Source organism: Benincasa hispida, chromosome 3 (assembly GCF_027475165.1).
Source record: "Benincasa hispida cultivar pf3 chromosome 3, pf3_genome.v1.1, whole genome shotgun sequence".
NCBI lineage: Eukaryota > Viridiplantae > Streptophyta > Magnoliopsida > Cucurbitales > Cucurbitaceae > Benincasa > Benincasa hispida.
The window spans coordinates 73509577-73581665 of NC_143480.1; the positions used below are offsets into that span (position 1 = coordinate 73509577).

The following is a 72089-nucleotide window of genomic DNA, read 5'->3' on the forward strand; positions in this document are numbered from 1 at the left end:
CATCCATTAAAGAATCATAGTTGCACTCTTCGCACTGTAGAATATTTATATGTTCATTAATTAACCATTTCATGTAAGTCAATCATTCACTACTTGTTCATAACTATAGTTGGGTCAAATTACCGTTTTACTCCTGTACCTAACTCTTAATCCTTAAGTACCACTTATCCTTTAATAAACAATTTTTTTATGGTCTAATCATAAACAAAATCTCTCTTGGGCCAGTGAGAGGATGGGGCCTTATTGTTCAAATCTCAAAGTCAGTACTTAAAGGTACAACCTATCTACTTACCCTAAAGGCGAGAATGAGTGAATTCCATTTTGTATAGCTATGTTTCTAGCTCCCTACTGGGTATTGTCTCCAAAATGGTAGGCATATTGAGCCAACAACTAAGGTCACACTCACTCTTACAAATCAAAGAACGACCCTATGAGCAGGAGTTCATAACTCAATCATAATTGAGATTAAGTTACATATTGTCATCATTTGAAATATTAATCTCTTCAATCAACGACGTTACAAAGAGAGATTATTTATTTCGTGGCCCGGTCTTATACAAACTCATTGTATAAGATACCTCCACTTTCATCTCTCTACATGAACGATTTGGATCAAATCGTTTGTAGCACTTACAGGAATCGTTGGTAACGCTTACAACATTTATAACACGTACAAAGTTGGCCATAATCCATAGTGTCGTCAGAATAAGGCACCCAACCTATCCATATACTATAGACCTTTTAGGTATTACTTGAACACGATCTACTTTCTTTTCATTTGTATAGTGTTCAAGTTACATTAAATAACCTAAGATCTTAGTTTATTGGATTTGAGTTATGCAAGAAAATAAGTAACACTTTATTTATTAGAATAAATATCATTTTATTTATTTATTAATTTATTTACAATTTATAGACCACGAGATTAGGTCCCCAATAGCTAGCAGCATGTGATGCGATCGTAGCACAAGTTCACAACCACATCAGGCCTCAAGAGCTACACCACACTCTGTCTATGCCACAATCATAGTAGGATACATGTTCGAGCATCTTGAACGCTTCATGGCTTAGTCTAGAGCCTTTTGGACCTATGCTAAAGCTCGAGATGAAGTTATCTAAAGATTCCTGTGCTCAATGGCTCCAGGTATTATCCAATCATGCTCCCTTCCCCATTTGAGCGAAAAATCGGCATGCGCAACGGAAATAAGAATCAATTCTACTCTAATTGCCCAAATTAAACATACAACCCAAAAGAATTAATTAGGGTTATTTTGAAATAATACCTTCGAAGCTCCCAAAACTCGCCTATCTTCACCCGAACACGAACGGACCACCACTAGAGCTAACCTACTATTCTCTAGACTCAGAACCGAGTTGTGGGACCCGATCGAAGAAGATCCTGAGAGAGAGAAAAGATGGAAATAGAAGAAGGGATTGTGGTTGGGTTTGGGTTTTTCTTTTTAGCCCAATTTTAAAAAACTATTTTGGCAAAAAATCAAAAGTTTTTAATCCAAAATCACAAGCCCATATTTATAGAAAAGGGACATGCAAAATTGTATGAAAAAACTTCACAAAATCCCAACACCTAGAATCCACTCACTAAGTGGGCTTAATATCTCCACTATAAGCCAACACCTAGCCCACTATTTAGTTAGTGGAATTATCCAACAAATTTTTAGATTTTCCCACTAACTTTAGTCAAAGGGCAAAATAGTCATTTGGTCAAAGTCAAACTTTGACCAAAAAGTCAATATTTTGACTTTTTATGATTTTTTTCGTGTTGACTAATTTTGACCTTCCGAGCATGAATCCGCATTCATTTCCTCGAAATTCAAATCACATTTGAATATAAGGTCGGTCAAAGTTTGATTTTCCAAAGTCAAAAGTCAAAAGTCAACTCTTTGACTTTTACATCTTTGACCATTTCCATCATTTCCGAGCTTCCAAATATGAATGTATTATATTCTTGATATTTAAATTACATTTAAATATTAAAGCTGTATTTCTAAACTAAAAAAACCCGACCACTATATCACATATACTTGTCGGTTTCTCTCTCTTCACCTAATTCGAACAATTCAAATTATTCTATCATACTGTTCTAAGTTTATTCATATGAGCTAGTAGGAGAACCTAATGGACCTATAGATCATGGGCTCCAACGATCCGAGATTAGCTGGCTAAACTCTTTAAACGGAGCTAATCAACATTCGTTAACTAATGGGTCATTCCACTATAGTCCCGTAGTTGCATTCCCCTCACTATAGATATATTTTTGTCCATTTAATATAACCATGATTAGTAAGTTAATCCTTCACAGGTTGTTCGTAATCTCAGCTAGGTCATAAAAACCGTTTAATCCCCGAGACTACATCTCATTCCTTAAGTTTCACTGATCCTCTAATGAACAATTGGTTTAAGGTCCAACCTATAAACCGAACCCTTCTTAGGCCAATGAGAGGGTGGGGCCCCTTGTTCAAGACTTAGATTCAGTACTAAAGGGAACAATCTATCTACTATCCCTATAATAGGTAGGAGTGAATTCTGTCTTGCACCCTATGTTTCCAGCTATCCACCTGATCTTACCCCTGAAATGGGAGGCTTATTGGGTCAGCGATAATGAGCTGCCCTCACCTATGTAGATCTAAGGATAATTCCGAGTGAACAAGAGTTCATAGTTAACTCATGATTAAGATTAAGTTACCTAGATCATCAATTAATGAAATAGTCAGTTTTATACATTAAACGACATTTAGAACGTAAAAGTGACTATTTCATGGTTCAGTCTTATATAAACTCTTTATATAGGATGCCCCCATTTTAATGTCTCCACATGAACGGTTTAGGATCACATCGTTTGTACTAACTACAAAATGGGCCGCATCCATAGTGTCCCCAGAATAAGGCGCCCAACCTTATTCAAATACTATAGACCATTTTGGCTATATATATTTGAACTTGATCCACATTTATGTCACTACATAAAGTTCAAACTTAAACATAATAGCCTCGGAATCTTAGTTTATTGGATTCATGAATATAGAATTTAAATTTACTAAAGATTTTCAATAACTGCTTTACTGAACAAGAATATGATATTACAAACTATGAGTTTTAGGACATAAAATCCAACACTATTGATATTCTCTAAGAGCCTACCATTGAGGAAGACGATGATAGATTTTATAGGGCTAATTAGGGGAGTTATGAGTTGTCTATTATTTTTTTCATTATATTTATGCATAGTTCTTTCTTTGTTTTTGCTTTTAGGTTAGAGCTAGGTAGATTTAAAACGTTTTTATTTAAGAGTCTGAAAAAAAAAGTTAATGATCATGTAAGTAAATAAGCATGCTAGTATTTTATTTTTCAAAGTAATTCTTGATGATGATAATTGGAGTATATCTCATTCTAGCATGCATTGCTGTCAAACCTAAAAAGTGTACAAAATCAAGAGCATTATTCGTCTTTATGTGCAAAACCTCCTTAGGCTAGCTTTCTACATGTTCAAACAATTTAGTACACTAGAAAGCCTAGCCCTATGTTTTGCAGTCTAGCCAAAGTAACATCCTAGCTTTTTGTACTCTTTTTCTCTTTTTAGCCAATGAGGATATTGTCTCTCTCAAGTTTGAGAAAGAGCATTTTCCATTAATTGTACACCTCATTATGAATAAGTCTTTATTAGTTATGTGTGAGATTATATGTTTGTGTGCTAGGACTTGAAAAAAGAAAAAGCTAGGATAACACTCCTCCTTTCTAAGTTAGCCAAAGTAGCTAGGGGCGAGCATAACATCCGTGCTTTCTTTTGTAGCAAAACGATTAAAAGGGAAGTGAATATTTGCCTTAAGTGTGGAACTTGCTCATAGTCAAATGACTCGCATGATACTCATGAAGGCAAGCTAAAACGAAGGTGAGGATGATATTGGGGATCTTTCATAGGATAGAGCAAAAAAAAGAATAAAGGTTTGCAAAATAGAAGCCCTAAGGCCAAGTAAAAGTAAAAATATGACTCATTAGGGACTACACTAGGTTCCATGACTAGTGACTTGGTTAGTATGCCATGTTGGCTAGTTAGTTGAGGGAAATTGAGCTTAAAGTCAATGAAATTATTGTGAGGGCTCTTTTGGGAGTTTGAACAAGTCCCACCAAAGTTTGAGACTTTTCTTAAAAGACGTCTATTTTGCATTTACTTTTGACTAAGCATATTAATTCACTTTCAATATCTATTCTATATTTTATTTACTTTTGACTAAGCATGTAAAAGTTCATGTTTGGAGGTGTGATCAAGGGCGGATCTATGACGAGGCTAGGGGCACGTGTCCCCCTCATATCGTGTCGTTTTACATGTAAATATATTGTTTTTTTTATTAAATATTAAAAAATATTGTATGTTTTGCATATATCTAATTTGTGCCCCCCAACACACATAAAAGAAGTTTGCTTTAGTGGTTAATGGTAGAAATCTACTAGATTGGCAATCAAAGTTCAAAATCCTTGGAAGGTAGTTTTTATTCCACACACACACAAATTTTAATCAATTATCTAGTATATATTTTTTAAAGTTCAAGAACTATATATGATATAGATTGAGATGTTAATGGGCTAAAATTTTAATCTTATAGAAGTTTTACCCCTGAATATTATCTCGTTGCATCTAAAATTATATTATATGAACTTGTGCCCCCTACCTAAAATCCTGGATCCGCCACTGGGTGGGATAGATGTCCAAAAGTTCATGTTCTTATCATCTATTTTTTTTTTTACTTTTCTTTCATAAAAAAACACATAGAATGATGTTGTGATCCTAAAATGACCTAAAAAGAATAAATGAGTTAACACATGTCCTTAATTAGTTTTAAGCAAGTTTAGATTGATTTGGACCAATTTTAGAAGCATTTACAGTCTGTTTTGGTGTTTTTGCACCAATAGCATCTAATGTCAATATGATGCGTCTTCATCACATAAACCCCAGAAAATAAATGTGCCCACATCGCATGCCCTAAACTCAGAAAATCGATTTTTTTGTAGGTAGTTTGTGTTTTGCTGATTTTTTGTAGTAATTCGGCCATTACCCAGTCATATAGACTCTATAGACGGTGTCGTTATCATCCAATCTTTGAAGAAACCCCCAAAATTATCTATACTCTCTATAAGAACGAAAGTTCCTCTAAAGAGATGACTTCTTTAGGTCAATCTTACCTGTGAGAACATGTTATAGAATGAGCTTTACCTTAAGAAATGTTTGAATCCATCCTAAGGAGAACCTTAGTTTGTTGGCTTGATTCAAATGCACTATCTACTGATTTTTCAAATTTGTTCTTTTAGTTCTTTGTTGTTTTTATTTTCATTTTATTCTTATTTCATCATTTGCTACATTGTACTCATGGCATTTTATTTAATGAAGTTTGTGAAGGAACTCTTATACAAGTGTATCTCTGAGCGGAAGCGGATCTTTCCAAAGACATTGTGACAGAATTACCACATTTACAAATAAACATATAGATACGTATCCTACAAAATTACTGGCATGCTTTTAACAAATAAACAACAAGAGAACGAAGAATACCCTAGTTGAAGAACTTTTCTTCATCGAAATCTAGCTCTCTCCAAGCAAATTGGTGCTCTTGCTTTTGTTGGAAAGTCAAGCAATCGTTCACCAACACCACCGGTTGTCTACTCACGAACGGCCTCCACACGAACAGAATAGATGGGGATAACATCACCACTTGGAACCCTCGGTATTCTCAGTATGATAATCCAAAAAGTGGGCTCTGTTGGAATTTGGTAGAGGGGAGGAGGATATGAAGATTGTATACAACAACCAAGCAAGTGGGAGAAAGGTAAGGTTCTATCGTATAGACGATACTTGATCATTCAGAAGAAGGTATATGATTGTGTAGGAAAAAGGTTGTGACCATTTAGATGATTGTTTAGTAAACACTCGGCGTTAGGCGATCATTTGGAAAGATGCGCGCTTGTATACGATCGTGTAGTAACTTTGAGCTATCGCATAGTCTCTCGGTTAGCTAAGCGATGGGCAGTATACACTTTGCTTGAGCGAATTATTTGATCTTTTGCAAAATGAAAACGATTTTCATTTTATTCTTCAGTTGCGAAAACTGAATGAAACTTCCCACTAACATATGGTTACGGAGAGGCAGCTCAATTATCCCATAATTGTTCAATTAAAATAATAAATATAATCATATTTTATTCAATAACATATAGTTTAATATCACATATAAACCATAGTGTTTTTTCCTTCACAAGATATAAATCATATTTATATCCATTTTCCTTCAATTAATGTATCTCATACATAAAGTTAATTAGATCATATATAATTAACCAGTTCAATCATATCATATATAATCAAATTCCCTCTTGTCAATTTGAACACTTCAAACTAACCCAAAAGATGATTCTCAACTTCAATCCATTGAGCTACCAAAGGGACCTTATGGACCTATGGCTCGAAGCTCCAACAGTACGTGAATAGCTGACTAAACTCTTTAGCCACGAGATCCACCATCTGTTAACTGACAGGCATTCCACTAAAAACTGACAGCCGAACTCTTCTTACCACAGATATATTTCTGTGTCCATTGGATATAACCAATCAATAGTATGATAACCCTTCACAGATTCTCGTAAGTACAGTTGGCCCAATTTACCGTTTTTCCCCTATAGTTACATCTAACTTCTTAGGTACCACCGATCTCTCTAATGAACAATACAACATAGTCTTACTATGTGTGGATACCTCTCGAGCCATGAGAAGATGTGTGGCACCACATCGTTCAAGCCCCAGGATCAGTCCTTAAGGGAGCAATCTATCTACTTACCCCTGCTTTGGGGAAGAAGTAAATTCCATCTTGTGTAGCTGAGTTCCCAGCTCCTAAATCAGACGAATCCCCAAAGTGGTAAGTTTGAGTCGGCGACCTGGCCACTCACACCCATACAAATCAAATGACCGCCCTCAAAGGCATGAGTTCCCAACTCACTCAGGATTGAGGTCATGTTACTTATAGTCATCTTAGTGAAGTGAAGTTTCTGTCATGAACGACGTTATATAATGAGACGTTAATACTTCGTGGTCAGGTCTTATACAAATTCTTTGTATAGGACGCCCCCGCTCGCATGTCCCCACATGAATGATTAGAATCAGACCATCTGTAGCAAGTCACAACATTTGTAACTATTCCACAAAGTGAGCCGCATCCGTAACGTTACCAAGATAAGGTTTCCCTCCTACATCCATATACTACAGACCATTTTGGTTATCACTTAAGACATGATCCGCTTGTATGTCTCCACATACATGCTTAAGTTACATAATGACAACCAAAGATTTTAGTTTATTGGTTTGTGTTAAAGCAAATAAAACATCCAATGTTCAAAGACAAGTAGTGAAGAAAATATCAAATATTATACATCACAAGCGTTCGTACAAAACTGTGTTTACAAACTACAGGACACGAGAATTTAGGGCATCATCCCCAACAGTTTGTTTATTCCTTTCTATTTATGAGCTAATTTTCTTAAGGGATTCGATCTTATGGATATCCTATAGGATAGCATGACTTAGCCAGTGCAACCGCCCCTCACTTTCTATTTCATTTGTTGAAACTTATGTCATCTTGTTAATTTGAACTAATTGCTTAAACCAACATGCCAACAAAGTCTTAATGCTGAGAAGGTTAAGATATAAATGATCTTACAAAATAATATGACACTCAAAGCCTAGAGATAGGACATCACATGACCTTGGAGTTGAGACACACCGTAGAACCAAGAGATTGCATGAAATTATCTAAGATATAATTAGCTATATAAATATAGGACTAATTACTTGGACTTCTAAGAACACTTGAAAAGAAGGCTAAATAGAAGTTGTTCTCGGTCCATGATGCTTTTAATATTTTTCTTTTTAACTCTAATATCTCTCTAAAGTTTTAATCTTATATGAATTTGTACACTCTAACATGATTTCAAAAAAAAAAAAAAAAAAAAAACTCTAATATCTCTCTAAAATCTTAACCTTATATGAATTTGTGCCCTCTAACATAGTGCTTTGAATTAATAAAATCCCATGCCAAAATTTATAAAATAAACAAGGCCTTAACGTAAAAATAAAAAAAGAAAAAAGAAAAAAGAAAAAGAAAAGAAAAGAAAAGAAAAGAAAAGAAAAGAAAACAATTGTTTGAAATGAAGGTGGGCTAAGTGAATAATCTTCTTTCATTATTTTTTCTTGTTTTCAATATACATACATATATATATATTAAATATAGCAAAATATCATCATCTATCAATGATAGACATCTATTAGTATTTATCAGTGATAGATAATAGTAGTCTATCAGTGTCTATCATTGACAATGATATTTTGCTATATTTGTAAATATTTTGGTTCATTTATCTATATTTGAAAAAACAACCCTTTAATTAATTGTATATAACTTATTTTATTTTTATGTTACTAAGTTAACTATCAAAAACCAAAAGGTTTAAATTATAGAAAATATCATTTGAATTTTTCTTTGTTTAAAAAATATCCTTAAACTTTCAAAAGTTTTAATACTATCTTTAATTTTTCAAAAACTTTTAGCATAGTCAATTTCTTTGAAGTTATATTGAGTTGGAAAAGAATATGTTAAAAACAGCTCGTGCAGATACCTTTTTTTTTTCCCTTCATGTAAAAACTCATTTGTCCCCATTTATCCAATTCTTATACCAAAATTCTCGGTAAACCAAGGTGAATCTAAAACTCTAAATGAAAACATAAAATCTCCAAAAAAAAAAAAATCACAAAATTACACAATCAAAATCTCCACTTAAAACTCAACAGAAAATTAATCACTAATACATGAATGATCGGAAAAAAATATCATACTCACTTGTGGATAACTTCTTTTTTTAGTTGAATAAGGGTTAGGAAATTGGAACTACGAACCTCTTGGTCACAACACATCCGTATGCAAATTAAGAGATGCTCAATATGATTTGTGGGTAACCTACTTAACTGAACAAAACAAATAAACAAATTTAAATTGTAAAAATAATCATCAAAGTCTTCATCTCTACAAGTAAGATAGTATTAAAGAAGAGACTGAAAATAAAGAAGTGTTAGACCATAGATTGGAATAGAGAAAAGAACATATAGAAAATAAGGTGAAATGAAGTGTAGATAAACGATTTCCATTTATACACTAAAGCAAAGGGCATTTTTTTTTCTTTTACTTTTTAAAAAAGGAATTAAAGGGTGTAAATGCAACTTTTAAAAGTTCAATGATAATTTTGAATGAGGTGCTATGCTAAAATGAGGTGTCATTCTTGGTTCATTGATAATTACCCGTGGGGAATTTTTCCTGTTTGATTTTTTTAAAAAAAAATCAATTAACACAAATCACTATTATGAAAAAGTTTTAATTAAATGGTTAAGTTTTATATGATTAGTTCCACATAGGGGTGATAGTTTGTTCGGTTTTGTCAATTATGGGGTCAACCAAGAACCAAATAGAATCAATTGTTTTATAAGGAAGAGATCCAAACTGAAGTCCAATAAAGAACAAAACCAATAGATCGGTTTGTATTTGATTCAATTTATTATCAGTTTGGTTCTTAGTTTTTGACATTTTTATTTTTTTTATGCATTTTTTTCTTTAAAAAAAATAGCAAACTCCATAACAATTGTTTTTTTTTCTAAACAATAAATATATATGCACCATAATAATTAAAACATTAAAAGATACCTAATGTTAAAATTTATTTAAAGGATATATATCCTCGGTTCGGTTCGATTTTGATTGGTTTTTTAAATGAAAATTTGATCTGAAGTAATACTTTTTTGTTTTCTCCAAATACAAACTATTATGTCCAATTTTATATTAAAAAGTCAAACCAAACCAGTGGATCGATTTGAATTGGTTCGATTTTTTGATTTCTTATTGCACTCCTAGTTCCACATATACAATTAGAATTTAAAGAGAAATTACTCAAAAATTTCAAGTTAAGGAAATAATTATCTATCAAATTATTCATATTTGATCTAAATTTATTAGAATTCAAACATGTCTTTTTTTTTTTTTACACCAATTCTAACATATTCATTATTTTGACCCTCAAACAATAAATCTTGAAAGTTAAATATAATATTTATATCATAAAAATAAATAAATAACATTAAATTAATAATATAAGGAAAAAGCCTAATGGGATGGGAACGGGGATGGGGAATGCATTCTCTATCCCCATCCCCATTTAGCTTTTGGAGAATTTTTTCTCCCACTTCCTTTCCCATTCCCCGATCTTTGACAAAAATAAACATCTCAACTAACTAGCTCCATTCATATATAACAATAAGGATATTTTTTAACTTTTCTTTAAAGTTTAACAGCATTTATTAAAACTTTGAACATTTTAGGGTGTTCTTGAAACAAAAAACTAACAATTTTCATTAAAATTTGATGCTAAGTTTTTCAACTCTTTTTTAAAGCCAAGCATTTCTTAAACCCTAGAGATGAAAGCGTAGTATTTTAAAATTTGGGGACCACGAGCCCTAATCTTTAATAATAAAGGCTAAATTTAAAACAAATTCCGAACATTAGAAGCTAAAAGATAACAAATGTGCTTATGGAATTAGGGGTGAATATGAAGGCATCGAAAATCGATCCGACTGAGGTTAGGATTCAATTGGCCGATTGTCGATTTTCATATTAAAAAAATTCGGAAACAGCGACCGACCGACATATAAATATTATTTTTTTTCTAAAAAATAAGTATAAAAGTAAGTCCACTACCACCCAAGCCCAAGCATATTGCCTTAGTATTGATTTATTTTTCTTTTTTATGTTCCCTAAATTCCAAGTTCATTACAAGATTGATTTAAACTTTTCATTAAAAAAATGATTGATTTAAACTTAAAAAAGTTGAAAATTATGTTAACCTATAATAACACTTCATCAATTCATCTTTCATTTTTATTCAATTTGCCTTTGCTTGCACCAAAAAAAAGACAAAACCGACCAACCGTTGATTTTTTTGGTCGGTTTTCGAAAAACCAACACCGACCGACCAACCGATGCACACCCCTATATGAAATAACCCACCAAATCCTTGAAAGCTAAATTACTATTTATCCCAATGTAAAAATACAACTAAAACTCAAATGGTCATATTAATCAAATATTATGTTAACAAGAACTTTATTTCACTTTCACATAAGCTTCTTTCCAAAAAAACAAAGTACAACATTAGGTTGAACTAACAAGCACGTTACATTGCCATGTCTCTATCTCTAGATCTAAAAATTTCAACACCCAAGTAGTCAATGGGCCCGCCAACAACAACATCAGGCTTCGCAACTTTCACTCGAACTGCAGTTATTCGATCGTACTCGATCATTATTTTTGAAGAAATTTCCTCTGCAACTGATTCCAGAAGATCATGTGATGGTCCAGTCATAATTTCCTTCGCTATGCTGTTTTCAATGTTTAAAGCCTCTCAGAAATACACGTAATATCATGCTATTGGTTGAAGATCATTGTCCATTAGATTGTACAAGTTTTTGCTTGAAAGGCAAACCATATTATTGACTACAAACATCCAAGAAGCGTTGACACAATATTTTAAGTTCAACAACATGTGGGGTGAGTATTTAGACGTCTAACCTTTCGGGGGAGGATAAGAACTATGACTTAACCAGTTAAGCTATCCTTATATTGGCAATACTAACTCATAGAATCTAGCCTAACCATAAAAGATAAGGCCCAAAAATCCCCAATCTTGTAAGTCACTCTTGTTCTCACAAAAACTGACTTTAGGAAAATGGAACGAGTAAAACATAAAAAGGGCAAATTGTTCTTGGTGTTGATGCAATTAGTCAGAATTGCATGCTCTCCGAAGCTTAGTCTAATTTATAGTCTAATTCAACATTTAAGCAGAAATCCTGGTTAGAATTGCATTACATATCTGATACTGATGCCACATGTTATTATACAAATTCAGTATGACTTAGTGTTTGGATGGTCACTCTAACTTAGTATATTTTCATGCATTATATAGCCTGCTTCCTATATCCTAAAGCCACATTTCTGAAGTACACCATGCAACCTTTAATTCAGATGGCCAAAATTCAAGAATACAGCAATTTGTTGAACGCTTTCATTGAGAAACGCGAAAGAGTAGTGATCAAATAATTGTAACATTACCTGGAACTTAAAAACTACAAATAACATCCTATGCAGATAAAGACATATAGTAATACACAATCCATTGAATCACATTCGAGACCATAATAAAAGAGGTTTGAATAAAGTACGTACCGATAAATTGCCGTATAGCTTACAGAATCATTCAAGTCGTCAGATTTTCCAGCTGCCCGGAGATCCAACCAAGCATCCACATCCACCAAAAACATTTGTCCTGTTTCCTTTTCACTAAGATGCACCCCATGATAACCGTGAAACTTTAGACCCCTTAATATGAGTCTATCCCCCTTTTTTATTTTAAAATTGTTTGTACTTGCTTCTACTGAGGTGCTAATAATGTCAACTTTATTATCATCCATACGACCACTGAAATGAAGCCATAAAATAGAGAAAGTTAAGGATTCAACAAACAAGATATAAAAATAACCTAAATTAGAAAAAAATAACAAATTATCCAAAGAAAAGTAGAGTACCTACCCCCTCATTAAAATTTTCAATACCTAAAGTCTAAGGTCTAATATTTTAAAGAAAAGTTAAGTCTTCTCACACACCAAGGTCCAATTTATATGGGCAATTGAGTTCTGTATACAGCAGCAATTGACGGAAGAAACCCAATCTTAGTTTCTAGGTTGGGTTGGGTTTCATAGAGTTCATCACCCTACAAAGCATCAAACCAATGCCATCAAGTGCATTGGATAAATAAACCACTACTTTTATTGAGAAAGTATGAAAGAATACTAGGGCATACAAAAACTGGACTAAAGAAAGTGACTCCACTTAAGTAAAATGTTATCGAGGGAATAATTACCAAAAGTCTTTTTTCTTTTTTTTTTTAAAACGGAAACAAGACTATTCATTGAATTAATGAAAGAGTCAAAAGCTCAAAGTACATGAGAGAAATAAAAACAATAAACTTACCAATACAAGGCTAGAATCAAATTACATCATAAAGATTAAATTTTAAAGAAAAATTACAAACATTCCAAATGAACACATATCTCAAGATGAACACAATTCTAAATGCCTTTAACTCAAACAAGCCCGAAACAAATTGAAGAAGAGCTTCTACCGTTATGGCTCTCAAAAATTGAACTTGAAAGTTCTACCAAAGAAGATAAGAAGAAGAAAGCTTTGAAGAACGGTTAAAAAGATAGAAAATAGAGAACACTAAGTTTACGTGGAAAATCCTAGAATAGGGAGAAAAAACCACGATAAAGAGTCTCTTTTTATTATTTTAATATAAAATGAAAGTTACAAGAGAAGTCATATTTATAGGCTCTAGCAAGCCCTAATACAAACAAGGAAATAAACCTAAAAGTAAAATACTAAAATACCCTCAGGGTTATAAACTATCAACAAAGCCCCTTATTTCTAACACTCCCCCTCAAGTTGGGGCGTAGATGTCAATAAGATCCAACTTGCTAATACATGAGTCAAAACTTTGCTTGAGCAACCCTTTGGTGAGAACATTAGCAACTTGTTGACTATATAGAATATATGGAATATAGATACTGCCAGGTGCCATTGTCCAGTTCCTTTTTTATAAAGTGTTTATAGATCCACATGTTTCGTTCTATCATGTTGTACAGGATTATTGACTATGCTTATAGCGTTTTATTATCACAATAGAGTTTCATAAGTAAAACACTGTCTTGGTAAAGATCAGACGGAACTTTCTTTAACCAGATTTCTTCACAGATTCCCAAACTCATAACTCTGTATTCAGCTTCAACACTGCTTCTAACAACACTTTGCTTCTTACTTCTCCAAGTAACTAGGTTACCCCACACAAAAGTATAGTATCCAGAGGTAAAAATTGTACATACACAATTAAAACAACAATTTCTCAGATACTAACCATTTTGTAAACAACGTGTGATCAAAGTGTCCCTAAGTGGAACCTTGTGACTTAACAAAGGTAGTAAACCTGTCGAACCACACTCTCGGGGACTATTTCGAACCATACAAAGACTTCCTGAGTTTACAAACCTGATGATCGAACTGAGCTTCAAAACGTAGAGGATGACTTATATAAACCTCTTCTTCTAATTCACCATTCAGAAATGCATTTTTTATATCAAGTTGATGGAGAGGCCAATCTTTATTGACTGCAACAGAAAGAAGAACCCGGACCGTATTTAACTTCGCTACAGGGGAGAAAGTCTCCGAATAATATATTCCATAAGTTTGAGTAAACTCTTTTACTATAAGTCTGACCTTGTATTTGTCTAGAGTTCCATCTAATTTATACTTCAGAGTGAACACCCATTTGCACCCAACTGTTTTATGCCCTTTAGGAAGAGCTACAAGGTCCCATGTATTGTTCTTTTCAAGAGCTCTCATTTCTTCCATGACGGCAGTCTGCCACTCAGGAATTTCCATAGTCATATGTATGTTTTTCAGTATTGTTGTTGTATCAAGGCTGGCGGTGAACGCCCTGAACTCAGAAGACAGATTGTTGTAAGATAGAAAACTACGCATGGGGTACTTGGTACAAAGACCTGGTGCCTTTTCTCAATGCAATGGGCATGCCAAGAGAGATATCATAATCCCCCAGTTTGTCCGAATCCTCATCTGTAATGGGATTTTGATTACATTTTTCAACCTGAGGAGAAGTCTCACCCTTTTGTGTTTCTGTCAAAGTCTCATCACTGCTTGCAACCCTGTTATTCTCTGGAACTAACATATCAACCTTGTTCCAGAGAATAACATATCAGTCCTATTATTCTCTGGAACTAACATATCAGTCCTGTCATTCTCAGCTAAATTAACAATATCATCCTCAATACACAAGTTAGTATTATCAGGGCCAATAGTACCTTGAGCTTGTATTGGTTTAGATTCATGGACTAGAGCCGACAGAGCAGCAGGGGACACCATTTCCTTTCTGATATTCTTCCTATAGTAAGTTATCCAAGGGACTTGTTTAGTGGGTAGAACAGTGTCATAGGTACTCGGGATGGGTTCAGGAAGGAGTTCAGGAAGGTCAGTAGAGACTGAAGATGGGACTGAAGATGTGGACCAGTTAGTCTCTTCATTAGTACTCTCCCCATGAAGATGACTAATGGGGAAGAAAGGTTTGTCGTTAAGGAACGTTACATCCATGGAGATGAAGTATTTTCGGAAACAAGGGTGGAGGCATTTATAACCTCGCTAGTGAAGGGGATACCCAACGAAGACACATTGCTGAGCATGATGGGTAAACTTAATTTGGTTAAGACCATGACTATGGACAAAGGAAGTGCACCCAAAAACCCAGAGAGGGACATCAGGAATAAGCCACGTTGTAGGATATGACTCCTTGAGGCATTCAAGAGGGGTTTGGAGTTGGAGGACGCGAGAAGGCATCCGATTAATAAGATGAGCTGCAGTCAGAACTGCATCCTCCCCATAAGTAAGATGGAAGTGAAGTAGATAACATGAGAGACCGTGCAACCTCGAGGAGGTGACAATTTTTCCTTTCAGCCACCCCATTCTATTGAGGGGTATAGGCACATAAGGTTTGGTGGACAATGCCTTTAAAGGACAGAAAATCATGAAGGGTATGATTAAGGAACTCACGACCATTATCACTACAAAAATTTTGGTGTTGAGTAGTGTAAAATTGTTGAAATATCAATGAAACCTCAGATTTATCAGTGAAGAGAAAAAATCATGTAAGACAGGTGATCATCAATAAAGGTCATAAACCAACATTTCCCCGAAGAGGTGGTAATACTCGAGGGACTCCAAACATCACTGTGAATAAGGGTGAACGGATGAGAAGGTTTGTAAGGTTGAGACGGAAAAGTGACCTTATGTTGTTTTGCACGAATGCACACATCTAGAGGCATCAACTTTATTGAATAAATGAGAAAAAATATTTCATACATTGGAAATTTGGGTGACCAAGGCGAAAATGCCACGACATACAATCTTTTTCTGAAGTTGAAAAATAAGAAGACAACAAACTAGTCCTATAACAGTTCCTAGAGGAAGTGTCATCATCAAGGAAATAGAGTCCCCTATTGTGCCGGGCAGTGCCAATCGTCTTCCCTGAGCTTAACTCTTGAAAGAAAACATTATCCAGTGAGAATGCAACTTGACAATTCAAATCTCTAGTTATGTTACTAATAGATAGTAAATTGTAAGATATTTTGGGTACATGCAGCACATTCTGTAAAGTTAAACCATCAAAAGAAGAAATATGACCCTTGCCCGCAATAGGAGCAAATGACCCATCTACAATCCGAATCTTTTCATACCAGCACTCGGAAGATATGATAGAAAATCATCAGAAAATCCAATCAAATGATCTGTAGCTCCTGAATCAAGTATGTGTGGTTTCTTACCATTTATGTTGAGGAGACTTAAGGATTGAAAAGTACCTGATTGAGCAACGGCCCCAAGAGAAGAGACACCAGGGTCACTTTGGCAGTTCACCGGAGGTTGTGATTGGGAGGCACTCACAGATTCACTCATAAGAGCCCGACCAAGATTGGGCTTGTCATTTGGAGGACGTCTTCTGCCATTCGGTGGTTTACTATGTAACTTCCAGCACTGATCTTTCGTATGCCAGGGTTTCTTGTCATGTTCACACATTCGAGGCTGTTTACCATTTTGCTTGTCACTATCAGAACCAAATAATTTCACATTGAAAACAGCAGAATCAGCAGAAGATACAGTCGTGATGTTCATAGCACTGACTCTATCTTCCTCTAGATGAACCTCAGAGCTCACTTCCATAAGAGAAAGTATAGGTCTCTGTCCCAGTATATGGCCTCGCACTACATCAAACTTGGAGTTCAAACCAGCTAGGAAATCATAAACAAGATCGACTTCCTCAATCTTGGAATACTGGACACCTCCACAAGGACAATCCCAAATAATTTCACGACACAGGTTCATCTCCTACCAGATTAGGGACAATTTGTTAAAGTATGAAGTGACACCCATTGTCCCCTGTTTACACTCATGAGCCTATTTACGTAAAGTGTAAAGACAAGATGTATTCTACCTCTTAGAATATATTTTTGAACTGCATCCCAGATATCTCGAGCAATCGCAACATACAACAACGGTTTCCTTATCTAAGGTTCCATACTATTAATCAACAGTGATCGAACTAGGGAGTCTTCTCCTTTTCAAATGTGCTCCTGAGGATCCCCTGGCCTAGGTCTTGGTATGTCACCAGTTAGATACCCAAACTTGTGACGCCCCTCAAGAGCCATTTTAATGGACTGAGACTAGAAGAAATAATTCTAACCATTCAACTTTTCTTCTACAATTAACCCTGAGGAATTTCCCATTGACCTAGACAAATAGTTTTGTAGTAGTTAAAGCAAGGAAAGAGGTTACCGGATTCTGTGGATACATCAGTAGACCAAAGGGAATGTCAGAATTCACTGTACTATAATTTAAGTTTGTGGAAGCACCTAGGGCTGCCCCAAGAGCAGCGATTTGTTGCTGAAAACTTGCCTGAAGATTAGCCAACTGTAGTTGAACTATTACAGAGATAAACCAATCGAACCTTGATGTTCATAACTAGGCGACGCACGATGAGGAAGGCCCGGCAGCTGCAAGTAGGTTGCTTGTGGCTGGAAGGGAAAGGAGCCGGGGATTCCTGGCAATTGCAAGGGGCTTGTTGCCACGGCAGGGGATTTACCTCTGTGGTAGGAAGAAGAAACCAATCTTGGCTTCAAGGTGGATGTTTCGGTTACTGGCAGCAAGATTGGAGGGATAGGCAGTGGCGGCACTCGGTAACAAGGGAGGAACGCCAGCGGCATTGTGAAAAAAGGTAGTGACACTAGGGTTGCCATCAAAGGGTTGTAGCGACGCTGGTGTTGGACAGATATGCAAGGACTGAAGATACCAATCAACGGCGGCTTGGACGGCAGTAGCAATGGCGGTATTGGCGACGTGGTTGAACGCCCCATCAGCAGCTATGGAGGAAGCTAGGCTGGTGCAGAACTAAGATTATCTTGCACCGGTTGGTTTTCGCCGATGGTGACTAGGTTTTGTCACCGCGCTCTGATACCATGTTAAAAGATAGAAAAAAGAGAACACTAAGTTTACATGAAAAACCGTAGAACAGGGAGAAAAAACCACGATAGAGAGTCTTTTATTAATATTTTAACATAAAATGAAAGTTACAAGAGAAGCCATATTTATAAGCTCTAGCAAGCCCTAATACAAAAAAGGAAATAAACTTAGGGTAAAGTAAAATACTAAAATATCCTCGGGACTATAAACTATCAACAAAGCCCCTTATTTCTAACAAGATCAACTCGAACAAACCAAAACGATTAAAAAAGAAGCAATCGCCGCCCAAAGGGATTAAACGAGGTTGGAAACCACCTCATGCTGAAAAATAGAATTTCTAAGCCAAGACCTCCATGCTGAAGAAAAACGAGGCTGAAAAGGCTTCCTTCTTGAGACATTAAAGCTGCCAAATACTCCAAAGGGATAACAAAACATCAGAGAAACCAAAGCTTAACTTCAAACAAAGAGGGAACTATTCCCCTAGTTGAATATTGTCGAAAAATAGCTTGTTACCCTAGGGGTATTTTAGTAATTTTATGTACCTTAGGGCTTCCCATCGTCTATTTATTTGGCCTGTTCTCTTGTACTTTGTGTATCAATCATAATAAAAAATCAGTCTCTATCGTGGTTTTTTCTCCCTGATCTAGGGTTTTCCACATAAACCTTGAGTTCTTTTCCCTCTCTTTTTTAACATGGTATCAGAGCATGGCGACAAAACCTTAGCCATCATCGATGAGAATAGACCAGAGTCTCCATCAACAACCTCCATTGGAACTGGTGGAGCCGTAAATGCCGACATCACCATAGCCATACAAGAAGCCATTGAACAGTATCTCCAAGCCGCACTGCCCAAAATCCTCCAATCGGTGTCCGATCTCAACCCTAGCCGACTCAGCTCTAGCCGCTCGGCTCCAGCTAGACTGATCCAGCAAGTCACGGCGATCCAGAGGTATCCAGCGGCGCAATAGTCGGCGGTGAACCCAGTGCAACAACTGACCCATTCCGTGGCGCCTCAGTTGGTCAAGTCATCCCGCGTGCAAACGATGCAGCCCATGAGTTCGGCCAATCCGTGCGTGCTGGTCTCCTTCCCGAGGGCACTGGCGGTCAATTCTGCACAGCAAAACCCTCGCACGATAGGGATGTTCAAAAAACCCGGTAACCCGACCAACCCGGACTACCCAACCTAAACCGCAAGGGTTGGGTTGGGTTAAAAATGTTAAAAAATATTAAATTCGGGTTGGGTCTGGGGTTACCCATTTCAGGGTCGGGTCAACCCGACCCGCACATATATATAAGTTAAAAAAAACAGTCAAATTAAAAATTAAAAAAAAAAAAAAAAACCCAGTGACCCAATCCGAAAATTTTGGGTTGGGTTGGGTTAACCCTCCAAAAAAGAACTAATAGGGTTCATTATTAGCCAACCTGAATTTTTGGGTTGGTCCACAAGAATCTTCCAACCCGGCCCAACCCGGACTATGTACACCCCTATCGCACGATGATGAGCTCTTCAACCCAGCAGCCGACCGGTTCGACTTTCAATCCAGCAGCCAGCTTCAATTCCCTAAATTTGGGTCGAGGGTCCATAGGGGATCGAGGTATTCCAACCGCTACAATGGCTCATAGCCTGAATGATCTCCAACGACGTTTTGCCCATCTCTAATAGCAAATTGCAGATTTCAGAATGGTTCTTGGGACGAACTCTCAACCAGTCCAACCAGAATTCTCTACCAATATACCAATATGTTCTGAGAACCCGATAAATTCTTTTCCTATTTTACTCACTACAAATATTTTGTCTGGATCCATGGGAAATTCTGCAGGATTTATTACTGGAGAAAAGCTGAATGGTCAGAACTATTTTTCCTGGTCTTAATCCATCATAATGGCCTTGGAAGGACGTCATAAATTTGGGTACTTGACTGGAGAGATACCTAAGCCTGTACCAGAAGACCCTCAAGAATGGATCTGGAAAGAGGAAGACTCGCTGTTGAGATCTGTTCTGATTAATAGTATGGAACCCCAAATTGGCAGACAGTTACTCTATGCTGCAACTGCCAAAGATATTTGGGATGCTGTGCAACAACTTTATTCAAAGAGGCAGAATGTATCCCGACTCTATACGTTACGGAAACAGGCTCACGAATGCAAGCAGGGAACTATGGACGTAACGTCCTATTTCAATAAAATGTCCCTTTTGTGGTAAAAGATGGATCTGTGTAGGGAAATAGTCTGGAAGTGTGCGCATGATGGAGCTCAATATGCAAAAATTGAGGAAGCTGATCGTGTCTATGACTTCCTTGCTGGGCTAAATTCGAAGTTCGATGCCGTTCGGAGTTGGATTCTGGGGCAACGTCCTACACCCTCTCTCATGGAAGTTTGCTCAAAAATACATCGGGAGGAAGACAAATCAAGCGCAATGAATAACCCAATAATTACCTCTACTGATGTTGCTGCCTTTGTCACTAAGTCCTCCAGCTCTGACGGCGATAAGAAGCCCACTCCTGTCTGTGAACATTGTAAAAAGTCGTGGCATACAAAAGACAAGTGTTGGAAGCTACACGAACGACCCCTGAACAGTAAACGTCGCCAATCACATGACAAATCAACCCCTGGGCGTGCCCTTATGAGTGACTCGGCGAATGAGAATCCTCAGCACCAATCCCCAGCAGACAGTAAGACCAACCTGAGTACAGTTGGGGTCAGTGCCATCGCACAGTCAAGTACTATTCAGTATTTTGGCCTTATTAGTATTAACGGTAAAAAACCCTGGATTGTTGACTCAGGGGCTACAGATCATCTTACTGGCTCATCTGATCAATTTCTTTCATACTGTCCGAATGTCAGTAATGAACGGATTAGAATCGCAGATGGGCTATTTGCACCTGTTGCAAGGAAAGGACATTTGTCTCCATTTGAGGGTTTGATACTGCGGGATGTATTGCATGTTCCTAAGATATCATATAATTTATTATCTATTAGTAAAATTACAAGAGATCTGAGTTGTCAGGCAGTTTTTTCACCGACGCTGTTTTATTTCAGAATCTGAGCTCAGGGACGACGATTGACATTGTCCGGCACAATAGGGGGCTCTACTTCCTGATTGATGATGCTTCCTCTAGGAATGATTATAGGACTAGTCTCGTTTCTTTAAATTTTTCTACTTCTGAGAATGACTTTTGTTATAGCATTATCGCTTAGGACATCCAAATTTTCAATACATGAAATATTTGTTTCCGCATTTATTTCGCAATATTATTATATCTTCTTTAAACTGTGATGTTTGTATTTGTGCCAAACAGAGTCGTGTCTCCTTTTACTCTTAGCCCTACAAACCATCCAGACCTTTCACCTTAGTTCATAGTGATGTTTGGGGTCCCACATCAACCACAACAGGGAAACGTTGGTTTGTCACCTTTATAGACAATCACACTCGACTTACTTGGGTCTTTCTTCTCACTGATAAGTCCGAGGTGTCGTTTGTATTCCAGCAATTCTATGCTATTGTGGAAACCCAATTTAATGCTAAGATTGGTATTTTGAGAAGTGACAATGGGTAGGAATTCTTTAACGCCTCCTTCCAGGACTTCCTTACCTCTAAAGGGATTATCCACCAAAGTTCGTGTGCGTACACTCCCCAGCAAAATGGGGTAGCCAAGAGGAAAAATCGTCATTTGGTGGAAGTTACCCGTTCCTTAATGCTATCCACATCACTCCCATCTTACCTATGGGGGATGCTATTCTTACTGCCGCTCACTTAATCAACCGAATGCCCTCCCGAGTCCTCAACTTTCAAAATCCATTAGATTATTTGAAAGAGTCTTACCTAACTACTCGTTTAATCTCAGATGTTTCGCTTCGAGTATTTAGCTATGTTGCCTTTGTTCATTCTCATGGTCCAAACCGCACGAAATTCACCCCCCGTGCTAAAAAATGTGTCTTTGTTGGGTATCCGCTCCATCAGCGTGGGTATAAATGTTACCACCTGTCATCTCGCAAATATTTTGTTTCCATGGATTCCTCGAGGATCAACCATTCTTTCCCGTTAGCCATCTTCAAGGGGAAAACTCTAGTGAAGAGGCTAACTGGTCCACGTATGCAATTCCCTTAGAGTCACCTTCGATTCCCAAACATGTCGACCCTGTCCTCCCTATCAATCAAGTCCCATGGATAACATACTATAGGAAGAATCTTAGGAAGGAAACAGTGCCACCTGTCACATCTCCAGCTCTAGTCCATGAGTTAAACCCGGCATCAGGTACGTGTATTCCTGAAATTAATGATATTGATACTTGTGCTGAGACTAACGGTTGCAAAGAGGAAAAAGGGGGAAAAGGTGCTGATAGCACCACCATAGAAAATGGAGAGACAACGGTGAACGGTGATCAGGAAACAGTTCTGGAAAATGTGAATGATACTAGAGATGATGATTTTAAGGGGACCTCTGAAGGTGAAACCCAGGCTGAGGAGACTATCGATCACAGTGGGAAACCTAACAGTATGGAAGAGCATGATGCATCCCTCGATCTTCCGACAGCCCTGAAGAATGGCACTCGGTCATGTACAAAGTACCCTATGCATAGTTACATGACATACAGTAACCTGTCACCCGAGTTTAGGACCTTTACCAACAGTCTAGATACAGGGATGGTACCGAGTAGCATACAGGTTGCAATGGAAACTCCTAAGTGGAAGGCTGCTGTCATGGAGGAGATGAGGGCACTTGAGAAAAACAGAACGTGGGATCAGGTGACCCTAACCAAAGGGCACAAGACAGTTGGGTGCAAATGGGTCTTTACTATAAAGTATAAGTCTGATGGAATGATTGACCGATACAAGGCTAGGTTGGTTGTCAAAGGCTTTACTCAAACCTTTGGTGTGGATTACTTCGAGACATTCTCTCCCGTAGCTAAGCTCAATACTATCCGGGTATTATTGTCAGTTGCAGTGAACAAAGATTGGCCCCTGCATCAACTGGATGTAAAGAATGCATTTCTCAATGGGGAACTTGAGGAGGAAGTCTACATGAGTCCTCCCCCTAGATTTGAAGATCAATTCAAACACCTGGTATGCCGACTGAGGAAGTCGCTATATGGGTTGAAACAGTCTCCGAGGGCTTCGTTTGACAGATTTACCACCTTTGTCAAAGGACAAGGATATACCCAAGGGCACTCAGATCACACACTGTTTACAAAGAAGTCAATTTCAGGGAAGGTTGCAGTTCTTATTGTGTATGTTGACAATATTGTGCTTTCTAGTGATGATGATGATGAAATTGTGAGACTTAACGCAAAAATGGCCAAAGAATTTGAGATTAAAGACCTTGGGAAGTTGAGATATTTCCTCGGAATGGAAGTAGCTCGATCAAAGGATGGGATTTCAGTGTCCCAACGGAAATACACTATCGATCTCCTAAAGGAAACAAGAATGACTGGGTGTAAACCTGCTGACACCCCAGTTGAATATAATTCAAAGCTTAGTAATACAGGTAACAGTGTCCCTGTCAACAAAGAAAGGTATCAGCAGTTAGTTGGGAAATTGATCTACTTATCTCACACGAGACCCGATATATCATACGTAGTTAGTATTGTTAGTCAGTTTATGCAGGCTCCTTATGAGGAACACATGACAGCGGTTGAACGCATCCTACGATATTTGAAGGGAACACCTGGTAAGGGGTTAATGTTCAAGAAGTCTGATAAACATTGCATTGAAGCTTACACTGATTCTGATTGGGTAGAGTCTATTGTTGATAGAAAGTCAACATCTGGGTATTGCACATTTGTCTGGGGTAATCTAGTGACTTGGAGAAGCAAGAAATAGGGAGTTGTGGCCATAAGTAGCACTGAGGCTGAGTATCGAACCATGAGTTTAGGGATATGTGAAGAAATCTGGTTGATGAAAGTGTTGTCAGATCTTCATCAAGGTAGCGAGCTCCCAATGAAACTGTTTTGTGACAATCAGGCAGCAATAAGTATTGCAAATAATCCAATTCAGCATGACAGAACAAAACACGTTGAGATTGACATGCATTTCATCAAGGAAAGACTAGCCAATGGAAGTATATGCATTCCTTGTGTTCCCTCAAATTAGCAAATTGCAGATGTGCTCACAAAGGGGTTTACTCAAACAAGGCCTTGATTATTGTGTCAGCAAGTTGGGCCTTATTGATATTTACGCCCCAACTTGAGGGGGAGTGTCGAAAAATAGCTTGTTACCCTAGGGGTATTTTAGTAATTTTACGTACCCTAGGGCTTCCCATTGTCTATTTATTTGGCCTGTTCTCTTGTACTTTGTGTATCAATCAATAATAAAAAATCAGTCTCTATCGTGGTTTTTTCTCCCCTATCTAGGATTTTCCACGTAAACCTTGAGTTCTTTTCCCTCTCTCTTTTTCAACAAATATCACAAATTTCTATAATTGATCTGAGGTTAAATGGAATTTGTGGAGACACGGGGATGAAACTTGCTGACTTTGAAATCAGCCCCTTCTTTCCAGCTGAATCTTGAAAAAGGCCATTCACTGCTTTCTCAAAATGATCTTCGAAGAATTGAGTCTCTGGCACTGACAAATGAGATTCAAAATCCTCTTCTTCACTACTAACACTTGCTGTGGAATCAATTGGAGGAGAACTTTTTGGAGGAGAAATGCAAGGGATGTACCTTCTAAATTGAACTGAAGAATTTTCAAACTTTAATGTTGGCTGAGAGAACACCAATGAAGGTTTCACCGAAATTGGAGGCCCCAGTCTTTTTTATTTAGAAGAAATACCTGGAACTGGAGCCGTCACACACCCAAGTTCTAAAGCATCATAGTTCAATCTACATATGTTGGAGAAATTTGGGGAGTATTTTTTCCTTGAATAATGATAAGGAAATGTTGGAGTTGAACAACCTGAATTCTTTTCTTTATCTTTCTCTTTCCAATCTGCCTTTCCATCTTCCAAAGCAGCCAAATCCTCTGCCCTTTCTTGATCACAAATATGAACTAAAGAAAGATTATGAAGAGAGTTAGAGGCTGGCGGAATTCCCTGTTACAAAATTTCGCTATTACTATCCAAGGAGGATTGATGGGCATTAAATGAGGATGGTTGAAGTCCTCTAGCAATTAATTCGTGCCTTCCTTCAACTGGAACGTCATTTGCAAAGAAGGAAGCCTTGGGAGTGTCAACCAAATTAATATCTGGAGAGAGAAAACAGCATCACCTTCGACAAAACCCAATTCACCTTCCACTGCTGCTGACTCTTTGATTTCTTCTCCAAAAGTCGAGGCTTTCCCAACAACATTTCTTTTATCCGAGGAAGGCGCATTGGTTGCAACACACAATTTATTAAATGGTGAGAGAAAGTGAGTTTCCACACCTACCGATTCTTCAATTATCTCAACAACATCTATAGAGACCTCAACCACTTTCTCTTTCTCGAAAAATGAAGCATTGGGCACATCATTTCTATTATTCACATCAAAACTGAAGTCTAACTATTCCTCTTCCAATCCTTGAATAAGATTTGCTTTTTCCTCTTCCAAATCTTGAGAAAAGCCTGCCTTTTCACCTTCTTCCATAAGAAAATTATCTGACTTTTCACCTTCCACGTTAAGAGAGAAATTCAATTGATTAATGTTGCTTACTCAGGCTTCTACAACAAACTCTTCATCTTCCAAACCTTGAAGAAATCTTTCTTGATCAATGGAATTTGTGAAAGCAAAATCCAACAGGTAATCTAAACTCAGAGAATTCATGTCCTGGGAATCCCAAGAGTCCAATGCTTCAAAATTAATAGAAAAATCACCAAGATTGAAATCCTTAATAACCAAAGAAACTGGGATGAAGCCACAAATATTCCTTTCTACTTTAATAATTGCTCAAGTACAATCCAAACAATTAAGTGTTTGTGAAGAGATACTTAACAAACCACCCAATTGCTGTCCAATTGCAACAAATATGGAGCTCTTCCAATAAGTTAAAGGGAGATTTCTTATGCGAACCCAACCTCCATAACACTTTAAAAATTCTGGTTTAGCATGAACATGATTTGACCAATGATCCAACTTTAGATGCAATCGTCCAATTAGCTTCCATTTACCAATTTTCAAACAAGGATCTAAGTCTTTCTTCACTTTAATCAAGGCCTTATCATCCATAAAAGGATTGATAAAGACTTGTGACTGCAAAAATTCTTCCAAAGACTCTTTAACCTCCCTCCACGAGTAGAGAGCAAAAAGTCTTGAAACCACAAGTAAGGAGTTCAGATTCAAATCCAGCACCTCAGACTCCTTTACCCAAAAAGACGAATAATTTGCTGGAGACATAATGTGAGAAACAAGTTGTCAAAGCGCATCAACAAAAGACCTTGCCCTTTTTTCTTCTAAAAAGGCACCTTCAGGGTTCTCCAAATCTTCAACTTCAACAGCCTTTGAATCCTTGAAGACAGCCATTGCATCTTTGGAACGAAAATGGGCATGAATATTATCTAACTCCAAAAGAAAATCTCTAACCATATCCCAAAAAACCAACCAACCTTTTTTATCAATTCCAACCGGGACAACCAACCAACCTTTTTTTATCGATTCCAACAGGGACATGAAGGTATTTTCTTCCTCCAGTAGATGGCCAAACTGCACATTCTAAGAAACAGCTCACTTGATTCCGAAATTTTGCAAGCCGAATCACTTCACAATCATTTTTTATTTCCTTTTGGAAGAAATCCTTCATGGGTCTCCATTAAACTAGCATCAAGCCATTGTAAAGAAGAAAAGGATATGAAAATCTTCCGCTTAAACTTTTTATCTTCCAAGAAGAAACCATTTTCCTCTGACCAAATACAATAATAAGCATCTCTAATGCAGCAACTCTTGATTTCCATCTTCTGATGATGAAATGAAACTCTTGACAATCTGAAAAAATATTTGGTAAAATGGATGAGGGTAAGGACGAAAAAGGCTGGAAGGAGGGATAAGAGTGAAGGTTAGTTGAAAGAAGGGGAAATGGAGGCCAGACGTATAGATTTTGGTCGGAGGAATGGAAGAATGTAGAAGAGAGGAGAGAGCATTTTTTGCGAGTCCTACCCCAAATTTAACTCAAGGACCTTTTAGAACTATTTTCCAAACCTCAGGAACTTTGAAAGAAAAAAGTCTTTGAAACCAAAGCCCAAAAAGAAACATAAAATCTCACCAAGGACCAAATGTCAGTATGTCATCGGGGTCCTACCCACACCTCTAGACACTATGTTGTTCCTCTCTCCCAACAGTTCCATAAAAATCACACCCTTACAAACCACATGTCCCGCTAAAAGGCAGATGGAAGAACCAGAACGAAGGCATACATTTTCATATTGTTGTCGAGCTATCACAATATCAAACTCCTAAAAGAAGCAATTCCACAGAGACCTCACAAACTAATCGCTCCCAAAAATGTCATCCACGTCTTTCTCCACCTTCAGACAGGGAATACAACAAAAAAAGGCCCATTAACAAGGGCATATTCCTCGAAAGCCTATCAAAAGCATTTACACGGCCAAGTAAAAAACTAGCCGTGCCAAGAACTTGACTTTTTAATCCTCCGCGACACATCAAAGACCAACTCACTAGCAAGAGAATTATCTAACAATCACCTAAAGAAGGATTTACATGAGAAACCCTTTAAAGGATTAGGACCGCAACCACAAGCATCCCTTTTCCCAAGCCTAAAAATAACCTCCTCAAGCAAAGACAAAAGAGAGGCAATCTCTGTCGTTTCCCTATCGGACAATGAACTACGAAAACCAAAGGAGAAAGATTCATAGATGCCTGACAAGTCAAGAATTCAGAGACCACATGACTTCTAAGGGAAAATAAATGGTATAAATGCAAAGCAAAGAGGTCTATCACCCCCCACCCATTGATCTTCCTAGAAATACATTTTTGTGTCTCCTCCCACGACATAACAAACAAGATGGAAGAAGCAAGGGAGCTCAAAAGAAATATCTTCCTAGAGATTCCCAATGTGTGCCTCTAACCCCTTTTGACAACAATTCGAAGGGATGGGCGCCAATCTTGCTTGCAATAATCCTATGCCACAAAGATTCAAGCTCAAGGGTGAAACGCCGCAACTACTTAGCCAAAAGGGATTTGTTGTGTAACCTTAAATTCCCAATTTCTAGCCCTCCCTGATTGAATAAATAGTGTATTTTCATTCAACTCAAATACTTCTCTGTCTCATTCTCATCTGGATTTTTCTCATTCCAGAGTCCCAAACATTATTAGTAGAATGTCCTCAATGAGTAGGTCTACACAACGTATGGAAAGAAACCCCACACCCCGAAAGTCAAATTCTACTTCATAGATTGCATCGACCTATCAAGAAGCCTCCAACACTTCATTCACACAATGGTTATCAAGCAGGCATCAAAATCATAAGAAAATCATGCATGGATCAAAATTTTGATAGATTTAAATACAGAACAATCTATATTTATACCATATATAAAATGTATATCAATACTATATATATAAGTGGCCAAGAGGGAAAATCCTTAAGGTTCCTTTCCTTCCACTTTATAAAATATGCATATTTCACCATGAACATTGTCGATAACTTTTAACAATTTCTTCATTCTTTCTATAGACGTGTCCTAATTTGTGTTTTTCAAATGAGAATAAAGACATAGAAGGAGATTGTGAGAATACCAGTAGAAAATGAGTAAAAACACGCTAGAAGGGAGGCTACGGCTGCACGAGGGGAAGAAAGACGACAGAAGCAACAGCTATGAACGACAGCGAGGCGGCGGCGACACTGAGCCGCTGGAGCTGAGGAGGAGACGGCGTGAAGAAGGTTGTAGACTACACGAGATTGAGAGGAAGATGAAAAGAGTTGGGATTTGGTGTGTGGCTACCGATTGGAGAGTGAAAAACACGAGAAGAAAAGGAATAGCAAAAACACCTTAACTGCCTTAACTGCCTGGTGGCGTGCCTGTGCAGTAACAATGGAAGAATGAGATAAAGCAGAAAGTGGGGAAAGAGACGGATACAATGGGGATGAGAAAAGGGAAGTGGTTAGAAATAACAATTTTTTTTTTTTTAATCTCCGTCTATCTCGGTCGATGTCAGCCATTTAGTTAAAAAAACAAAAAACAAAAAAAAAAAAAAAAAAAATCATTAGGACTTCTATTTTGTTTTTTTAACCTATTTTTTTAAAACAAGTTTTTTTTTTACCCTTTGATGACAAAAATGATTAAGCATGGTTGTATAATTACTCTTATGTCCCTTACAACCAACCTACCAAATTAATTCACATTCTCCACCTAAAATTAATTTAACCAAAAAATTTTCTCACAACAAATTCTCCACCAAATTTGATTTCTTTACAACCCCACAAAAAGTTCTTTTTATCAAATTGTTTCTAGAACGAAATTCGTCAGTCCAAAACTTGTATTTCACTAAGCTATAATTTTGTGTACTCCATCGTAAGAAGGTATGTATTTCACTTTTGTATGTATTCTCAATAGTTCACTAATTACTAGGAAAATTGACAATGTCCTGCATTTGATATTTATTTATAAATTTTTGGAGGTTGATTTTTGGAGTTTGATTTATGGTTGCTTTGTTGATGGTATATATATATATATATATATATATATTAATAATGCCCTACATTTGATATTTATTTAAAAAAATATTAAAAAATATTATTTTTTTAAACCCGGTCGGGCTTCACCGGGTAGGAAGCAAATGAGTTCAAATTACCCGGTCGAGCTTCATCGAAAATGAATAAATATTGGAATAATTTTGATACCCGGTCGGGCTTCACCGGGTATTCATCGAGTAGGAAACAAATGAGTTCAAATTACCTGGTCGGGCTTCACCGAGAGCAAAATAAATGTTGGAATAAGTTTGATTTCCGGTTGTGCTTCACCGGGTTACCCAATCGGGCTTCACCAGGTCATCCTCGAGTCCAAGCCCGATAGAGTCAATCTTAACCCGGCCGGGCGCACACAAAAAAACATGATTCTATTTTTTGGCCCGGTGGTGGATCTGGCCGGTGGACCACCAGGCCAAAAAACATAATCATGTTTGTTTGTTCTTTTTTTGTTTTTGTTTTGTTTTATTTTTATTTAATTGCATTATATTAATACATTTTTTATATAAAATGTAGGAAAATGCCTCGTGTTTGGATTTGTTTCAGTGGTGTTTGGAATGAAAGGGAAAAGGATTACGATGGAGGAAAGTTGCGGGGGTTTGACATTGAGTTGGGCACGACCTATAATGAATTCCTAATCGAAGTTTATAGGATAAGGGGTATAATGTCAGATGAGTATAATCTTGTTATAAGATGTATACTTCAATTGAGATCCAAAGCCCTTGCATTTGTAATTCAGAATGATGAAGATCTACACACATTCCTTACATGGGAAGAGGTCTCAGCAATACCTCTTTACGTATCCATGCTTCCAAAGTGTTTAACAAACCAAGGATTTCATCCAAAAAATTCATATGTCCGACAAACTGAAGAAATTCCTTCAACATCTAGGCCAATACAGTGGAAGATGGAGTTGGATAGTCAAATTTTCCCCACATATTTTAACCCATCACTTACTTCGTCGCCTAGTAATTTGGCGACTCATAATTTAGGGGATGGTGTAGACCAAGGTCAATATTTCAATGATTGGTCTTAGAGGGAGAAGGACGATGGAGAGGAACCCAAGATTAATACCCACTATACATTTCATGCAGAAGAACGAACGATCGAAGACTACGGAGGCTCCTCACATGCAACAGGTCGTGACTTATCACATCCTTTTAGTAGCACAATCACCATGCCAGGTTAGTCTTATTCTTCTGAAGATGTGCAAGTTGGTGACATATTTATATCTAAGAATGATTTAAAGATGCGGTTATCTATGTTAGTAATTAGAGGTAACTTTCAGTTTAGGGTGAAGAAGTCGACCACAACATTATACAAAGTTATATGCTTAGTTGAATAGTGCAAATGGAGACTTCGAGCCATTAAATTGAAAAATTGTGAAATATTTAAGATATCTAAGTATGGCAATATCCACACATATAGAAATGAAATATTGACTAACGATCATAGACAAGCTTCTAGTTGGGTTCTCGGTCATTTAATTTCGTCGAAGTTTGAAGATGTTAGTCATTCATATAGACCGAAGGACATTGTGAAGGATATAAAACAAGAGTATGGTGTGAGTTTAAGTTATGACAAGGTATGGAGGGTAAGGGAAGAAGCGTTAGTGCTTGTTTGGGGGTCACCAAAAGAATCGTATAAGAAGTTATCTAAATTTGGTGAAGCCTTACAAATTGAAAATTCTGGTTCAGCATTTAAATATGATCTATAGGAAGATAAATATTTCAAGCACGTCTTTATGACTCTTAGTGCTTCCATTAGAGGGTTTCTAAACTGCATTCGCCCTATTTTAATTGTAGGTGGAACACATTTAAGGGGTAAATATAGTGGTAAACTCCTGCTTGCGACTGGGGTCGATGGAAATAATCAAATATACCCAGTCACATTCGGTATATCTAGTGGAGAAACTGATGAATCTTGGGTGTGGTTCCTTCAGCAATTAATATGTGCAATTGGACAAGTTCATGATGTAGTTATCGTATCAGATAGACACCCTAGCATAAAAAAGGTAATTATCACGGTCTTCCTAGAAGCATTTCATGGTATCTGAATCCATCACTTGAAAGCTAATTTATTAGTTAATTTTAAGAATAAAGATATTTTGGATATTTTCGACAAAGCACCAAGGCAAGTCGTGAGTTTTTGTTCAAGTACCATTAGAGTCAATTTGCAAGGTATCCAGGTGCATGTAAATACCTAGAAGATATTGGTCTTGAACGGTGGGCTAGGGTGTACTAATGTAATAAAAGATACAATCAAATGACAACAAATCTCGCTGAGTGCATAAATGGAGTGTTAAAAGATGCACGACAGTTACCAATCACAGTACGTCAAGACTGCCGAACTATGCGATGACAATAATTTATGATGCAGCAGACAAAGCGAGCAGACATGAAGTTCAGCCAATTGACCAACATGAGTTCGAGGTGACAGATGGAGGTTTGGAAGGCCGTGTCAATATTCACGCAAGAACATGCACTTATCGCAAGTTTGATTATTATGAAATCCCTTGTTCACACGCCATTGCTGCATGCAGGGTTCGGAATATTGATCCTACCTCTCTTTGTTCTCGGGTATACTCTATTGATGCAATGTTGGCTGTGTATGCTGAACCTATACGACCACTTGGACACTTTTTGGAGTGGAAACAATCATCAACCTTCATCGATGTTGAAACATTGCCTCCAAAAAGAGTTCCAAGATTAGGTCGCCCACGAACAACAAGATTTCCTTCTACAGGTGAATTTTGTCGAGTCCACAGGTGTTTTAGATGTGGGCAACAGGGTCACAACAAAACGACATGCAATCAACCTTTTAATACTACCGAGTGAAGTATGGATTTTTTTTTGGATGATATTTTTGTGAATTTGGATGAGTTTTTTGTGAATTTGGTATATATTTGTTGTTTTTTTTGCATGCGCCTGACCGGGAATTGGTATATATTTGTAGTTTTTTTTATGTGCCCAACCGAGAATTGGCGCCAATTTGCATGTACCCGATCGGAAATTGGTATATATTTGTAGTTCTTTGCATGCGCCCGATTAGGAATTGGTATATATTTGTAGTTTTTTGCATGCGACCGACTGGGAATTGGCGCCAATTTGCATGCACCTGGCCGGGAATTGGTATATATTTGTAGTTTTTTTCATGCGCCCAGCCAGGAATTGGCGCCAATTTTCATGCACCCAACCGGGAATTGGTATATATTTGTAGTTCTTTGCATGCCTCTGGCTGGAAATTGGCGCTAATTTGCATGCACCCTCCGAGAATTGGTATACTTTGATGAATTTTAATTATAAATTTTAACTAGCAAACCACTCCTAACTATAAATTTTAAGTATAAATTTTCATTCATCACTTCAACCATTAATTAAAAAAAGTTTACAAAGTTCTAGAACAACGCTCTATTTGTTCAGATTTGAATGCATATTGTCTACGAAAATATTACATTCTATCTTGTGTTAAGGTGTCCATTTTGGACCCTATTACATCATATTCGAAAAATTTACATGTAAACATACCATATTCACCACTCTCATGTTGTTGAGGTACGAAAGCATCTTGGCGTAGAGTCCAACGATCAATTAGAAGATTATGAGACTCCATGACCGCACCAACAATAAGTAGACTGGGAAAGTTTTCGCACACTGATCTCATTTCACGTTCCAAGCCTGCATCCGAATGTAATGCGATCAATGAATCAAACACGATTAATTCTCTGACCTGGAAGTTTGCACAAAGAAACACTTAGTGCATCCCATAGAGGTTGAAAGGCATGTAAACAACATCGACGTTGCTCCAAGCTACATCGTAGTCAGTGTGTTTACCATGAACGTACTTTAATACGTTTATCGCCTTTCTCCAATCGATAGAATGACGATCACATCTTAGGAAGTTCTAAAGCAACGAGAAAATCAGAAGACAATGAGTGCATGCATCTATGGCCTAATATATAGTGTAACTACAATGTCAGATAACGTACCGTAACTACAATGTCAACTATAGCAAATTTTTGACGACACAAGCCTGGTTGTGCTTGCATTTTCGTTTTTATGAACATAAATAATGTGTCTATTACCTGCACGATAAGAGTGTTTAATTAAATAGGGACACATATACATACACGAGAATCTATATTAAAGGTTATATACCTCGTCATTCATTCATTGGGACGGTATTAACAGACTATTAAACCATTTTTTATCCATTTGAGCATATGCATTCCTCCGAATCATCGCAGGAGGGTCTACGTTATCCATCCACTTTTGAAATTTAATGTTAAGATCTTCAGGTATGTCAACGAGGGGATCGTACTTCTGATGCATTTTTTGCCTCTTCCCGTACTTACTTGTGTCCTTCCACAGTGTAGTTAATTTCCAAGAAATTTTCCTCATTCGGCCACCACGACCTTCTATTACATTTACATTTTTCATGTCTTGTGAACTTATATTGACAACCTACATAATAAAATTTGTAGTGAACTTATAAGAAAAGTGTTGTTCGATCAACCTACACAATGATGGCTACACTTCTATGTCAATTATAGAGTTATTCAATCAAATAGATAATAAAATTTCAATTATTATTCATAATTACAACAATAGGAGGACAAAGACGATAAAAACAAACTAAATAGGAAAACCAATTATTATTCCAAATTTCATACTAAATAGGAAGACATAGACGATAAGAACATACAACAAGGATCATGACGATATATCCTAACTTCTGAATGACAATATTACATTAATAGTTTTGGTCGTTAACTTCTCAACAAGGTCATACCTCGTCCTTCCATCCATCAATGGTGGACCCTTCAACTACAACATCGTCACTTGGAACGGCCACAGGTACAATATCACCACCTACAACACCTACAGCTCCAGGAGAATGACCATCCCTATCACCATCGTTGCCCACAGCATGATCACTCGTACCTCCATGGTCCCCACCTCTAGTGTAGTCATTTTCCCTGCATGCATAGTTATTAGACACATTTTCCTTGCATGCTTAGTTATGAAGATAACATACAAGAGGCATTATAATGGTATATCCTTAATTTTGATAATCGTCGCAAGTACTTTTTAATGTTTTTTAGGTCACGTTCCAAACTTTCCACGCTACGATCAAGACATTTGACTAGCTTAATCAATTTGCGGTACTTCTTTCATTTCTTCTGGGACTTTCCGTCATGTCTTTGTTGATTATCACTATCATCAACCTCCTTAGTGTTCGAAGGTCCAACAACATCGCCATCATTTGTGGGTAGAGGTAGTTTTAGTTATGCTGGTGGTGCAGGTAGTGCAGGTGGTGCAAGTAGAGGGATGGGTGGCTCCATAACACAATTCATAAACTGAATCTCCTCCTCAGAAGGAACGAGTCCCAATGTAATCCTCACCTACAAAAAATTGTAATCATGAATAAATAAACTAGGAAGCTATAATCATCAAAATAATTCTAACTAAAAAACTTAAAAAGGAACATTCTGCATCTGACCCGAAGACTTCGTTTTTAATCACTTCATATGGAGGAGAATGTGAGTACGACCATCTCAAAATGCGTGGTATCGCATTGTCATTCAATCTGTTTGCAATGCGTCCAGATAATGATGAAATTGTTTCATATGCCCATACCTATATGAAATGTAAGTGTATATCAGTGGTGTACTTTTATGAATATTCATTAAATCAAACTAATTAAGTTACCTGAAAAGCATGGGGAAACCCGTAAAGAGTGTAAGTCTGTTGTTTTCCATCTGCATTGCCCTTATAAGCCCGTGCTTTATCTTTCAATCCTTGTTTGAATTGTTTAATTGTAATGGAAATTTTTTTTTTTTGCTCCAGTCCTCATTACAAAATCTATTCCAATCGTCTATGATCGCTAAATTTTCAAAAATCCATTTACTTTTTCCTCTCTCTACCCATCATAGCAAACTCAATAAAATAAAACAATACAATTTTCACTGCATCAAAATCGTTTTCAAACTTAAGACTTGGAGAAATAGAGTCCAACTCGTATGCCTTCATGCCCTCATTATCGTTTAGATATTTAGCTTTAAGTCTAACAAAAGAATTTTCTCCCTTCACATTTCTAGTTTGATGTTTTAATCTTGTGATAAGGTTAAACTCTACTTGGTTGAAGGATACTTATTCCTCATAAGATTAAAGCTAATAACATCTTTCCTAGGTTCCTCTACCTCCCAAAGAAAAATATAATGTAGTGGTCCATTGAAGATGATGTTTGTGTCAAGGAGATGACCAAAACATGTTTGTCTAAACATGGCTAATTGTGTCGGAGATAGTTTTCTCTTAATTTTAGGGATAGCCTTTCCTATATGAGAACAACATGAAAGGGCTGCAGGAAAATGGTCATTATGATGAACCTTCATATCTAGTTCCATTTTAACCTACATTTTTCATGAAATAGATAAATTATAAGACAACACATCATGATCATCAATGCATACTGAAAAAAACAAAAAATTATATATAAATATAAATAAATAAATGGTCCGACCCATACCCGACTGGGTACGACACCGGGTGAAAAACTAATATACCCCTACCCGGTACCCTCCCCTACCCAATCCCATACCCAGTCGGGCCGGGATCGGGCCAAATTCCAAAATATGAGCTTCATCGGTGCTCCCTCATGCTACCCGGTCCCTTCCTCCTACCCAGTCCCATATCCGACAGGGCCGGGACCAGGCCAAATTCCATAAACTAGGCTTACCCGGCCCGTCCCCATACTACCCGATCCCCTCCCCCTACCCGGTCAAATACCCAGCCAGGTCGAGACCGGGCCAAATTCCATAAACTTGGCTTACACAGCCCACTCCCATGCTACCCGGTCCCATACCCGACTGGGCTGAGACTGGGCCAAATTCCAAAAACCTCGCTTACACGACCCGCCCCCATGCTACCCGGTCCAATACTCGCTAGGCCGGAACCGGGCCAAATTCCATACGTAAACATAGTTCTTGGCCCGGTCACATACCCGATTCAAGTCGTTTGAAGCCCGGTCGGGCGCCACCTACACCTACCCGGTTTTGCCCCCTTCCCCCTCGTCCTTTCCTTTCCTTACCACCCATATCCGGTTGAAATACACATACGGCCCGACCGGTCTACCACTAGGTGCAATCTTCCTCAAATCTACCCCAAATCTTCCTCAAATTTCTCCGCCCAGTCACAATGGTATGAAGCCTGACCGGGTAAGACCGATTTTCAGAAACTCATTTTTAGGCTCAAACTTATTTAGAAAACGCCGAACATGATGTTTTTAGGGAAAAAAATAACATTCAACATAGATCTAACATAGATTTCAAATATTCACACAAGAACATCTAACATAAACTAACACATTGAGTGAAAAAAAAAATGAAAATCCATACCTTAGTTGAAAATCCCAAATGATCTTCAATGAAAAGGAGAATGACAAGGAAATGTAGAATGGGAAGAGTGAAATGGAAGGAGATTGAGGACTTTTGAAATGGAGAAAAGTGATCGAAAAAGAAAAAGAAAAGTGAGAACTTGGAGGGTTTGAGTGAGTTTTGAAATGTGAAGGATATTAGGGTAATTTTCATTAATTTTCAAAATTGTGGGGTCAAAGAAACAAACTTTTTAAAAAGGGTCCAAAACTCAAAACCAAAACTTGAAAAGGGTTATTTTTGTCAATTACCCAAAAAAAAATTAATTTTTTTTTTTCAAACTATCAATTCATTTGAAAAGAACTAGAGTTGGTATACAATTTGGAAAAACTACACAATATATTATGTAGATCTCAGTATTTATTCCGGAAAAATAAGGGAATTTGTAATGGGTGGCGAATCCAAAATGTATAATTAGGAGCATACCTTCAATATATGAAAAATTGTAGATATGGCAAAATTCTTAAATTTAAATTTTCGTTTATTCCGTATTCTAATTTTTCCCTTTTAATAAACTCATGTCTTTTGGTATATCAGTCAACTAATATACCACATCTAATTACTCACTTTCATTTTTGTGTTTACTACCTTTTTTTTTATTCCTCTTGTAGTTTTTTTTTCTTGTTAAAAATATATAATAGGCCGAGAAGATCCAACCTTAAGCTTAGAGAAGATCCAACCTTAAGCTCACTAACACTTATACTCATTTTGACAATTTGGACATATTTAGAACAACTAGAGAAAAAAGCATTTTTTAAAAAAAAAAATGAAACACTTAAGTAACTAGTCATTTTCAACTGTGTATCAATAGTATATCAAGTGTATTAGCGGTATACTAGTAGTGTATCGAGTGTATATCAGTAGTTTATCAAGTGTATCAGATGTATCACATGGGTTGAGCTTTTTTTTTTTTTTACTATTTTTACTATTTTTGCAATAATTTGAGCTATGGGCCTAATTTTTTAAAGTATTTTGCCAAATCTGCAAGAAGCTCATAAAATAATACCGATATTCTATATATTTGGGTTTTCTCACTAAAATCTATATTAACATTGAGATTCTATATATTTCTCAATTCTTACCTATTTTTTTTTAAGCAAAATTTCATCTTCCAAAATTTAAAAATGGCAATGCAATCATCTAAAATCCCTTTGGAAAATAAAAATCCATTTTGATAATTGGTAAATCCATTTGAAAATGTTTGGAAATTTTGGTAAATCCATTTGCAAATTAAAAAATTTAGATAAGTGGAAAAGAAATTGGTTGAAAGATTTGAAAAATTACTCAAAATTTAATATAAGATTTGATAAAGATAACAGAAAATTTGGAAAGATATAAGACGATATAAAATTTGGAAAGATAAAATAATATTTTGAAGAAATTAGTAGAATCTTGGTTAATATTGAATGAGATTTATCACACCTCGCCCCAGATTACCTTACATGAACCTATGATGGGTTGTGACGACAGTAGACTCCGAATGTGCAATGGAGCCTAGCGTCAAACTTCTTATTGAACTTGAAACTTAACTTGAATTAAAATCCAATACCCACAGAATTCAACAATCACTAAAACTTCATGCTTGGCTACATATCCCAACAATTGATGAGTCGAGTAGCAACTTCTTATCAGCTAATTTCCATTGAAACTCAAGAGCAACTTGGTGGTGGTGGGGGGTGGGGGAAGGAATAAAAAAAACAGAATGAACTAAAAAGCCTAGTGATTGGTCTACTTATATGAAAATAATTTGGGAAATTCATCATTATTTTAAATAGAAATTTAAGTTCCGAAAATAGATTTAAAACATGAGCAGTTCAAAATCTTGTAAGAGTTATTACATGTAGAATATCATAAACATATTATTGTAAATGTAAATATAAACTATAAATCGATGTAAAACATGAATAATTCAAAATCTTAAGAAAATTATCACATAAACAAAATCACGAGCATTTTCTTGCAAACATGAACACGAACTTGTAACAACCTTCACTGAACCTGTACCGGAGCGTGGTTATACTATATACGGAGGAACTCAACGTATATAGTAGAGAAACATGGTGATACTATACACCGAGCAAACTCAAGATGCATAGTAAAGCAAACATGGTCATACTATACACCGAGAATCTCAAGATGTATAGCAGAACAAACATGGTCATACTACTTCCCCTTATAGAATCTCAAGGTAAATAGCAGAGTGTTAAGAGTACTTCCTAACAAGAATAAGTTCTGAATATATTGAAATATAACTATGAAGAAATACAAAATAAACCCAAGTATAAGGCACTCGGAACCTCCCTCTTGAGTGTCCTCACCTATGCCCTAGATTACTCCACAGACTCACTTCCCCTTCACTCACATATACTCTCCCTTTGTTTATAACAAGTAGTAACTACCCTTATACAATAACTACCTGTAATTACCTATCTATCTAATTACCTTTATACCTTTCAACTAACACTGACTAACACCATACTAAATATTAGTATCCAATATTACCCCATCCTTCAAAGACACCTTATCCTCAAGATGTACTTCCATAATCACAAAAATGGGCAACTTTTTTATTTAACAAAACAAAACCCCAACAGTCTGTTCTTCAATCTTGGACAAGGAATTCTTCCCTTCAGCTTTGGAAAGCTCTTGGTTCCAATTGGTTCTCTTGACTTCAGCCCATAATCTAGAATCATCTTTCTTCGACCCATAAAGCAACCCAAAAACATAAGCTGCCTTCTTCCTCATCTTTTAACATGTGTTGAGCCCCACATTTGGAAGAAAATTGTTCCACTTGAGCAACAAAAAAATCTGCCCTAAATGACTTGAAAAGCAAAACAAGAATTAGGCTTTTTTTTTACAAAATATCAGCCCATAAATCGAACTAAAACTAATGCTGCCTCTTTTACAATCATTTTTCATGGAATTAAATCCAAAGAACAATGTAATTCTCGAGATCTCAAATTCTAACCAATCAAAACCATTAAAAAAGATATAATTTTTATAAATATATCAAAAGAATAATTATATCAATAATTCAAAAATTAAAGGTTATCAACTATGCAACATTTCCTTTCTTAGATTCAAACAAGTCATATTAGTTGCTCCAATTTGACTTAATTCTTTATTTAAAGTCCAAGCAACAATTGCTTTTTGAAACGTACCTACAAAGAAAGCTCAACCAAAAGCTTTTGATACCCATTTATTGAGTCCTTCATTGTTAGTAAGGATTTTGGAACTCATTTCGAATTAGTTCTAATATTACAAGCATTTACTTTTGGCAAATAACAAGTTTGATATTTATGACCAATTTTGCCACATGAATAACGACATTCAACATTAGGCAAGGATTTTTTTTTTCACAAATTGATTTTGCACCTTATTTCTATTCAAGTAATTTTTGTTAGGAGTATTTTCTAATTTAAAACAATTTGGTCTAATATGATCTCTAACTCTACAAAAATGATAAGTAGGCACAAACTTTCATGGTCATTCACAAAATTCACATTATGAGCACATATTGATTTTCCATGAATATGTTTAATTTTCTCTTGTTTTGGCACAAATATGGTTTTAACAAATTTAGGCACATTAGACAAGGCCTCTTGAGATAAACAAAGGATGCTTTTAACAAAAGTAGTACTCTTACAAGTACACAAACAATAAATTTTAAAAACAAATATCGCAATTAATTTCATGTAATTGTAAAATTAAAGTAGTATAGGGATAGAGAAATTAATGCTAGGAATTTTTATAGTGGTTTGGTCAAACTTGGCCTACATCCACTTCCCAAGCTCCTCTTGGGTATGTCACTACAAACTTAATTCTTTCCACGATTTATAATCGAACCGCTACAACGTTCCTTTTATAGGTGCAAGAACAAACCGTTACGACTCTTTTTTCGGGATAAAGAGCAACCCTTACAACAATTTGAAAAAATAAAGAGTACACTTGACAAACTCTCTACAGGAATGGATTTAAAAATTTTAGCTCATAATTATTCAATCCTCACGACATAAAATAACTCTATGAAGAAGAAGATTAAAAGAAGAAAATTGAAGCTTAGAGATAAAATAACAATGTTGGCTTTGAGTTATGGAGGATTGAAAATATAGTGTAAAATTGTTGTTGAAATTTGGGGAAAAGATGGGTTAGAGGGAAAAAATGTTGGAAACCACCTTTAATTTTGGCCACTTTATCTTGGAAAAGAAAAATCAATTGTGAAGATTTTGAACTTAACTAGTCGTTAGACACAAACAAAAAATAATATAATAATATATATTTTTTAAATCATTTCTTTTAAATTTGGGGAAAAGATGGGTTTAAGTCATGTGTCAAAAACTAGCCGTTAGATACAAACATAAAATAATATTAAATTTATTTTCTTAAATCTCAAAAGCTCACCATGTGTCCTTTCTCTCATGTTCTAAGTGGTACCTTTCAATTGGTCTATTTTGATGAGAAAAATTCTATTACGTTCAACTCGAGATTTTTTCGTTAAGCTTCGGCTATATTTTTTTCATTTGAGCTCCGATTTGAGTGATTCAAATTGCATTGAAATCTTTATTCTTAGATCTACGTAATAGACTATTCAAAATACTAAAATTGTTGGTGAATAAATTCATGTTTGTTATCATCAAAATATTAATTAATTAATTAATTTGAGATCAAGGGTCAAAAAGCCAACACCTCTCGCGTCTCTTCTTGGCTTCTTCTCCCTCACTTCGTTTCTTTTGTTTTCTATATCTACATTCTCCTCGCTCTCGATCTTCAACTTTTTTCCTACTGTTCTTGTTCTTTTTTCTCTTTCTCATCCCCCTTCTCCTTCTCCTTCTCCTCATTCTTTCTCCTCATCCTCTCTGTTGAATCAAAGATGAAAGTTGGAGTGTGAATGAGAGCGAGAGGAAGAAGCAAGAACGGGAATCTAAATGAAGAAAAAATTGCACATTTGATCAGGCAAAAAGATCTAAGAAGTGAGAGGAAGGAGTGAGAAGCGAGATGAAGGAACGAGACTTCATGATAAGGTTAGGCTCTCGCGTGTGTTTTGTGATCAAATGGGTACTTTCATACGTGGTAGATGTCAACCAAAAGTCATTTTTTATTATTTTTTAAAATTGCGCCAAATTTTAGTTGCGCAAAGGGACAATCTGTACAAAATTTCCAATATGGTTAATTTTCCCTTTTTTAATGCTTTTTATTTACTTGAATTCTATTAGAATTTATCGGATTCTAAACAAATCATTTAAAATCTAAAATTAACTTTCCAAAATTATAAAGACAAAATAGTAAAGAGATGCTTTCTTTTCCTTTGTCGTGGGCATCCGAATAGTAAAACTTAATTTAAGTTATTTGAAATCATTTTGGTTTTGATTGGATATAGAAATTTGAAATCATTTTCTTTTTAAAATTTATAGAAATTGAAATCATTTTGTACAAATTTTGTGAGCAAACAAAGCTTCAAGTTATTCTCTTAGAATTAATTAATTCTATATACTGCCCACTTTTTTGTTTTGTTTTTTCTATTTACATCTGCGCAGGGAAACCACTAAATCTTTTTACTTAGGACTGTTTGTCCGAGTGGGTAATTATTGTTGGAATTTGTGCCATAAAGTTCCATTGTTAATTATTTAATGTAGTATTAATTATTAAATATGCAATGATGAATGATCTAATACATTAAAAATCCAAGATTATTTCATAAGACTTGAACAATATGTAATTAACATACAAATAAATCATGTTCAAGTAATAACATAAAGGGTTCATAGTATATGAATAAAGTTGGGTGTCTTATCTTAGTAACATTATATATACGACTCACTTTGTAATTGTTATAAATGATGTGATCCAAATTGTTTATGTGAAGACATGTGATTGGGAGTATTTTGTACGAAGAGTTTGTATAAGACTAGACCTGAAATAATTAATCTCTTTTTGGAACTCCGTCAATTAAATAGATTAATATTTCATAGGATGATCATATGTAACTTGATCTGAACTTTGAGTGAATTATGAAACCCTGTCTATTAGGATTGGTTCTTGATTTGCATGGGTGAGAATGACCCAAGTCGCTAACCCAATAAGTCTACAATTTTGGAGACTTGACCGAATAAGGGGCTAGGAACGTAACTTCACAAGATGAAATTCATTCCTTCCTATTTATGGTAAGTAGATGAGAAGTTCCCTAAAGTTTTAACTTGAGACTTGAACAATGGGACTTCACTCTCTCACTGGTCCGAGAGGGAATTGATTTACGGTTGGACCATAAACAAACTGTTCACTAGAGAATTAGTGGTACTTAAGGATTAAGAGGTAATTATAGAGGTAAATCAGACAATTGACCCAGCTATAATTACGAACAACCCGTGAAGGATCAACATATGTGTAATAGTTATATCCATGGACGCAACATGTTCTACAGTGCATAAGAATGCAACTATGGATCTATAGTGGTTGGCCCCATAGTTAATGAATGTTGATTAATTTCATTAAAGAGTTAATTAATTAAATCTCAGACCATTAGAGGTTATAATTTGTATGTTCATTAGGCCCCCTTGCTAGCTCACAACGGATTAACAAGGACCAATGTGTTGAAAAAATAATTTGAAGTGTTCAAATTAATTTAGGGAATAATATGTTGATTGATACAATTAATATAATGCATATAGATACATTTTAATGTATAGTTAATTATGAATTAAACTATGTAATATGGGAGATGTAATGTATTTGAATGTGATTCAAATAACAAATTAATATGAATAAGATTCATATTAAAGCTATAGGTTAACAAATTAATATGAATAAGATTCATATTAAAAACTTTAGATTATGAGAAAAAAAATATTTGAATATGATTTAAAGATTATTTATTTGATTAAATATGAGATATTTAATTAGATTAGTTCATTAATTTTATTAAATTAAATTGGTTTAGATTTAATTAAAATAACTCTCTTGAGGGAGTGGTAGAGAGAGAATAAGTGGAAAGTTATCCACCTCATGTAAAAGGTAGAGAGTTTAGTTCTTCTCTACAAGTTTTGAATTTTACTCTCTTCTCTAAAAAAAATTCATAATATAGAATAGAATTATCTGAGAAAAAAATTCATTCTCTTAAAAAATCCCTTGATCTCTCAAAAGAGGCTTCTACAAGTCGGTCTTTGTCAGAGTCATAGCAAGGAAGGCTCTATGGAGGCGTCTCTAGTGTTGAAGGAGATCAACAACCATGGAGAATAAGGTTGGAGAAGATATGAAGATAGTCTTCAAAGGTATGTTTCTCAAAACCTCTAATTTTATGCTTAACCTGTATTATACAATATGTGAGATGTTCTCGCTTCCGCTATGAGATTCAAATGGTCATTTTTTATAGGGACAATGACCCTCCAACTACCTCTACAATGATATGATATTGTCCACTTTGGGTATAAACTGTCATGGTTTTACTTTTGGTTTCACCCCAAAATGCCTCATACCAATGGAGATAGCCATCCTCCCTTATAAATCGATGATCATCCTCTTATTTAACTAATGTGGGATTTTGGTCGCATTTTGAACAAGTTTCACATTTGCTGTGTGAATGCCTAATAGTATTACAGTAGTGCTTGATGCCTAAGAATTTGTGGAGCAAATTTTGGTTTTCAGGGTGGATTATGGATGCTACATTCACGTATGATAGGATGGTGGCTTGATTGAAGACAACTTGTCCAGATTTTCTTAAAAGTTAAAGTTACCTTTTGTCCATGCCCAACTTGAGAAAATTCTTGACTTAGCTAAATTTCTTGAGATTAATATGAATTACACTACAAATATGGAAGATATTGACCCCCACTTTTGTTCATCCACTATAAATTGGCTAAAGATAATTAGAATTTCCCTGTCATCGTGTCTGATTTTATGCTGTTTGAAAATTTTTGTGGTTGGTTTCTTAAAATGCTCTTATACTGGTCATCTTTGGGTAAAACTAGAGTGCTTAAGAAATATTTCTTGTGCTCTTTTGGGCCATTTTAATTGAAGGAAACAATGTGATTTTAATAATAAATAGAGGATCTCTTATAGTTTTAGTGATCTTGTCAGTACACGGCCTCTAGTTGAAGTGCTTTACAGAAGGTGTTTTTGTGAATGTGAATAGATAAAAAAATAAAGAATACTAAGTTTACGTGGAAAACCCTAGAACATGGAGAAAAAACCACGATAGAAAGTCTCTTTTTATTATTTTAACCTAAAACGAAAGTTACAAGAGAAGCCATATTTATAGGCTCTAGCAAGCCCTAATACAAAAAAGGAAATAAACCTAAAAGTAAAATACTAAAATACCCTCGGGGTTATAAACTATCAACAAAGCCTCTTATTTCTAACACTCCCCCTCAAATTGGGGCATAGATATTAATCAGACCCAACTTGCTAACACATGAGTCAAAACTCTGCCTGAGTAACCCTTTGGTGAGAACATCAACAGCTTGTTGACTAGATGGAATATACAGAATACAAATATTGTCATTGTCTAGTTTCTCTTTTGTAAAGTGTATATCAATCTGCACATGTTTCGTTCTATCATGTTGTACAGGATTATTGGCTATGCTTATAGTCGCTTTATTATCACAATAGAGCTTCATAGGTAAAACACTGTCTTGGTGAAGATTAGACAGAACTTTCTTCAACTAGATTTCTTCACAAATTCCCAAACTCATAGCTTTGTATTCAACTCAACATTGCTTCTAGCAACAATACTTTGCTTCTTACTTCTCCAAGTAACTAGGTTACGCCACACAAAAGTACAGTATCCAGAGGTAGACTTTCTATCAATAACTTCGGTATAAGCCTCAATGCATTTCTTGTCAATTTTCTTAAACATCAGACCTTTACCCGGAGAGCTTTTCAAATATCTCAGAATTCGATTCACAACTTCCATATGTTCTTCGTAGGGTGCCTGCATAAACTAACTAACAACACTTATAACAAAGGAAATATCTGATCTAGTGTGAGATAAGTAAATCATCTTTCTCACTAGACGCTAATACCTCTCTTTATCAACAGGAACTTTGTCAACAGAATCTCTCAGTTTCGCATTGAATTCAATAAGAGTGTCAGCAAGTCTACATCCAGTCATACCTATTTCTTTTCACAGATCAAAAGTGTATTTATGTTATGAAGCAGAAATCCCTTCTCTTGATCTTACCACCTCAATTTCAAGGAAATACTTTAGATTACCTAGATCTTTGATCTCAAACTCGTCAGCCATTTTCTTTTTTAGTCTGGCGATCTCACCAGTATCATCTCATGACAAGACAATATCATCTACATACACAATTAAAACAGTAATTATCCCAGATACTGACTTTTTTTTTTGTAAACAACATGTGATCAGAGTATCCCTGAGTGAAACCTTGGGACTTAAAAAAGGTAGTAAACCTGTCGAACCACACTCTCGGGGATTGTTTCAAACCATACAAAACTTTCTGAGTTTACAAACCTGATGATCAAACTGAGCTTCAAACCTTGAGGGAGGGCTCATATAAACCTATTCTTCTAATTCTCCGTTCAAAAATATATTTTTTACATCAAGTTGATGGAGAGGCCAGTATTTATTAATTTCAATAGAAAGAAGAACTCAGACCGTGTTTAACTTCGCTAACAGGGGAGAAAGTCACGGAATAATCTATTCCATAAGTTTGAGTAAACCCTTTTGCTACAAGTCTGGCCTTGTACCTGTCTAAAGTTTCATCTAATTTATACTTCAATGCGAACATCCACTTGCACCCAACTGTTTTATTCCTTTTAAGAAGAGTTATAAGGTCCTGAAGGAAATCAAACACGAGGATTTTCATGAGCAGCAGAAGGGATCGTTCCAAATTTCATTCGAATTGAACACAAAACAATTACAGTCTGAACGGAAACTAACAGGTCATGCAAATACAGAAATTACAGCATGCTAAATGATGATACAAGGGATAGAGGATGCATACCTTTGAAGAACCATTCTTTAAGAATCCCTCGATCAATCTTCAATAAGTTCAACATAGCCCTTAAACGCAACGAACAGAACACAACATGAACACAACGAACATAGCCTCCACGAAATCAATCAAGTCCCACTCGGTTCACGAACTGAGTAAAGACAACACCACAATGGTTACCTTGGTATTCTCAGTGTAAGAATCCAGAAGTTGTGGGATCTGTATGATCTTGGCTTAAGGAAGAGACTAGAGGTCTACAATCGAGTAGACGATCGAGCAAGTGAGAGATAAGATGTTGTCTATCGTATAGCGATGTACTCGATCGTTTAGTAAATGGCAGCCTATCGTATAGACTTAGCCACTTGATCGTGTAGCTACGATCAACTGAATGACTATCGTATAATCAAAGGTGCATGATCGAGTCTCTGCCAACCCTATCGCTTAGTGAAACTCTTTCACCTGATAGCTTATTCGTGAGTACTTTGTGAATGAGGTAACTGCTAATTTTAGGAAAATAATTTTCCTTTTTATCTCACGGTTACCATAAAACCACCAATAACCTTCCACTCAATTGGTTACTAAAGAAAAATAAATTAATAATCATATAATTCATATATTATAAATAAATATGATAACCAACTTATCATATTATATTTATAACCTATAGTTATAATATTTCATCTCATGAAACATACAAATCATAGTTCTTTTTCTATTTTATGGTACTTAATGTAAATCATACGTACATTAATTCCTCCACTTGATGTATCTCATACATCACATCAATTATATCATATATAATTGAAGTTCCTCTTGTTAATTTGAACACTTCAAATCAACCCCAAAATGATTCTCAACTTGAATCCATTGAGCTACCAAGGGAAACTTATGAACCTGTAGCTTGAAGCTTCAACGGTACGTGAATAGCTAACTAAACTCTTTAGTCACGAGATCCACCATCCGTTAACTGCCGGGCACTTTACTAAAGACTGACAGCTGCACTCTTCTTACTACAGATATATTTTTGTGTCCATATTAACCAGACAACAGTGCGATAACTCTTCACAGATCGCTCATAAATACAGCTGGGCCAATCTACTGTTTTGCCCTTGTAGTTACATCTAACTCTTTAAGTACCACTGATTCCTCTAATGAACAATAAGTCATAGTCCTACTATGACTGGGTCCTCTCTTCCAAAGAGAGGATGTGGCCAGTATGTTCAAGACCCGGAATCAGCCCTTAAGAGGGCAATATATCTACTTACCCCTGCTTTGGGGAATGAGTGAATTTCGTCTTGTGTAACTGAGTTCCCAGCTCCCGAATCAGACAAGTCCCCAAAAAGGTAGGCTTGTTGAGTTGACAATCTGACCACTCTCACCCATACTAATCAAAGGACCGCCCTCATAGGTAGGAGTTCCCAAAATACTCAGGATTAAGGTCATGTCACCTATGGTCATTTTAGTGAGATGTAAGTCTCAATTATCAACTACGTTATATAAAGAGACTAATCATCTCGTGGTCCGGTCTTATACAAACTCTTTGTATAGAACACCCCCACTCACATGTCTCCACATGAATGGTCAAGATCAGACCATCTATAGTAGTTCACAACACATGTAAACCTCTACAAAGCGGGCCGTATTCGTAGTGTCGCCAGGATAAGGTATCCCTCCTTTATCCTTATACTATAGATCTTTTAGGTTATTACTTAAGGTATGATTCACTTTTATATATCATATACATGCTTAAGTTTACATACAATAACCACAGATCTTTATTTATTAGATATGAGTAAATGAAAATAAAATAACTCTTATTTTATTAATAACAATGTGTACAATGTTTACAAACTACGAGACTCCAGGAGAATTAGGACACTAATCCCAACAGCTCTACTCGCATGTCTCCACATGAACGATTTTGGATCACGTTGGTATCAGTATACAATGTAGGTTGCATCCATAATGTCCCCAAGATGAGATACCCAATCTCATCCATATACTTATAGACCTTTCTGGCTATATACTATAACTTGATCCTCTTTTATGTCTCACATAAAATTACAGTATTCATACTATAGCCATGGATTCTTTTATTGGAATTTTATTACATAATGCAATTTCAATAACACTTTTATTGAATAAATGCTTCAATAATACTTTTATTGATAAATAGAATATGTTTCCATGATTACGAGCTGCGAATTTTAGGATATTCCCAACAAAACTTCCCCTAGTCCATATGACCCGCAATTCATTGGGTGGGATGCTGAAAACTCCATGGTTATGAGTTGGCTTGTCAATTCCATGGTTGAAGACATCGACTCTAATCACATGTGCTACTCTACTGCCAAGGAATTATGGAATAGTGTAACTTAGATGTATTCTGATTTGGACAACCGGTCACAAGGGTTTAAGTTGAACATGAAATTAGAAGATATACGACAAGGAACTAACTCAGTTACACAATACTTTCACTCCCTAAAACGGATTTGGCAAGACCTTGACCTTTTTGATACATATGAGTGGAAGTCTACAGAGGACCAAAAACACTATAGGAAAACTGTTGAAGATGGTCGTATTTACAAGTTCCTTGTCAGTCTCAATATTGAGTTTGATAAAATTAGAGGTAGAATACTTTGAAAAGCTACTCTTCTAACTATTAATGATGTTTTTTTTCTGAAGTTCGCAGCGAAGAGAGTCGTAGAAATGTTATGATCGACAAAAAACCTATTGATTCAATTTAACCTTGAAGATAATTTTTGGGACACTTCATCTCTCCCAAACATTAGTGGTCCTAAAATTATGAATTCTATTCCTTCGATGCCAAGTGTGGACAGTTCTTCTTTAAGGGGAGAAAGACTACAAAATGATTCAACAAGTCAAAATCCTGAACTTCAGGTTTAGAAGAAACTCAACTCAAAGAGTTTGAGATTAAATAGTTAACTTATCATAGGACCAATCAAATACTCTGATGAATGATCCTGAAGATCTAGGTATTAGACATTCTACTCCTATTTCTCCTAGTTCTTCATTTCCTTCTAATTCTTTATCTGATATCTCTGATCTTGACATTCCGATAGCCCATAGAAAAGGTATTCGTCAGTGCACTAAATACCCTATTGTAAACTACCTCTCTTACCATAGATTGTCTGATAATTATAGAGCTTTCACCTCTAGGATAACAACTCTATTTGTGCCAAGGAATATCCAGGAAGCCTTGAATGATCCGAATTGGAAATTAGTAGGTATGAAAGAGATGAATGCTCTAGAAGAAAATGGCACGCGGGAAGTTGTTGAGCTTCCAAAAGATAAAAAAATAGTGGGATGTAAATGGGTTTTTGCTATAAAGTGCAAAGCTGATGGGAATATTGAAATATACAAAGCGAGGTTGGTTGCTAAAGGCTTTACACAAACCTATGAGATTGATTATCATGAAACATTTGTCCCTGTTGCAAAAATTAATTCCATTAGAGTTTTGTTATCTATTGCAGTTAATTGTGAGTGACATCTTTATCAGCTTGATGTAAAAAATGCCTTCCTTAATGGTGATCTCGAAGAGGAGGTTTTTATGAACTTACCACCAGGGTTTGAAGCCAACCTTGGAACCAACAAAGTTTGAAAGTTAAAGAAGTCTCTCCATGGTCTTAAGTAATCTTCTAGAGCATGGTTTGGGGGTTTTGAGAAAGCAGTGACAGGTTATGGTTTGTGTCAGAGTCAAGTAGATCACACCATTTTCTACAAACATACTAGCCATGATAAAATGGTTGTTTTAATAGTTTATGTTGATGATATCATTCTTACAGGTAATGATGAAGCTGAGATGAACAACTTGAAAGGCAAACTGGTTAATGAATTCAAAATTAAAGACCTGGAAACCTTAAAATACTTCATAGGGATGAAATTTGCTAAATCAAAACATGGTATCTTTGTTAATCAAAGAAAATATGTCGTTGATTTACTCAAAGAGACGGGTTTACTTGTTTGTCGTACAACAGAAACTCCTATTGAGCCAAACATAAAATTGCAAGTTGTAAAGGATACAAAGATAAAAGACAAGGAGAAATACCAGAGACTCGTGGGAAGACTTATTTATCTATCCCATACTCGTCCAGATATTGCTTTTGCTGCCAGTATGGTGAACCAGTTCATGCATGCCCCAAGGCCAATCCACTTTGAAGCTGTCTACAAAATTCTAAGATATTTGAAAGGGACTCCAAGAAAAGGGATATTATTTAAGGAGAATGGTCATTTACAAGTGGAAATTTACACTGATGCTAACTGGGCAGGTAGTACCACAGACAGGAGATCAACTTCTGGCTATTGTTCCTTTGTTGGAGGTAATCTTGTTATATGGCGAAGTAAAAAACAAAGTGTGGTAGCTAGGAGTAGTGCTGAAGCAGAGTTCAGGGCTTTAACACATGGTATTTGTGAGAGCATATGGATAAAAAGATTATTGAAAGAATTGAAATTTATCCAGGTATCACCTATATGGGTTTATTGTGATAATAAGGCTACTATCTCTATAACACGTAACCCAGTCTTACATGATAGGACAAAACATATCGAGGTTGATAAACACTTTATAAAGGAAAAGATTGATATTGGAGTAATATGTACTACCTATCTCCCTGCAACCGAGTAAATCGCTGATGTACTGACAAATGGGCTTTAATAGAAGACATCTTTAAACCAACTTGAGGGGGAGTGTTGATTTATGCAAATATTTTATTTCATTTGATCTTATTTGTTGTAATTATTCCGTTAGATTCTATCATTTTCTGTCAATGTTTTCCTTATTTATTTATTTATTTATTAAGTTTGCATTCTATTTAAATTAGGGGCATTGTTCTCTTGTAAGTGAAAAATAATACATTTTACACAAATTTTATTATCGGAGATTTCTCTCCTTTTATCATTTAGGCTACATCATCTCCTCTACCTCTTGCCCAAATTTACGGACCATGATGATCTCCCCTTTAACCCCCTCCCCTTCTCTACTGCCCCACCTACACCCTTCTCAAATCCCCCTCCATCCTCGCCCGAATACACCATACATAACACGATGGTCGGAAACTCTCTCATGGTCGACGGTGATTTAGAGCCAAAAGCTGACATTATGGTTAAAGATTCTTTTCTACGCCGCCCTTTACTTTCGAATTGTGGTGCCTTGGCTTTTGGAACACAATCTATGTATCACGGCTATTCTCTTTAGAAACAAGAAGAACAAGCCAACGAAGAGAATAAATGAACTAAAAGATCTTTTCTCCTTCGTCAATTATGATAAATCTTTTTCCAGAATTAAGCAAGATGGGCCCCATGTTTCTGGAATGTACAAGGCATCAAGACAAAAGAGCGCTTGTGAAAACTCTCATCCTCAAACATAACCCGATGCTAGTCATCCTTCAAGAGGCCAAGCTTGAAGAGGTCAATCGACCATTAAATCTCTATGGAGCTCCAAGAATATTAGTTAGTCTGTCCTTGAGGCCTCGAGTACCTCTGGCGGCATCATTATCATGTGGAGGTACCCATCTCTGGCTTCGGAGGAGGTCATTAGAGGTCTATTCTCTCTCACATTACATTTTATCTTAGCTGATGGTTTCACTTTTTGGCTTTCTAGTATATATGGTCCATCTCGTGCAAAAAACATGCCACTTTTCTGGCATGAGCTCACTGATCTACAAGGTCTGTGTGCTCAAAATTGGATTCTCAGAGGCGACTTCTACATTTCGATGGTCTTTTGAGAAGTTCAGTGGCAAACCCCAATCCACCAGTATGAAAACCTTCAACGGATTCATCGATGCGGCTGAATTATTGGACATTCCCCTGATAAATGGTCTGTACATTTGGTCTAGATATAGACATTACCCATTTTCACTCTCATTGATCGCTTCCTTCTCATGGAGAATATCCAACAGAAGTTTTCCTTTACTGCAACTAAGAGATTGGAGAGGCCTCATCTGATCATTACCCCATTCTTCTATCCATTGGTGTTGATAAATGGGCCCCTACCCCGTTCCGTTTTTAAAACATGTGGCTACAATGGGGACTTCAATAGGACACTTGAGTACTGGTGGAAAGACACCCTCATGAGGGGCCGACTGGGTCATGGTCTTATTGAAAAGCTTAAAGTTTCGAAAGTGGTTCTTAAGACATGGAATAAGCAAAATTTGGCTGCATCACCACACAAAAAAAAAACCAACTTATTGCTAAAATCACTCTGTTGGACAACTTGGAAGAACCAAACGAATGTCTCCCTCATTCACAGGGTTCAGAGAAGTAGCCCAAGAACCCAACTTCTATCTGTGGTTGCCAAAGAGGAAACACTTTGGAGGTAAAAGTGCAAAACTTTTGGCTAAATGAAAAATATTTGAACACCTATTTTTCCAGAGTGATGGCTACCAAAAGAAGACAAACACCATTCTTGAAATTGTCTCCATCGATGCGACTAGCATTCTCATGGACTTTGGTGTAGAAGTTGAATTCTTGGGTTTCTTTACTCAAATCTATACAAAGAAGACCAACCTCCATGCTTTGCCCCAGATGTCTTGGCCATCTATAAGATCATAACAGTCTCACATGTTGGAATAACCCTTCCTGAACAGGAAATTTTTTGGGCAGTTTGCTCTCTTGGCACAAACAAGTATCCAGGACCTGATGGTTACATTGTGGAATTATATAAAAAATCTTGGCACATCCTAAGGACGACATAATGAGAGTGTTCTAAGATTTTTTTAAGAATGGTATCGTTAAATCCAATCTTGATGAGATTTATATTTTTCTCTAATTCCTAAGAAAGTTTATGCTCGTAAAGTTGGTGACTATAGGACTATTAGTCTCACTACAGATGTATACAAAATTGTAGCTAGAGTCTTATTTGATAGATTTAAGGAGGTTCTTCCAACCATCATCCCTGAGAACCTGTTAGTCTTTGTTGAAGGTAGACAAATCCTTGATGCCTTACTTATTGCTAATGAGCTCATTGATGATTGGAAGAGGAAGGACAAAAAGGTAATTGTAATCAAACCTGATATTGAGAGGGCTTTCAACACAGTGGATTGGGCTTTCTTGGACTCCGTTCTTGAGGCTAAAGGCTTTGGAAACCTTTAGAAGAAATGGATCAAGGGTGGTTTTTCTGTTTCTGTCATTATAAATGGCCACCCTCGTGGTAAAATTCGTGCCTCAAGGGATATTAGACAAGGGGACCCTCTGTCACTTTTCCTCTTCAACATTATTATAGACACCCTCAGTAGGTTTTAGACCCATGCTGAATTGGATAAGAAGATACAAGATTTTGATGTGGGGAAAGATGGTCTATTCGTTAGTCATCTACAATTTGCAGACGATACTATTCTTTTCTCTACATATAGTGCTGAATATATAAAGAACTTATTTGACATAATCAACACTTTCGAATTGTGGTCGGGTTTATCCATCAATCACTAGAAATAAGAAATTTTGGGTATTAATCTGGACTCTATTGAGACACATTGCATTGCAAATATTTATGGATGCAAGGTTGGGACTCGGCCTAATTAATACCTTGGGCGTCCTTTGAATGGTAAACCTAGAACCTTCTCGTTTTGGACTCCGATTTTCGAGAAAATTGAGCGGAGAATCAAAGTTTGGGCATCCTCTTTCATTTCAAAAGGCGGAAGGCTTACCCTTATCCAAGCAACCTTAAGTAACCTCCCTACTTATGACCTCTCCCTCTTCAATTTTCCTAGCAAATTTGCCCTCATGATCGAGAAGCTCTTTCGCAATTTCCTTTGGAAAGGAAAAGATGTTCCAATATGCACCTTGTCAGTTGGGATAAAATTACCTCTCCTCTCACTTCCCCTAAGCTGAGTAATGAGACCGTTATTGCAAAGTGGATTTGGTGATATAAAGTGGAAAAACATGCTTTGTGGAAAAGGGTCATTGTTGCAAAATTTGGGTCCATTAGTCACGATAACAAGGACAGCTCTCATTCTTTGTCCATTATAAAAGGCCTTAAGGCCATTTCTACCCTTCAAACCTTGGTGGATCAACATATTGTGGCGACACTTGGACATGGTCGTTCGGTCTCTTTTTGGTATGATTCATAGGCATGTTCTCATTCTTCTCATGAGGCCTTCCTCTATCTATTTGTCCTCTCTCTTGCAAAGGAGGCTGTGGTTAGTGATCTATGGAAGGAGGCTGAGGGCTATTGAGATCTAAATCTCCGAAGGATTCTTTATGAGTTAGAAATATGTGGTGGGCTGAACTCTCTATTATTCTCTCTAATTACCAACCTCTACAAACTAATGAAAAATGGTATTGGACTCTTGACCCATATGGGATCTTCTCCACAAGTTCATTGATTGCTCATAAGCGCAACAATCTGTCCAAACGCCTCCACTAGTCCTTTCAAAGCCATTTGGTCTGATCAGTACCCAAAAAAGATCAAATTCTTTTTATGAAAGCTATCACACAAGTGTATTCTCACTCAAGACAAATTGCAACTGTTGGGTTGTATGTCCTAAAACTCGCAGTTTGTAAAATTAAACATATTCTATTTGCAGTAAATAAGTTATTAAGGTTTATTCAATAAAAACTGTTACTGAATATGTAAATTGCACTTGTAAAAACTAAATGCAAAAAACTAAGATTCATGGTTATTACATGAGTACTTGAACTTTATGTGGAGACATAAGAATGGATCAAGTTTGAGTAGATAGCCAAAACGGTCTATAGTATATGGATAAGGCTGGGTACCTTATTCTGGGGACACTATTGGATGCGGCCCACTTTATATTTAGTACAAATAATGTAATCCTGAATCATTTGTGTATACACGCAAGTGGGGGCATCCTGTACAAAGAGTTTGTATAAGACCAGACCAAGAAATAAGTCACTCTTACTTTATACTCATACACTTTATTGAGATAGGTAAACCAAGGGGACCCCCCTCTGAGAACCGTATATGAGAATTTCATCTCGTACGGCTCAAACAGAAACACCCAAATACCGCTCGTAACGGATATGTGTACTAAAAAGTTTCAAACTTCTTAATGCTATGATTCAATTTTTTCTATGAAGATACGAAAGAATCGGTGTTTAATGTTTAAGACTGACTATTTCAAAGCGATGACCTAGGTAACTTGACCTTAATTCCAAGCTTACTATGAACTCCTGTTTATTCGGGATTATCCTTAGATTTTCATGAGTGAGGGTTGACTCAACAGTGTCGGCTCAATAAGCTTCCCATTTTTCAAGGGTAAGACTGAGTAGATAGTTGAGGATATAGGGTACAAGACTGAATTCATTCCTACCCACTTTTAGGGATAGTAGAGAGGTTGTTCCCTTAAGTGCTGACTTTGGGTCTTGAACAAGGGGCCCCACCCTCTCATTGGTCTAAGAGGAACTCGATTTAGTGATTGGATCACAAACCAATTGTTCATTAGAGAATTAGGGGACTTAAGGAACAAGATGTATCTCGGGGGTAAAACAGCTTTTGACTCAGCCGTTATTACAAATAACCTGTGAAAGGCCGACTTACTAATTATGGTTATATCAAGTGGATAAAAATATATCTACAGTGAGGGAGTGCAACTACTGGGCTTTAGTGGAGTGACCTAGTAGTTAATGATTGTTAGTTAATTAGTTTAAAGAGTTCAGCCAATTAATCTCGAATCGTTAGAGCCCATGATCTATAGGTCCATAGTGTGATGAGTCAATTTGAAGCGTTCAAATTCGAATTAAGGGAATCAATAATTATATACGATATAATTATACGTTTAATTATTGAATAAACGAAATTGGACAATTAGATATTATTTAAGTATTTAATTACATGAATGGGGATTTTATGTTAGGAATTGGTGTTTAATTAATTTAATATTTTATATTAAATTAATATAATTGATTAAATTGTTTAATTAATATTAAGGATTAATTTTATTTGAAAGTAATTATTGAATTAATTTTGTATAAAATTAACAAAATTCTGATTAAATTGTTTAATTAATATTGATGATTAGTTTTATTTGAAATTAATTATTGAATTAATTTTGTGTAAAATTAATGAAATTTTATATAATATTATTGAATAATTTATAAAATTATAATTTCATATTAATTTTGAAATTTAGATTTCAAAATTTAAAATTATGAAATTTTCACAAAGTGGATTATTCCCACTTTGAACACCAAATATTCCATTTAGCCTAAATGTTTGAGGTGTCATCATGTTATGCAAAGGTATTGCATGATGGATTTGAACAAAACCTCACTCCAATTTGTTGAGAAAAAAGACATACAAAATTTTTTTTATGGAATTTTGGTTGGCGAAGTGTTCTTCAACCTTGAACCAAGAACCAGTCTTTCTTCTAAAATATTCCCTTCAATTCCTACTCATTTTGGGTTCCACCACCCAATCTGAGGTCCTAGAGGATAGTAAGGAAGATCAAGTGGTGGTCTACAAGCATTTAGAGTGAAGATTCAATCTGTATTTGAAGATTGAAGAGTTCTTCAAAGGCATATCTTCAAAATCCTATTTTTAGTTTATGAACTTGCATATTTTTATGCTAAAATTGATGGAATTAGACTGCTTAGGATCCTAATTTCTTTTGCTAATTGTATTCTAACTCCAACACGTTGTCCAACGTTGGCCATCTCCCCCAACCCCCAATTTGTGCACCCTTTGCAAAAATGACAACAAGACTCAAAACCACCTTGTGATCTCATGCCCTTTTTCAACTAAGTTTTGGAACCACATTCTCACTGCTTTCAATTGGACTGTGGTCTTCGCTTCAGCCATTGGGAGCTTCCTCTCTTTTATGATCGAGGGCTACCCTTTCAAAGGTAGAAAGTGAAGGAACCTGTGAAGGTCCTAAGCGGAAACTTAGATTGTCCCAATTTTTGGTTCTTCACCTGCAAAATTACATAAACAAAATTATGCAGTAACACAAAATTTACAGCATGCCAAAAAAAATTGAGAAAGGAAAATCAGGGTTTTTAAAAAAACCTTACCCTTAAAGAATCTTTCTTCACGTAAATTCCCTTCTCTGGATCTGTCACGAACAAAACACGATCCAAAATGCCCACGTACTATCATGAACTCGAAACTCTCGAACTATGGACACCACCAAAAGAAGCCTTCTGTATTCTCTTGGGATAAGAATCATAGGAGTAGTGTGGGCTTTGTAAATTTTAGGCGAGAGGGAAAGTTTGAGAGGAATGGAGAGATGAGATTCAGAGAGTTTTTCTCCAAGAACCCACCCTTGAATTCTGTAAACTCAAGAAGAGAGAAAACATATTTTTTGCACTTTTCTCACACATGCAGGAAGTAGAGAGGCCTCCCAAAAATATTTTCAAAAACAAATTAAATTTTATTTTAATAAATCATTTAATATATATTTATATGATGACCACCTTATCATATAATATATATTAACCTATATGTTATATCAAATATAACATATAACCTATAGTTTAATATTGTATCAAATACAATATAACCTATAGTTTTCATTTTCTCATTAATGCATGATATTTAATATAAATCCCGTTTATATTAAAATTAATTATATGAATCCAATTCACATAATTAATATTTGAATCACATTCAAATATTTATTTCCTCTCAAATAAACTTTATATTATAATGTATCAGATATATTATAGTAATTATATCATATATAATTAAATTAAATTAATAATATCACATATAATTAATTCCCTCATTTCATTTGAACAATTAAAATTAATCGAATATTGAATCTCATTAAATTCTTGTTGAGCTACAGAGGGGACCTTATGAACCTGTAGATTGAAACTCTAATGGTACTTGGATAATTAACTACACTCTTTAATTAAATTACCTAACATCCATTAACTGTCGATCACTTCACTAAAGACTGATAGTTGCACTCTTCGCACTATAGATATATTTATGTTCCATTAGATATAACAAGTCAATAGTGCAGTGACCATTCACAAATTGCTCGTAAGTACAGCTTCGCCAAAATTACCGTTTTTCCCCTGTAGTTACATCTAACTCCTTAAGTACCACTGATCCCTCTAATGAACGATAGTCATTGTCCAACTATGACCAAATCCCTCTCAGGTCAAGAGAGGGCGTGGCCACATTGTTCAAGCCCTAGAATTAGCCCTTAAGGGAGCAATTTATCTACTTACCCTGACATCAGGGAAGGAGTGAATTCCGTCTTGTGTACCTGTATTCCCAGCAACCTAATCAGGTGAATCCCCAAAATGGTAGGCATATTGAGCCGACGATCTGACGACTCTCACTCATGCAAATCAAAGGACAATCTTCATCGGCAGGAGTTCACAACTCACTTAGGATTCAGGTTATGTCACCTATGATCATCCTGGTGAAATGTAAGTCTCTACTATTAACGACGTTATATAATGAGACTAGTCCTTTTGTGGTCTGGTCTTATACAAACTCTTTGTATAGGATACCCCTGCTCACATGCCTTCACATGAATGATCAGGATCAAATCATTTGTAGCACTTTACAACACTTGTAACGTCTACAAAGCGGGACGTATTCGTAGTGCCAACAAGATAAGGTACCTAGCCTTATCCATCTACTACAAACCATTTAGGTTATCATTTAAACATGATCCACCCATATGTCTTTACATACATGTTTAAATTACATAAAATAATCTAGGATCTTAGTTTATTGGGTTGAGTGTATGCTCATAAAATAAAAATGATTTTGTTAATAACAATTTGTTTATAAAGAGTTTATAAATTACGAGAATACAAGAGAGATGTAGAACACCAATCCCAACAATATCCCACTTGTCCTAAAGCTTAGGGAGCCAAATTACAATACAAATAAAGTACAAAATACAATAAACTAGAGCATACACTATACCTCAGTAACATCTCCCACTTTCCCTAAACAATATGTCGCATATCTTGTAAACCTAGACTATCTAAATGATCCACAAACACTTTAGCTATGAGAGCCTTTGTAAATGGATCAACAACATTGTGCTCTGAAGCAATCTTCATGATAATCACGTCACCTTGATGCACAATCTCCCGAATCAAATGATATTTCCGCTCTATGTGTTTGCCTCTTCGATGACTCCTAGATTCCTTAGAATTTGCCACAACAATATTGTTATCACAATAAAGTGTGATAGGCAAAGGCATATTTGAAACAACTTCCAAATCAGTAAGGAACTTCTTAAACCAAATAACCTCTTTAGCGAGTTCACAAGCAGCTACGTATTCGACTTCCATAGTGGAGTCTGTGATGCATCCTTGCTTGATGTTTCGCAAATCACAATAAAGTGTGATAGACAAAGACATATTTGGAACAACTTCCAAATCAGTAAGGAACTTCTTAAGCCAAACAGCCTCTTTAGCGGGTTCACAAGCAGCTACGTATTCGACTTCCATAGTGGAGTTTGTGATGCATCCTTGCTTGATGTTTCGCAAACTATATCTCCTCCATTCAGAGTAAACACTAATCCTGATGTGGATTTCTGAGAATCTTAATCAGTTTGAAAATCAGAGTTCGTATATCCTGTAAGGATCAAATCCTTATCTCTATACACAAGCATATAGTCCCTCGTTCTCCGAAGGTACTTGAGGATTGTTTTGACCGTTGTCCAGTGATCTAATTCTGGATTGGATTGATATCTACTGACAATACCTACTACATAGCAAATGTCAGGTTTACTATATAACATTGCATACATAAGGCTACCAACAATTGATGCATAGGGAATTTGTCTCATTGCCTCAACCTTTTGAGGAGTCTTAGGACACTGCTCCTTAGAAAAAAAAATTCCATGCCTGAAAGGTAATAAACCCTTCTTGGAATTGTGCATCGAATATCTGACAAGCATCTTGTCAATTACGATGCTTGAGACAAGGCCAACCTTTTGTTCTTACGATCCCTGATAATCTGGATCCCTAGAACGAGCTACGCCTCTCCCAAATATTTCATTGGGAATTGGGTGGCCAACCATTTCTTTACATTAGTCAGAAAACCTACATTATTCCTAATGAGTAGGATATCATCCACATTCAGTAGGAGGAAAGCTACTGAGCTGTTGATGGTTCTCTTGTAAACACAAGGCTCATCAACATTCTAATCAAAACCATAAGATTTGATCACAGTATCAAATCTTTTTCTCTTGTAGATCTATTTACAACCTATAGGTTTTATCCCATTAGGTTAATCTACAAGCTCCCAGATAAAAATGAAGTACATAAACTCCATTTTTGGATTCATGGTTGTATTCCATTCATCCTTATCAACATCTTCTATTGCTTGTTTATAAGACAATGGATCCTCAACACCATCATCAATTAGGCTTCTGTTAAACCCATGTAGCATACAAATGTGTTCATAACCCTCCCACTACGTCGAGGCAATATCAACTCTTGAGATGGATGTGAATGACTAGATGAATCTATATCAACAACCCTTGTTGATGTATTAGTCCCTTCAACAACCCTTGTTGAAGTCTTAGTAGATTCATTAGAAATTTTACTTAAAACAATTTTGCTTCGTGGTTTATGATCCCTCATGTGGTCTTCTTCCAAGAAGGTAGTTTTTGTCGATACAAACACTTTATTCCAAGAAGTACCCACCTATCGTTTTCTTGCGGTAGCTTACAAATAGGCATACTCTTAAACGAGGTTCTAACTTTTTGGGTTTGCCATTAGCACATGGGTTGGACATCCTCAAATTCTAAAGTGGCGTAAACTACCTTTACGACCTATCCATAACTTAAAAGATGTTCCAGAAACACTCTTTGAGGAAATGTTGTTCAAAATATAAACAACTGTCTCTACTGCATATCCCCAAAACAAGTCAGGAAGTTGAGCACAACTCATCATAGACCGAACCATGTCCAACAGGATTCTGTTTCTCCTTCCGATACACCATTCTGTTGAAGTGTACCAGGGGCTGAGAGTTGGGATGTAATTCCATGTTCTATCATATAGTTTTGGAATCTCAGGTCCATATACTCTCTACCACAATTAGATCATATTGTTTTTATCTTTTACCTAACAAGTTTTCAACTTCAATCTTATACTCCTTGAACTTTTCAAGTGCTTCAGACTTATGTCGCATTAGGTATAGATACCCATATCTAGAATAATCATCTATGGAAGAGATGAAATATTCATATCCTCCTTGTGCTTTTACATCCATTGGACCGTAGAGATCTGAATGTATAAGCTCCAAGGTCTCTTTGGCTCTATAACCTTTTCCAGTAAAAGGTCATTTTGTCATTTTGCCTTCAAGGAATGACTCATATATAGATAAAGATTTTTTTACTAAACCATTTAGAAGTCCATTTTTCACCAATTTCTCAATCCTATTGAGAATAATGTGACCTAACCTTAGATACCAAAGATGGGTATTTTCTTTAGGAGAAACTCTCGGTCTTTTAACAACTGTTGCCGTTTTAAACATTTCAGTATTTAGCACGACTTTTGTAACTAACAGCCTTAGTACATATAAGTTACTTTCCATTGAACCAAATCCTAGTTCCATTTCATTCTTAAAAATAAACACTTTATTTTCAGAGAAGGGTAGGGAATACTTTTGTTCAATCAGACAAGAAACAGAAATTAAGTTCCTCTTGATATGAGGAACTGCATATACGTCATCCAATAACATATATCGTTTCTTGTCCAAAAATAGCTTAAGTCTGCCTACAGCAACAGCTGAAAAGGGCCTCACCAGTACCGACGTTGAGAGTCCTCTCTCTAACTACTAATTATCTCCAGGAATTAAATCCCTGATAGGAAGAAGATACGTGATTAGTAGCTCTTGAATAAACTATCTAGGAAAAATCATCATTCTCTACTAAGCATGTCTCCAAGACAAATGAATCATATTTATTTTCTTCGGAGTTCTTCCTTTTTTGGAGAATAGTGGGATCAGCTCCATAACCCATATCATAAACTCCAAGTTTCATCTCAGAGGACAATCCTCGTTGATTAACTTCACTAGATTTAACAATATTTTCTTTTTCTATTTTTCCCTTGATATTCAATATGGACCAGTGTTTTATCTAGGAAGCTGAAAATACTGGTTTCATCATCATCAACCCATTTTGCTTGAATTGTGAGGACTTTTGCTCAAACAATTATTACATTGATTGTATGATCTGATGTGCAATGACTATACTCTCAAATCTTTTGGCTAAGGCATTAGGTATGCTAGCCAAAATGTAAACTCGGGCCTTATCATTAGCTTTCATCCACATTTCATATGCATCACGAACATTTCGTGTTGCATCAGGGGTTAGGACTCGAGGACAATCCTCAGTCAAGACGATGTTTAGGTCATTAACCATGAAAAAAGTTTTAATTGAATCTTTCGAAGTTGTATAATTAAAATTGGTCAAATTACTATAGGAAAATAATGGAAAAATACAGTTTGACATTTTTGCTGAAAAGAAACAAATTGATCTACATTAGATTTTAGCATGACTCTAAAACATCTAATCAATTTTAGCAAAAACTAAATGAACCTCATTTAATATTTAATTTTTGCAATGATGCTTCAGTGATTTAGGACAAAAGTCACCGAAGGGAGTTAGTTGTCCCTTCACTGAATTGAAACACTCTCAACCAATTATTATACCAGAATAACTCTTTCCTATATCAATCAGTCATCATTGATTTGGTCAAGAAATCATTAACTAGCTCAACAATTTCTCGTAAGTGTGACCCTTCATTTTAGACCTTAAGTTCCGCCCCAATGAGTCAACCAAAGGGAAAACCCGATTGGGGCAAAAACTAAAGCGATCCTATTCATTTATGAAATTCGCCTTGATATTGACCTAATGCACAAACCATCTGAAGGGGAACACTCCCAAGACGCCTCGAGGTTGTGCAAGAAGATCTCACGGTGCAAACTAATGAAAGAGACTGTAGGACATGTTGACATACATCTCTCTCTCACTTACTATAAATACTCTCTCAATTCACCTTGATATTGACTCATGCATATACCATCCAAAGGGGGACGCTCCCAAGGCACCTCAAGGCCATGCATGAGTCTTGTGGTGTGAACATTAATGGAGAAACGTGAATGAAAAATTGACGTATCGTATACACCTTTTTCCTCCCACTGAGTATTCTAAAAAAACTTAGGATTTAATTAACTTAGAAAAAATAGAGCTAATTATTTTTACTAAATGATTATTTAAGTTTGCCCAGTAACACTTACTTTGGATAGTTAAACAATTTTTTTTTTTTTTATTAATGTTCATTAAACACTTTAACAAACCTTAATCAATAATTGCATGCTTGTAGCAAATCTACCTAATTCATCTTTCCAGATCAGTTTCCAGGTAGGGATGTTTCGTTTTCGTCAATTTAAATACCCCAACCTAGATAGAATTACCATTAGAAAAAAGGTCCCTAGATACGTGCTACAAATTTAATCTTTTAGTAAAACTAATTTAATCCTATTAAACTGATTAAAAGATTAAATTAATTTCTAATCTCATTAGAAATTTGTGATCATAGGTCTATGTGAATCATATTTTAAAACTATTTTAAAAAATGATTTTAACCTAAGGTTTGTATACAATTTTAAATTATTGATTTTAATTTCTAATTTTATTTAATTATAAATTTTATAAAATAAATGAAACAAATTAAAACCAATCATTGCATGTTATGACGTATTTAGTAAAATTATAACGATTATAAAAATACCTAAAGTAGTGTTATGCATCATGCAATTCCATTTCATTACTAAACTTATAAACACTTATATAATAAAGCAATGAAATAATTAACAACATACATCCATACATACATTCAATTATATATTATAACACTTATAATATAAATTATGCATGACTATGTTATTAATGCATGCAATCATATACTATAACACTTATATTATATGATGCATGAGCATGCTACAAATATAAAATCATGCAACTATATATTATAACATTTATAATATAAATGATGCATGAAATATGCATAACCTATGGTGGGATTTATACTACATAGCATACATTATGACATAGAATAATAAAAATAAATCAAACATCATATGCATAATTTTTTAAAAAATATTGAATCGGGATTGGACACCTAAACAATCAATTAAATTAATATAACACTTATAATAATTAAATTAATTAAAAACAACTAAATTACAATAATAATTGTCAACCGGTATGAAACAGGTGAATCAGACCTTAAACTGCTCAAACCGAATTGGAAACAACTTGAACTAGCCACGAACCGGCCCAGAAGAACCCAAACCAATTGAATCGAAGAACCCACGAACTAAACTGGAACATCACTCCATGAATCGCGCGCGAACTAGATGCTGAACTGCGCTTCTTCTCCGTCTCGGAGCGTCGTGACATTGTGCCCTAGTGTCGCGATGCTACGGAAAAGAACTCCGTCTGCCGCATCATAGCTTAGCGTCGCGACGCTACTATATAGTCACCTATTGTATAGATTCAAATTCTTTCGTTTATGCTCCTATTTGGGATTCGATTCTCTAGAATTTCACTTGGAACATCACGAGCAACTCAATACAGAACAAATACAGACTCGATCGTAATTTATATGCCCAAAACACGGGCCCTTGCAAACCAATTTTTAAAAGAAAAGACGATAAATCTAAAAGAGCCAATCCCGAAAAAATCCAACAATCATAAACCATTCACATTATATATACATTCATCACATGAACAAAAATACAGAATGCAAATCCATCATGATTGTAATTCAATTCTAGAAAATAAGAAAAAATTGGGACCAAAAACCTGGCTCTGATACCAATTTAAGGAACTTGTGAAGGTCTTGAGCGAAAACGTGGATTGTCCCAAATTTTTTTCTTTTTTTTACAAAACATAAAATTACATAAACAAAATTATGCAATAACACAAAATTTACAGCATGCTAAAAAAAATGAGAAAAGGAAAATTAGGGTTTCTAGAAAACCTTACCCTTGAAGAACCTTTCTTCACATGAATTCCCTTATCCAGATCTGTCACGAGCAAAACACGATCCAAAATGGCCACATACTGTCACGAACTCGAAACCCTCAAACAATGGACACCACCACAGAAGCCTTCTGTATTCTCTTGGGATGAGAATCACAGGAGTTGTGTGGTGATAACTTGTAGAATTACAAGTTATTTGTGCCTTTTCCTTAGAAATATGTGACAACAGAAAGGAAAAAAATGTGTCAATCATGGTGAAATTATATAAGAAAATCAAAATTGTGCTAAGGTAGCTAAAACACACTCACTAACCGCATTTCATGGTCAAAGTGTGCCAAAGTTTATGTTTTGCAGGAAAACAAGAATCATCGCATGCGCTAATTCTTCAAGGAGAAACGCAATCATTGCATGCCTCGGGATTTCTGAAATCATACAATAGATATTCTGACGTACTCCCTGATCATTGATCATGATGCAACACTGACGTTCTCATCTACCTTGACAAATGATAGCAACCAATCAGAACAGGAGTTCCAAGACAGAACAACGCATGACTCTATAAATAGAGCCTCAACACATCAAATGAAGGGATCTGAAGGCTGACAATCAGAGAGAACATTCTTTTCCAAAATTCCATTCCTTTCTAGGAGGCTCACTGGAGAAAGATCCTGAGAAGGGCTTTCACCACTCCATCCATCACATATAGCTGACAGTTATTACCACCATCATATCATATCAAGAGATTGATATTGATCGTGAATCCATTTCATTCCTTGTGTATTAACAAGTTGTAAAATTTTCTTGATTGATTTCTTGGACAAATTGTATTCGAAAGATTCTCTTATCTTAATATTATCACTATGTTCATCTTCACTTTACTCCATGTTCATGCATTCGTCATATCTTTTCTCGTGGTCACCTTTATGATTTAAATCACATCTTAAGACACTATCACGTTCGCTTAACATATGTCAAAAGATACTTGCCTACGAGAGCAAAGTTGAGTCATACAATCAACTTCTCGAAAGAAAAAAGTTGATAGAGCCTGTTAAGCGAAGCAAGAAGTATTTCTAGAGATAGAAACAACCTTGCGTTCTATAGCATTCCCATTTACAACTCATAGAAATATGACCATTGAGGCAACCATCGAAAGGTGTGCGCCAATCGAAAATAAGAATCGTGGTAGATCTGTAATGAGATTTATTGATTCTTTAGTGCCTTCCCTTTAGTCATTTCTTCTCCATATAGACCATTGTTTAGTCTGCAACTTTACTCATCCATCTCACCCTCACGATTGTTAGGCACTCAGTTATAAATATTCATTATTTGTATTTATTTTATTTTCATCGCAATAAACAACGCATATTTACACCTTTGCATGATTCACTTTATTTCAACAACATCGTATCAAATTCTCGTGTTCGATCTTGGATCATTCTGAGAAACTTGCGATCTCATTATACTTGGTGAGAGAGCGAGAAAATTTGTGATAGGAAAGTGTGATTATCGCATATACGCTTGACGCATAATGCATATTTTTCAAACCATCGCATGATCATTGCATGACAATTAACACATATCAACATAATAATTTATCTTCAACATGTGGGCTCTGTGAATTTTAAGAGAGAAGGAAGGTTTGAGAGGAATGGAGAGATGAGATTCAGAGAGATTTTCTCCAAGAACCCACCCTTGAATTCTGTAAACTCAAAAAGAGAGGAAAAAAATCTGCACTTTTCCCACACACACGAAGTAGAGAGAAAAAGGGGGAGGGAGCGCTCCCTCCCAAAAAAATTTCAAAAATAAATTAAAATATATTTTAGTAAACCATTTAATATATATTTATACGATAACCACCTTATCATATAATATATATTAAGCTATATGTTGTATTAAATATAACATATAACTTATAGTTTAATATTGTATCAAATATAACATATAACTTATAGTTTAATATTGTATCAAATACAATATAACTTATAATTTTCATTCTCTCATTAGTGCATGGTATTTAATATAAATCTCATTTATATTAAAATTAATTATATGAATCCAATTCACATAATTAATATTCGAATTACATTTGAATATTTATTTCCTCTCAAATAAACTTTATATTATAATGTATCAAATATATTATAGTGATTATATCATATTAAATTACATTAAATTAATTATATCACAAATAATTAATTCCCTCATTTAATTTGGACAATTCAAATTAATCCAAAATTGATTCTTATTAAATCCCTGTTGAGCTATAGAGGGACCTTATGACCTGTAGATTAAATCTCCAATAGTACTTATAAAATTAACTAAACTCTTTAATTAAATTACCCAACATCCATCAACTGTCGGTCACTCCACTAAGACCGCCAGTTGCACTCTTCGCACTATAGATATATTTCTGTGTCTATTGGATATAATCAGTCAACAGTACGATGATCCTTCACAAATTGCTCGTAAGTACAGTTGGGTCAAATTTACCATTTTGCCCCTATAGTTACATCAAACTTCTTAAGTACCACTGATCCCTCTAATGTACAATAAGTCATAGTCCAACTATGATCAAATCCCTCTCTAGCCAAAAGAAGGTGTGGTCACATTGTTCAAGCCCCGGAATAAGCCCTTAAGGGAGCAATCTATGTACTTACCCCGACATCAGGGAAATCGTGAATTCCGTCTTGTGTAGCTTTGTTCCTAGCTTCCCAATCAGGCGGATCCCTAAAATGGTAGGCATATCAAATGACCACCTTCATAGGTAGAAGTTCACAACTCACTCAAGATTCAAGTCATGTCACCTATGATCATCCTGGTGAAATGTAAGTCTCTACTATTAACGACGTTATATAATGAGACTAGTCATTTTGTGGTCTGGTCTTATACAAACTCTTTGTGTAGGATACCCTGCTCACATGTCTCCACATGAATGATCAGGATTAGATCATTCGTAGCACTTTACAACACTTATAACATCTACAAAGCGGGTCGTATCCGTAGTGTCACAAGGAAAAGGTGCCCAACCTTATCCATCTACTATAGGTCGTTTAGGTTATCATTTAAACATGATCCACCCGTTTGTCTTTACATACATATTTAAATTACATAAAATAACCTAGGATCTTAGTTTATTGGATTGAGTGTATGTTCATAAAATAAAAATTATTTATTAATAATAATTTGTTTATACAGAGTTTACAAATTACGAGAATGCAAGAGAAATTTAGGACACCAATCCCAATAGAAAGAGCATCCTTTGGTTGCAGATTGTTAGAGCTTTTCTGTGATCAGTTTAGATTGAACGAAACAACCGCATCTTCAATGATAAAGCCCAACACTACAACCTCTTTTTGGAGCATGTTATCTCCATTGCTATCTCTTGGTGTTAATTGTCGAAATTATTCCATTCTTATAGTTTTGATTTTCTTTTGACCAATTGGAGATGTCTTTTGTAACTCCTTTGGTTTTGAGGCTTCTCTCCCCCCTCTTTTGTAACTCTAAGAAAGCATTGATTTCAATCAGATTTTTTAGTCCAAAAGGCAAAAATTCATCCTTCAACCTCTAAGTTTCATTATTCTTGGAAAAGTAGGACGGTTGAATCATTGGTTAACCATGACATAGGCCCAAATTTTTTGGAGGAGAATTATGTTTAGCATTTGATTCCTTTAGGAGACCACTCTTTAAGAAACGAGTCCCATGCAAACATCCATCGATCTTCCTCTCCACCCCAAGATCAAAGGTCATTTTTACTAAAGAAAACTTCAAACAAGTAATTGAAAAGTCCTCTCCTTGTTTTGATCTTTCTGATGATGACTCTGATGTCAGTGTAAGCATTGAGGAATGTGATATTCATGCTCTAGATACAATGGTAGAGGAAAGATTGCCTGAAGATTATTTTGAAGAATCCTACAACACTTTATTTCAACAACAGTAGAACAAGATTTTGTTAGAAGAAAGAAGATCCATCTTATCTCTTTCTCAAATCCCCTCAAAATTCTCTTCATTAGTAAATGCTCGTGGCCTTCAGTTTTAGGAGATTCTTATTTTGTTGAAAGTATGAAAATCATCTAATGGATTACGTGGTCTTGGGGTTAAGTCTAATCAGGTGGCTTTAAAGCATTCTCTTAAAACTCGTCTTTCGGATTTGGTGCCGACACAACACCATGAATCTTCAGCCTAAGGCCTATGACAAAGAAGTCCATATTTCTTTCTTCGACGTTTGTGACATCAAAGGAAAAATGAGAGTCAGGTAAAGTCCCTCTCATAAATTGGTACTGACCTATCACCTTGCTCTAGGCTCAGGAACTCTCATATGTATTTGTGATTTTTCTTTCTGGTTATTAACTTTAAAATTAGTCAAATTTTATGTTTTTTTTTAAACAGAAAACAAAACTTTTCATTGATATAATGAAAAGAGTCTAATACTCAAGGTACAAGAAACGGAAGAATAAAAATACAACGAACCAAAGAGATCTAAGATCAGTAGGAACCCTAGCATCTTCATCATATCCTTATACAAAAGAAGTCCACTTGATAAAACTAAAGAGTACATGATTACATAGAAGAGACAAAAGTGTTCCAATTAAGACAATTGTCTTGAATAAAGTCATCTAAAAAAATTTCGATTAGGAACTCCAAAAATAAGCTAGTATAAACCTTGCATGCATAATAATGTCCAAGGTCTATTTTAGAAAAGTTGAATCGTTACAATGGTTAAGATCCCTCTTCTTTTCTTCCTTCCTTCCTTCTTCTTCACTTTACCATTATTATAACTATTAGTTGGCCGATAATACTTGGAAAGTAATCAAATTGGGTTGATCCGAGTGAGTAGTTTGAAGAGAGAGAGATCATTTGATTGGGCCATTATTGTAGTGTTATGTGCTCTCAAGCAAGCAATGGCACCTCAATATGTATATTTTAATTTAAATAATATGTGTTGCTATGAAAACCATAGTTTTAACAAGTTCATAGACTTGCAGAAAATTGTATGTCTAAAATTACTTGTTGTTGTAAAATTGCGACTCGAAATGTATCAATCTTCTTGTCATTGTTGTTGAAAGCATTCATGGGTTAGATAACTTCAATCCCTAAAAGTATGAGTTGTTTGATCTTATCCTCTTTAGTCATTCATCGAGTACACAAGTGTTTTTGCTGACTTGTGTTGGATTGCCTTGAAGTTGTTTGCTGATGCTTCAAACAACCAAGTACGGTTCAAAATTCATATTTAGCATATTTATTTATTTGTAGTTATTTATGATTATGACCCTAGGGTTTAGAGTAGTGCTCTATATAAACTCTCTAACCCTAAAGGCGCCGTCTATGAAGCACAGACACAAATATGGCTATACGATACGGATACGATCGGATACGACGATTCGTCAATTTCTAAAAAACTAAAATACGGATACGTCTAAGGATGCGCCATTTTTTTATATATTTTTTAATATATATATTTCTAAAAAAAACGAGGATACTGATACGTTGAAGATACATTTTTTCTTTAAAAAAATCTAGGATATAGATAAATTTAGCATACAAGTTAATAATAATAGCATAAAATAGAATACAAACATTGAAATACAATACAAAAAAAGCAACATCTAAAATTGAAGTACAATAGTTAATAAAATGCAATAGAAAAGTGACTCATATTGCAAAGAAGAAGAAGAAGAAGAATAGAGGAAGAAGTATGAAGATAAACGAAGAACTTATTATTGATGATATCCAAATGGTTTATATTTTAGTGGACTTTGTGGGGACTCAAATGTGAAGATGAAGAATGGATGATTCTAGTCTAGGGTTTGGTCCATCATTTTTTTTTCCTTTTAGTTTTGGATTCGAGTAGTGAGCTTTTTAAATAAGTTGCTTAATTTTAGATTGGGAAAGATTAGATGAGTTACTTGTCTTTT

The 72089-nt window shown here is 35.8% G+C and overlaps 1 protein-coding gene across 2 annotated transcripts; it reads right to left on the reverse strand.

Moving 5' to 3' along the window:
* Window positions 1-11148: 11148 nt before the first annotated feature.
* LOC120074055 (dihydroneopterin aldolase 2-like) lies at window positions 11149-29254 on the reverse strand. 2 transcript variants are annotated; one of them, XM_039027042.2, is made up of 4 exons: window positions 28891-29254; window positions 12758-12864; window positions 12321-12572; window positions 11149-11476 (listed from the first exon to the last, which is right to left on the reverse strand). In XM_039027042.2, exons 3-4 carry the CDS (start codon window positions 12563-12565, stop codon window positions 11272-11274), a joined length of 450 nt encoding a protein of 149 aa, XP_038882970.1. In that variant the 5' UTR covers window positions 12566-12572; window positions 12758-12864; window positions 28891-29254; the 3' UTR covers window positions 11149-11271. The 2 variants fall into 2 exon arrangements, with proteins under 2 accessions (XP_038882970.1, XP_038882969.1); XM_039027041.2 differs by lacking the exon at window positions 12758-12864 and having other exon boundaries at window positions 28891-29234.
* Window positions 29255-72089: the final 42835 nt, after the last annotated feature.

Coding starts and splice junctions, on each gene's coding strand:
- LOC120074055 (XM_039027042.2), bottom strand. CDS start 12,565: ATGGATGATAATAAAGTTGACATTATTAGCACCTCAGTAGAAGCAAGT. Junction 11,477..12,320: donor AGCTATACGGCAATTTATCG/GTACGTACTTTA, acceptor CATTGAAAACAG/CATAGCGAAGGAAATTATGA.